Source organism: Paroedura picta, chromosome 2 (assembly GCF_049243985.1).
Source record: "Paroedura picta isolate Pp20150507F chromosome 2, Ppicta_v3.0, whole genome shotgun sequence".
Classification (NCBI taxonomy): domain Eukaryota; kingdom Metazoa; phylum Chordata; class Lepidosauria; order Squamata; family Gekkonidae; genus Paroedura; species Paroedura picta.
Genome location: NC_135370.1, coordinates 150,213,243 through 150,284,629, shown reverse-complemented (window position 1 = coordinate 150,284,629; position 71,387 = coordinate 150,213,243). Strand labels below are relative to the sequence as shown.

At 43.9% G+C, this 71,387-nt stretch overlaps 2 protein-coding genes across 6 annotated transcripts; one reads left to right on the top strand and one right to left on the bottom strand.

The window, feature by feature from the left end:
* Nucleotides 1-16,864: 16,864 nt before the first annotated feature.
* On the bottom strand, nt 16,865-45,189 carry LRRC74A (leucine rich repeat containing 74A). The gene is made up of 14 exons (XM_077319014.1): nt 44,879-45,189; nt 39,276-39,398; nt 37,842-38,017; nt 35,073-35,180; nt 31,980-32,076; nt 30,864-30,913; nt 29,130-29,211; nt 28,051-28,136; nt 27,343-27,537; nt 25,748-25,843; nt 23,979-24,122; nt 20,428-20,535; nt 19,383-19,468; nt 16,865-17,680 (listed from the first exon to the last, which is right to left on the bottom strand). Exons 1-14 carry the CDS (start codon nt 44,913-44,915, stop codon nt 17,614-17,616), a joined length of 1,455 nt encoding a protein of 484 aa, XP_077175129.1. The 5' UTR covers nt 44,916-45,189; the 3' UTR covers nt 16,865-17,613.
* An 83-nt stretch (nt 45,190-45,272) lies between these two features.
* On the top strand, nt 45,273-67,271 carry ANGEL1 (angel homolog 1). 5 transcript variants are annotated; one of them, XR_013228543.1, is made up of 11 exons: nt 48,757-48,915; nt 52,697-53,281; nt 53,950-54,182; nt 54,525-54,594; nt 56,756-57,189; nt 59,283-59,409; nt 61,468-61,578; nt 63,051-63,120; nt 64,626-64,789; nt 66,050-66,515; nt 67,031-67,271. XR_013228543.1 is itself a non-coding variant. In XM_077323314.1 (10 exons), the coding sequence occupies exons 1-10, from the start codon at nt 45,325-45,327 to the stop codon at nt 66,208-66,210; spliced, it is 1,971 nt and encodes a 656-aa protein (XP_077179429.1). In that variant the 5' UTR covers nt 45,273-45,324; the 3' UTR covers nt 66,211-67,271. The 5 variants fall into 5 exon arrangements, 4 of the variants coding, with proteins under 4 accessions (XP_077179429.1, XP_077179430.1, XP_077179426.1 ...); XM_077323314.1 differs by lacking the exon at nt 48,757-48,915 and adding an exon at nt 45,273-45,340 and having other exon boundaries at nt 66,050-67,271; XM_077323315.1 differs by lacking the exon at nt 48,757-48,915 and adding an exon at nt 48,428-48,542 and having other exon boundaries at nt 66,050-67,271.
* The last annotated feature ends 4,116 nt before the right edge of the window (nt 67,272-71,387 follow it).

Below are 71,387 nucleotides of genomic sequence, written 5' to 3'. Positions count from 1 at the left end.
GGGGCCTGGCGAGCTCTAGGAATTACAGCTCATCTCCAGATTCTAAAGATCAGCTTCTCAGGTGAAAATGGCTGCTTTGGAGGGTGGACTCTGAGGCCTTGTACCATTTTACAGCTCATCTCCAAACTATACAGATCTGCTCCCCAGGTAGAAACAGCTGCTTTGGAGGGTGGACAGGGTTGTTATGCAGAAGCAACATTTAAGGCCTCACATCAAGCTGGATTCAGAAAGGGCCTTAGCACCATTGACCAATGTCAGATACTTCAGCAATTGGTATATTCGGGGATAAATGGCCCTAAGAAAGTGTTGTATGTGGCATTCATTGACTTGGCTGCAGCATTTGATTCTATAGATAGGCCTTAATTTCCCTCACAAAGATTGGGATGCAAAGACTATTACAACAACTTGGTGCTTATTGTAATGAAGAAGATCTATAAATAAAGTATGATAAGACAAAAATAATGGTCTTTAAAAAAAAGGGCCAAAAAATTATCTTGGAGCATATCTGGAAATTCTGTTAGCCAGTGCAATTAATTTAAAGCCTCCCACGCAGGTTGTTGTGGATATGAAACACTTGAGGCTTACTGCACAGGGTTGTTGTGCAGATGAAACAGGAGACAAAATAACCCCTGCAACAAAATCCAGTTTCATCAGCACAACAACCTTGCGCGGTAGAAGAAGAAAAAGAAGAGTTGGTTCTTATATGCCGCTTTTCCCTACCTGAAGGAGGCTCAAAGCAGCTTACAGTCGCCTTCCCATTCCTCTCCCCACAACAGACACCCTGTGAGGTGGGTGAGGCTGAGAGAGCCCTGATATCACTGCCCGGTCAGAACAGTTTTATCAGTGCCATGGCAAGCCCAAGGTCACCCAGCTGGCTGCATGTGGGGGAGTGCAGAATTGAATCTGGCATGCCAGATTAGAAGTCCGCACTCCTAACCACTACACCAAACTGGTACGCCTCAAACGTTCAGAGAGTTGCAGGGAAGAGACACGCACGGCTTGGCTACATCTGCCCTTGAACAGTGAGGCTGGCAACAGCAGTATTTTAGGTGAGAAGAGGCTTTTCTGTGGCCTCCCTGTCCGCCAGTGGTTAGGCAGAAGGTGCTGTGCTAAAAGTATGCTTGTAAACGTTTCAAAAAATAAATAATAATTATTCGATTATTATATTTATAAATACTTTATAACTTTGGATCCTGTTAGTGCTTCTGTGTATCAGACAGACCTCCACCATCTTACATGCACTATTTTAAAAGGTGCACCAGGGGAAGGCTGGCAAGTTGCTATTCCCCCAGGGATGCATAACGCAGTAAATTGCCTCATGGTGATTAGGCTCTGGGCCGTGAGAGACACAGAAGCAAGGGCTCAGATCTGGGAAGTGGAGTTAGGAGTTCTACCTCCCAGTGGGCATTTCCTTACAAAGGTCTGATAGTGGCTGTGATTACCCAAGAGAGAGAAAAAACCTTGGAGAAGGGGAAGTCAACCTGTGGTCCTCCAGATGTCCATGGACTACAATTCCCATGAGCCCCTGCCAGCAAATGCTGGCAGGGGCTCATGGGAATTGTGGTCCATGGACATCTGGAGGACCACAGGTTGACTACCCTTGCCTTGGAGGACAGGATGGAACAAGATCTGAGGCTGGAGCAGGCCCGTTGCACATCACCTTGAATAAAATTTTGTTGGTCTTAAAGGTGCCACTGAGGCTCAAACCTCAGTGATTATTCACTGTCTTTAAATTCAGAACAAGTTGATGATGAGGGAAGAAAGCCAACCCAGTTGGCAAACAAACCCTGAGCCAGCTGAGGGGACTCATATAACCCCTTATTCTGCTTTGATTTGGCTGGCCTTGCATGGCATAGTCCTTGCTAGTTTGTTATTGATGCCCGATATAGTAATGGAGGTGCAAAACAGAATACAAGAATGCAGATTTCATTGGAGCAGTATGGAGATCTCTGTCCATTCAATATCAGGATGAAATGCGCGGAATTCTTAGGCCTTCAAGTGGGCTGCTTGGAAAATGTGATCTTTTGTAGCAGCTAAGTTCCATCTGTCTGATGAATGTCGTTGCCATGGCAGATCATAGTCATAAAGACGCAGACAGAGTCTGACCTACAGTGTCTTCTCACCGAGGCTGAACCACTTCAGACTGCAGGTGGGTACTCATAGAATGGACTGTCCTATTACACAGTGCAGTTCCAGAAACAAACAAATCAGCTTTGATCATAAAAACCAGCATGCTCGTGTGGAAAGCTAATCTAGCCTTTTCCCCTGACATCTGTTTTTCTATGAACAGGGCTTAGGGTGGGGGTGGAAAAGAATATGGTCGTGTGAGCTCCTACCTGAGATCTGAAGTGATAGAAGTCCAACATAGTTGAACACATCAAGTCAAATACTTGGTCTACCTAACGTAATATTGCCTAGTCGGATGATGACGACGACAATAACAATTTAATTTATTTCTCATCACTCCTGAGACCAGCTTGTGGCAGGTTGCAAAGTGTCCAATAAAAAAACCAATAAAACCCAATTAAAAACAGGACAAAATCATAGAACAAGACTGGCACAAATGTGGTGGAATTCCTCAATCATCCAACCTCCAACCAACCTCTAGTGAGGGGTGGAACGAGGGACCAAGATGGCAGTGGCCTAAGTAATGCCTAACACCGGGGGGGGGGGGAGATGACCCCAAACCGATCTTCCTTACTGCCCAGGTACACAGCATACCTCCCCAGACAACAAGTGTGGTTGATACAATTTGGCTTCTACTCTCAATAGGGAATCCCCAATTGCCAGCACTTGTCTTCTAGTCCAAACACATTGGGGAGCAGAAGATGTAGTCCTCTAATCTAGAGTCACTATCTACAGGCAGATTCTACTGGAAAGGATTTCTGAGTATCAGAGGGGCAGAACATCTTATTTTTCAACACCTCTGGGTAACATTCTTCCATCTGCTGTCCTCTTGTATTGGGTTCTCCTCTGACTGGTGAGACGCCACAAGGATGTCCATCACAAGGATGTCACCAGCATTTTAAAATTATGTTTAAATGCTGTCATGCCAGCACAGCAGGCTGAGGGACTCTTGCCCCTGCCTGTGCAGTTTTTCAAGTGTAAAAGCATCTGGGGGAGGGGGCACTTGAAAGTGCAGCGGGAAGAAGAAGGGCACCTCGGCACACTGTGTGGCAGGCCCAGTCAGGATCAGGGCCTGCCATTTTAAGACACATCAAAGTGATGGTGGCATCCTCATGGCAGACATGAGGATGCCACCACATCAAGTCTGGCCCTTTGTCAGTCTGTCAAGGTCAGTATTGTTTTTGCTGATTGGCAGTAGCTGTCCACAGGATCCCAGGCAGGGGTCTTTTTCACCACCTCCTATGAGGGATGCCAGGGATTGCACCTGTAACTGTCTGCATGGAAAGCAGATGCTTTATCAAGACTCAGGTCACCAGATACCTCCCTACTCCAGAACAATAAATCCAAACATATACCTTTTTTCATGAACTGACAGAGAAGGCTATAGACCTGGCAAGTTTGACTAAAGCTCCACAGCTGAATGAAGGGAAACCAGTTCTGTTTCAGTTGCTTCTAGCTGGATTCGATACATCGTCCTTCATCAACATTGGCTAGAGGGACCAAGAGGCTCTAGCCCTCAAGTCAACAGAATTGGTTTCCCTTCATTCATTCACAGAATTGGTTTCCACTCTTTCAGCCGTGGGGCATTGGTCAAGCCAAACTGGGAGAGTCCCAGTGTCATGGCATCAACAAAACTTTGAGCGAAGCAAGACTATATCTGGCTGTTGGAGCCCTCAGATTATTTAGCTTCCTGCCTCAAGATACATAAACAAAGTTGCCTTGTATTCAATTATTGGTGTATCAAGGTCAGTATTGTCTACTTTTTCTGGTTGCAGCTCTCCGGGGACTTCTACATTGCCTGCTACCTGATGTTTGTGGATTGGGAAGTGACAAGGATTGAACCAGAGACCTTCTGCATGCAAAGAATGAGCTCTGCCATGAGCCATGTCCCCAGTTCTGCTATCTTAGCCAGAGTACTTCCTGTAGGATTTCATGCATGATACACTATCAATGTCCCCAGTCTGCCTCTGGAATCCAACACATCCAGTTAAGGTTGATCACTCTTCTGAATCAGTATCTGCAAAAGGAGAAAGGCTTGTGGAGGGTTAGAGCCTCTTTGTCCCTCTAGCCAATGTTGATGAAGGACCATGTATCTAATCCTACTGGAAGCAACTGAAACAGAATTGGCTTCCCTTCATTCATCTGTGGGGCTTTAGTCACACCTGTATCCTTCTCCCCTGTCAGTTCATGAAGATCCTTCTAGGAACAGCCTGGCATTCAAGACGCTCCAGGCTGAGAAACGCATGCTCCACTCACTACCACTTAAACAGCTTACAAAACTATGTTTGTAACCAAGAGACAAAAACTATTCAAAGGCTTTATAATATGTGGGAAGACATGACCTGGATGTTCAAAGATTGCTCAAGGACTGGGGGACAACCTGTTAAGAATGAGTGAATTGTCCGTAGCAGCCATTGTCAGAGTGGGGTGAATCCTCAAAGCTTTGCAATTTTGCTTGACTGTGCTTCTCACTGATCCCTTCTGCAGTTTTTGTTAATGAAAGTCCCATGGACAATGATAGAGACTTGCCTGTGATTAAAAGATCCCTCCTCCGCCTCGTTTCCTCTGCTGAAAAGTTGGTAGGATCCAATCTAGTGATCGGAAAAACCAGGATTCTGTCTTTAGAAAGGAGAAGCGTGACATCTAGTGGCCAGAAAACCAAACTCTTGCCTGAGTGTGTGCCTATCCATGTGTGTAAAGAACTGTTGAATTGCAGCTGGCTTGGAGACCCTAGCAAGGAGCTTTCAAGGCAAGTGGGAAGTGGGGATCATCTGCCATTATGTTCCTCTGCAGGATCTTCCTTGGTGGTAAACTCTGGGATAATGTAACCAGAATCAAGTCTGCTCAGCAAAAATGTCCACTAAATTCAAGCACCAGACCAGAAATTTATCTGAGCATTTCATACATTTAACAACAAAGGCTTGCCAATGTGGACACCCAGTCACAATCTAAAATGGCTCCCTAGGTAGAGTTATTATTATATATATATTATATACTTTCACACTTTACATTTTTATGTGGACTCTGGCATACACTTATGAAGTCTGTGAACTATTCTGTAGAGGCTTACAGCTGCACATCCTGATAACTGATGAGACCAAATCAGAGATGCCAAGAAGCTTCACTTTGGAACATGGTGACATCCCTCCCGCCTCTGTTCTGCAGTCATTTCCTGCAATTAAAGCCTTTGTGACCATTTGCAGTACAGCTGTGGTGACTGGCTTCAAAGTCCCGGGTGCTATTTTTTTTTAAATCTCGGAATGATTTACATGCTTTGCTTAATGTCATTTATTATTTGCCTTGTATTGCATGTTCTGGCCTGATAACGTTTGTCATATAAATCTTGATGGGCTGTAATTAATGCAATTCACATCTTTTCCTTCCCTTTGAATGGATGGGTGGATTGGACCCACTTTCAAATGGAAAACAGAGAACCATATCCTGAATCGTGCCTGTCAATTTTTATTCCAACATCTCTATATTCTAAGGAGATCTAATAAATGACAGACAACCCTCCCCCCTCCCAAATGCTAAATCAAACCAAAGTTTCCATTCCCTTGCCTAATTATTCAGCCTCAGTGTAAAAGTATTTTCTGGTCTGACAGGAAAGAAATGTTTTTGCAAATTCTCTTGGTTTGAGGGCAAACCTTAAGCAGGGAGACAAAAGCAATTTTAACACGCCAGATGCATCCAATTCCATTTCCCTGCTTCGCTACAGGATGTCTCTTTTTCAGCCGCATCACACAGATGGGCCCCTGGCATAAAAAGTACAGCTCTTCAAAATGGATTTCGTTGTGCCGCTTTGATATTTTTTGCCAAGTTCTTCCCTTGGTTTATGCCTTGCTCAGAGTTAAAAAGAAAAAGAAAAAAAAAAGCTCTGTTGCTTTTGCTTTAAAAAAATAGTCTGCAGACGATCATTCAAATTTCCCATAACAGACTGAGGAACACAATCCATACTAAACACTAAATCACTTGCAGCCCAGTCCTCCCCACATTTACTTGTAACAGCCCCGCTGGTTTGAATGGGAGTTGCTTTGAAATTGTCATGTCTGGATTGAAGTCTTTAGACACAGCCGTGGAAAATGAAGGAGCCATCCCATCATTTTCATTCAGCTGCCGGAAGGCTTCTTCTTGGCTTTGGTGACAGATCCCATTTGCGACCTCACTTAGGGCTGTGGTAGTCAACCTGTGGTCCTCCAGATGTTCATGGGCTACAATTCCCATGAGCCCCTGCCAGAAAATGCTGGCAGGGGCTCATGGGAATTGTAGTCCATGAACATCTGGAGGACCACAGGTTGACTACCCCTGACTTAGGGAATTCTCACCTGTTCCCAGATGTTTGCTTTCAGAGCTACAACTTTTAGGGGGCTCAGACCTCACTACTGGTCTCACTATTGCAAAACAGTCTCTGATAATAGTTTCATTTCTTCTCATCTGATTTCATTCTTGCTTAAGGATGCCAACCTCCAGATGGGACTTAGGGTCCTCCTGGAATTACAGCTCATCTCCAGACTGCAGAAATCTGTTCCCCTGGAGAAAATGCAAGCATTGGAATATAGACTCTATGACACTGAAGTCCTTGTCCTAAGGGTTACCAATTCCAGGTTGGGAAATACATGAAGATTTTGGGGGTGGAGCATGAGGAGGGTGGGGCTTGGAGAGCAGAGGGACTTCAGTGGGGTATAATACCATAGAGTCCACCTTCCAACGTGGCCATTTTCTCAGGGGGAACTTAGTTGCAATCCCAAGAGATCAATTGTAATCCAGGGAGATCTCCAGCCACCACCAGAAAATCCTACCCAGGCTCCTCCTCACACCCCCATCTCCAAAAGTTTTCCAACCCAGATCTGGCAACCCTATTCTTACTCCTGAATGTACAGAAGCTGATGCATACTGAGACCACAGGTCCTTCCTTCCTGGGGTCCTGACTGGTCAGAACATCTCCCAGCCTGCCATCTCAGAATCTTTGAACTGGGAAGGTGAGAGCTTGGGCCCAAACCACCTGATGCAAACCACGTGGCTGAGTTGCGGTCCCTTCTCTCCATGGCTAGAACAGTGACCTCCCTCTGCAATCTAGCAAATGAAGTTCTCCATCCGAAAGCATCCCTGTTGCATAACCTGTCCTATAGGATGCAGGCGGATGCTAGCTTACTTGCCTAGCCGTGATCTCATCCTGAAGCTTGTTCACCTGTTCTAGAGAGCTCTTAGTCTTCAGTGAGGGGTGGAATCTCTTCCTGAAAGGCCTTATTTCCCATACATCACGGCTCTAAACCCGCTCTCATCATAGACAACTAGTCCTGTAATGCAGTCTGCATCCCAATATGCCTCCAGCGATTCGAGCACAAGCAGAAGGCTGCTTCCATGCACAAATCTTCCGTCACGGACCGGGTTGTCTGATCTGATTATTTTATTTTGCCTTCTAGCGAGTGAAAGTCATGAGGCCGCATCCCATTCCTTTTTAGGAGAGCTAGGTGCTCTTTCCTCCCAGCTTGGTGGTTTTAGAAGCTGGTATTAGTTAAGAAGCGCTTGTGTAGAACCAAAGCCACACAAAGCCTGCAAGGAACTAATTTTAAAGCATCACAGGGTCCCCATTCAGGGGCTGAAGGGTCTTCTGCCTTCCCAACTTGCTCATTGCCCAAACTAAAATGGCCCCAGCGATGCTATCTGGAGCTATATATGCATGGAATATTGAAGGAGAGAGAGAAGAGCTGTTTTTTTTTATACCCCGCTTCTCACTACCGAAGACGTTCCAAAGCAGCTTACAAACACCTTTCCCTTCTTCTCCCCACGACAGACACCCTGTGAGGTAGGTGGGGCTGAGAGATCTCTAAGAGAAGTGCTTTGTGAGAACATCTCTAAGAGAACTATGACTGACCCCCCCAGGTGTCTGCATGTGGAGGACTGGGGAATCAAAACTGCTTCTCCAGGTTAGTCTGCTGTTCTTTCACTTCTACTGCACCACGCTTGCTCTTGCAGTGTAGCTAGGCCAGGGAACATGGATCTGACTCAAGTAAAACTATTAGGGCAAGTCCGGCCATCAGTGAAGCCTGAAGCCTTTCTACAGCCCAGGGAGCTGGCCACTAACAGCCGTGGTTCTTCCTCTGGCAGAAGAGCCACTTCCATCAGAAAAAGCCTTGGCTGGAGGGAAGCTCTAAACCAGGGGGAGTCAAACTGCGGCCCTGGCAGGGGCTCATGGGATTTGTAGTCCATGGACATCTGGAGATCCGCAGTTTGTCGACTGCCAGCTTGGAGCAGCAGGGGAGGAAAAATAATTTTGAAAGGCAGGGTCACCTGCAGTGGCGTGTCACTTAGGAAGAAAGATGGAAGTGACTGGGGGTAGCTCTAGAAGTCTATGGTAAAACCATAGAGTTTCTGATGATTCCCAGAGCTGCCTCAAGTCACTTCTGATCTTTGACTGGAAGTAATGTAACACCACAGCCAGGGCTGCAGTCTCATTTGCCCTCCAGCATACACCCCTCTCCCCCGTTGCTAGGCCTGGCTTAACAATCCTGCCTGTGGAAGAGAATGTTCTATGGAGATCAGAGAAACCTGATGGTTGTGCTTGGGAAAGTTCCTGCTCCAACAAATGTGTGAAAGAGCCGTTATTTCCACGCAGACCAAATTATTTGTTCTTTCTTGCGACTTTCTTTTGGTGCTTTTGCCGTGTCGGAGCAGCTGCATTATGACCTCCGGCCATGTGGTAGGGAGGCCTGTGGGCAAAACGTCTGTTCTCCACGGGCGTGGCTCTATGGGAAGCAGTTAGGCCGCTCGGCTGAGTATGGGGCTTTGTATCGGGCTCTGAGGCAGCCATGTTGTAATGGGAGCAAACTGGAGCTTCTGAGCAATGCAGGTTGGGCTCTGAGTAATATTTTACTTCTAGGCCAGAGATCAACATGCTAGTTGAGGCAGAATGTGGCTCACTCTGGAAGAGGGGGTGGTTGGAGGAGGGTGCTTGTTCTGCAGAATGCTGACTGTTAGATGACGCCCCTGTATTAGCTGGGTAATACCACGAGCTTAGAGGGGTAGATGAGAAATGGGTGGAAGGACGACTTTCAGACTCTGGTTGTGCCAGTGACTTCTGGCTAGGAGATATCACCATAGAGCTGCGTGGGGTAATCACTTCCACGGCAGTCTTGAATGTCTGTAGGACTCGCTCATCCTTGTCCTTCTCTTTCTTCTGCCGTGACTCCTCCAGCCGTAGCTGACGTCGCTGGTCACGCATCATCTGGTTCCGTGTGTCCACCAGGCCTCTGTGGAGTAAGAGAGTGAAGGGAAAGAAGGAGAAGATAAAATAGGAAGAGGTGAGCTGAAAGTTTGTATAGGAAAAAATCATCTACGGTTTTATGATCATCTATGGTTTTATTTCAGCAGATGTCAAAGGAGAGATATGAAGAAAGAAAGGAGTGCTTCTTGGTCAAGGATGACCTACAGGTATTAAAAAAAAACCCCCACCAAACCCTAAAATGCAGAAATGCTGTTTTACTATATGCTGCACATGATTATGTTTCCCTTTGCTGTATGCATCTGCTTTCTGGCTTCCACGAGATTTGCTTGTTGCTGTGCTTCAAAAGCATCACAACTGTCTAGCTGTACAGTCCAATTAAATATACATGTAGCAGCGATGGTGGACATTCAGTTGCTGATTCTGTGCCATGCCACAAAGGCAACCTTCGGCCTGTTATGCACTCAGATGGTGAGAAAATCAAAATCAAAATGAAAATCACAGAATCATAGAGTTGGAAAGGGCCATACAGGCCATCTAGTCCAACCCCCTGCTCAATGCAGGATCAGCCCAAAGCATCCTAAAGCATCCAAGAAAAGTGTGTATCCAACCTTTGCTTGAAGAAAATGGACTGCCTCTTCCTGTTCTGGCTGTTTATATTAAAGACAGAGACAGGAACAAGTTGGGAAAATGGTGCTGCCTCTGCCTTGGGCCATCTAGGAGCTTCTTCCTGCTGCTGCTGCTTCCGGACATATCTGGGTTTGATCAAGGAACACATGGCAAAGTAACTGCAAAATGACAGCCACAGGCCAAATTTGACTCAGAAGAATCTGGAGTCTGGACCCCTTGCTGCCTTCTGCTTATTGGGTAGCCTGATGACGTCATGGTCTCACATTCTCGCTGAACACATATGGCTTGAAATCAACCTTGAGGTAGGCTTCTCTTGGGCTACTTATAACGACAGCATTAACTTCCCTCTATGACACATGCATGGCTAATGCTGCAAAAGCAATTGCTGTTCTGCAAGCATCTTGGGGAGGATGCAAGAGTCATTATTTTGAGACATGTCAGACTTCAGTCGATCCCTGCAAACTATCTGGCAGCGGCTAGCCAAGTGCCCAGGGGAGTATTCGAGCAAAGCTTTTTGGAAAGAATCATTCCCAGTAGGGTTATTATATCTGGGAACTGCAGACCTTCTTCTTCTGCAGGTTGATGTTCATCTTCTAGATATCCTGTAGCAGAGCCCCACGTGCAGATCCTAATCTCTCTCTTTTTAAAAGCTTTTTGTGGTAACAGTTTTTGTAATGAATACTCTAAACTAATTAAGAATTGTAGGAATAAGTAATTTTGTTTCTTCTGAATCTGTGGCCAATCAATTAGCAGATACAAAACTCAGGATGTAACCCCATACGGACAACTGTCAACAGTATGTGCTGTACTGTAGTGGCAATTCCCTTAAGAGTGAACATCAGTAATTTTTAACTCCAGTACAGTTATCACATTCAGTGGAAGAGGGAATTAAGCACAATACACATGCACATCTATGAATGTTTCTGCTCACCTGAAGGTATTAGGTGCCAGCTACTCCAATACTTCTGTTTTTCATCTTTAAGGCCCTATGTGGTCTGGGACCCACGTATCTGAGAGACCTCCTGTTGCCCTATGTCGCCCACAGGGACTTACGCTCTGAGGGCATTAATTTGTTGGTCATTCCCGGCCCCAGGGAAGCGGCCTGGCCTCAACTAGGGCCAAGGCTTTTTCTGTCCTGGCCCCTACCTGGTGGAATGAGCTCCCAGAAGGGCTGCAGGCCCTGTGGGAGCTTTCAATGATCTGCAGGGCCTGCAAAACAGAGCTCTTCCACAAGGTCTATGGCTGAGGCTGGCGCGGCAAGGAAGATCTGTATGGCCCCCCTCCCATCTGCGCCCCTCTTCCCACCACCCTCTAGGAGATTCTATTGGGGGAATGATAGTTGAAAGTCGATTTGGAGTTGTTATTGTGATTGGCTGGGTTTGTGTTTTGTTTTTTGTCTGGGGGTATAATGGTTTTTTTAATTGGGATTTTATTCAGACAATTGTAAGCCACCACAAGCCGTTTGGGTACGGCGGGTAATAAATAGTAAGCAATAGCAATAGCAATAGTATGCCTCACATGCAGGCAAGAAGGGCTGTGCTCCTATGCTGTGTGAACAGTCGATCACAAACACAATCTAACATTATGGAGTTGACTGATGACCACCAGACCCAAGGGTTTCTGAGATTTGTGCACTGTATGCCTAGATTGTTCTGTGGGACCTTAACATTCATGCAGTGGATACCTGCCCAGGACTTTACAGCTTCTTTGATTGTTTTGAGCCTCTCTCAAACAACACATGGATGACACCACACCTTGAATCTTTTGTACTTGGCCTTTGAGGGACAGACTGATTTCAGGGGTGGAGGTTCAGCCTGAAACACAGACTGACCACTGCAAGGTTAACATGGCCTCAGCACCCTACAGGGAAGATAGAGTCTGGTGGGCAGGCTTGTTGGTCTGGAGTAACAAAACAAAGATTGAGTCCAGTGGCACTTTAAGACCAACAGTTTTATTCAAGGTTTCTGTGTTCCTGCACATTTCTTCAGATGCCAATACATGCAGGGAAGGGAGTCTTCTTTAGAAATGGCCTGCCCATAGGAGCTCACGGATCCAAATGGCTTCCAGCATGTCTCTGGGAGATTTCAAACACATGCTGTGCTGCAGTGGGAGCTTGAATTGTGAAGCTCTTTAAATTTATCAACAAGGTTGTCTCTTGTTGACTTCTTGTATCTTTGGAGCAGAGCCCAGCTCCCTGGTTTACCAGGCAGCTGGGCAGCCTGAAGAGAACAGGGAGGATTCTTGAATGGTGCTGGTGGAAAACTGGCGCCAAATCTGACAAAACATGGTAGACCTCCAACTGGAAAACTATGGTAGCAACAGCAGCAAATAAATGTTACTTTTCTGCTACCATTACATCAGCTAATTCATGACAATCTCAGTTACTTAGGTCAGGGGTAGTCAACCTGCGGTCCTCCAGATGTTCATGGGCTACAATTCCCATGAGCCCCTGCCAGCATTTGCATCTCAGCACCTGCTGACTCCTGAATCTGAGTCTTTATTGACTTAGGAACAAATGATTCATTGTGATTTTCTTTGCAAAGTATTTTGCTGATAAAATAATACAAATATGTGCTGATTTGGATGCTGGTTGTAACGTAAGTCAGTCAGAAGAAATGTACAATGCATCATCTGGTCTGTTTATGGACTGGGCTGTTTAGGGACTGTCTATGTAATTATCCTGATGGATGTTGATGAGGTCCTGGGATCTGTGCAGGCACTGCTTGTGCCCAGTGCCTTTGCCCATCCTGGTTGCTAAAATCATGTGAGGACCACATCTATGAGATTGTGGTGTCCACTAGAAGTCTATCACTAACCTGAGGTGCATTCCCTCAGCCTCTCAAAGAGGCTTCTTAAAATAAAATACCTCCAGTTTACTGTTTCTGGGTAACTGACCTAAGATAATACCTACATAAAATTATGTAGCCAATTATTTCCCAGTCCCTAATCTACTAGATCTGGGCAAAGTGATTGAAAGAACCAGGGGACTTTCTGCTGTCATTAAATATAGCTAAATCCTTACCTTAGGTAGTTATTATATTCCAGGCACTCCATATGACGTCACCCATATCCAGCATCATGGCAGCAAATGGCTGGCTACATCCTCCATTTTAAAGTGCTAGTTGGGGAATTGCATAAATTGGATTGCCCAGCCTAAAAAGCACCAGCTAGAGGAGAGTAACCAGCAGGCCACCAGCAAAAGAGATGTGTGAAGGCGAAGAAGCTCGATCTCCACCTCCAATGTCCTGTCCTCACACCCGCCTCCCTCTCCCTTCTACCGAGTACGGGATTTTTTTTAAAAAAGCAGACTGCATGGAGCAACAAATAGTGTGCAGGCAAAGCAAAAAACTGTGCAGGCAAAGCAAAATGGAATTCCCCTCAAAGTTTTCACACAAAGCATGCCTCTCTAAAGCCAGGGGATTGGTGCCTGGCTTGATTGACAGGTGAAAGAGAGTTGCATGTTGAGTGTGTTGCTCTCTTCTTCCATTTCCAGCTGGCAATGTGAAGTGTGAGGAGTGCAAAAAGGCGGCAGATGGAAGTGAGATGGCAAGAAGGTGAGCAATGGCTGGAGGCGCAATAATATTTAGCATTATGCCATTTCACTGGGGTAACGTTATTTTTTTCGATGTGGTAACGCTATTTTTTTCGATGTGTGGAAGTGCCCCAGGAGATGTTCTTCCTGGATAATTCATCTGTCCTTTTCAGTTTGTTCCTCTTCACAATAAAACCATTTTAACCTTTTAAGCAACCTGGTGCTCTGCAATGCTTTGCATGTCCAAACCCTGACAACAAAGGAATGTGCCCTGGACTAGTTAAAACAATTCCTTAGGGACTGGACTCAAAGAGTTGCCATCGGAGACCAGTTGTCATCTGTGTGGGATCTGTCCTGTGGGGTCCTACAGGGTGCAGTTCTATCCCCCATTCTATCCAACCCTGATGTAAAGCCCTTAGGGCAAACCATTCACATTCTGAGGGTTTGCGGTCATCAATACTCTGCAACACTGAACTCTCAATCTTCCTATCTAAATAAGTAGAGGTCCTGAATCACTGCCTATCCACTGGAATTAAATGGCTAAGAGGGAACTAATTGAAACGAAATCTTGACAAAACAGAAGAAATACTGTTTGGGAAAGCAGAGGAGGACATGTGTTTCCCACACACTGGGGTAGTGCTGACCCTCGCTGACACAACTGAGGGGTTATACCGGACCTAACATTACTGCTGGAGAAGCAAGTTAATGCAGCTGCAAGAAACACTTTCTACCAACTTAGTTTAGCCCAAAAGATGGCCCCTTACCTTACCTTACCTTAACTGATCTGGCCTTTTGGCTTTATGTCACGGTTTAACAGTGAGACTAGACGACTGTAATGCACTCTGTTTGGGTCTGCGGTTGATCCAAAAACTGCAGCTTGGTTATTATCAGGAGCTAGCCTGAGCATGTATAACATCCCCCCTTCTGCAATCATTTCATTGGCTGCCCATCAGGTACTGGGTTCACTTCAAGGTACTGGCAACCACCAAAAAGCCTTCATAACCTTGGACCGCCATATCCACAAGTCTACCTGTCCGCCTATGTCCTGCCATGACAACTGAGTCACCTGAGCAGGGCCTTCTGCTGGAGCCACTCTTCAAAGGGCCATGATCAGCCGCCACCTGGACTGAGGTGGTTTGGCCATCTTTGTGTTATTAGATCTTTCAGCTGCATTTGATGTGGTCAGTCATGAGCTGATAGTCTGCCGCCTCGTGGACACGGGGATTGGGGGAATGGCCTTGAAATGGCTGACTTCCTTCCTTGAGAACGGGTCCCAGAGGGTTGTGGTGGGGGAAGAGTTGTCAGCCTCCTTTGTGCTCCCATTTGAATAAAACTTTGTTGCTTAAAGGTGCCATTTAATTGCAAGTTGAATTATTCAGGAAACCATTTTTATAAAGGTAATAGGGCTTTATTTTAATGAAAATATAAAAAGAATGCTTTCCCAAGGGGGAAAAGAAAGTAGACCATACTACTCTGTCTAGTACACATTGTTGCTGTGTGCATTATCCTATTGTATAATTTTGGTATTAATATGCCACTTTACTTTTAAAGCTCTGTTTCAGCTTGATTTCATTGACTCACCATCATGAAGTTCTCTGGGGAAGGTAGACTATAAATAATGCAAATAAATAAATATAAATATTTTTACATAAACAGAGCTGCCTTCTTACTTTGAGTTTTGCTTTTATAACCTAATTTATGACTTTTAGCTTGGCAGGCATATTGTGTACTTGGTGGGCAGTAGTGGATTAGAGGCTACAGAGGCATTGACTGAGCTAAATCAGGATGCTACCCTGATGCATTCATGTTTTAAATATGTGATTTGTCATATTTGTTGGTACTGGAATAACTCTCTATTCTCTCTATTTAAGGCAGCCTTTTCCAACATTTTGACCATGGAGGAATCCCTGAAATAGTTTTTCAGGATTCAAGGAGCCCTTGAAATGAGGTCAGCTGACTAACCCCCCCCCCCCCCACACACACACACAGAAGTGACACGTAACTAGAAGTGACATCACCACTGGGCAGGCTCGGGGAGGACTAAGGTGGAGGGAGATCCAAGAGGTGGTTTAAGGTGGGAGTAGGCATGCACACTCCACCTTCTACCAGGAGCAGAAACCATGAGAGAGCAGCTAAATTCAGTGGTTAAGAGTGGCGGCTTCTAATCAGGCGAACTGGGTCTGATTCCCCGCTCCTCCGCCACATGCAGCCATCTGACTGACCTTGGGCCTGCCACAGCCCTGATAAAGCTGTTCTGACTAAGCAGTAATATCAGGGCTCTCTCAGCATCACCCACCTCACAGGGTGTCTGTTGTGGGGAGAGGAAAGGGAAGGTGATTGGAAGCTGCCTTGAGGCTCCTTTTGGAAGAGAACTCTTCTTATGCTCAGGAGGTGGAGAGGGGGAGCAAAGGAAACAGCCATTTCCCTAGCTTGTGGCTGAGTCCATTAAGGCGAGCCAGGAAAGGCCTTGGACCCCCCCCCCCCCCAAGCTTCTGTGGATCCCTGGTTTGGAATACCCGATTTAAGAGTTTGTATGTGTGTTTTTTTGCCCTGAGTTATTCAAAGACTGTATAATTTACCAACAGCCAGAGTTGCATTATGGTTAGAGTGTTGGACTAGGGTTTAGGAGATCCAGGTACAAATCCTTACTCTGCCATGGAAACTTGCTGTGTGATGTAATTGGACCAATTTATACAAACTCATCCAAACCTATCTCACACTGTTGCTTTGTGGATAAAATGGAGATGAAGTGAGAACAATATATGGTTGAAGCCTTTTGCAAGGTATATGCACACCTTGATTTTACTGCATTGTCTTCCACCTCTGGAAACCACTTTGCAGATCTGTTTTGTTTGCTTTGTTTTCCAATTCTGAAATCCTGCTCCCGCTGCACTGTTGATTGCTTGTCTTAGGCTATCTATTGGAATCTGCCTTGAGAAAGGCAGGCTATAATTGAAGAAAGCAAGTAAATAAGCACAGACACAAGAAGTACATTTGGGACTCCAGTAAAACAGCCCTCAGTCCATTGACTACAGCTCAGCTACCCGTATTTAAATTACTGATGGATGACGATCCAAGTCATCATCTCTTCTGTTCCCTGCTGCTCTTGCTGCATCAAAGTAGAGCTGTTTCTTAATATAGAACAGTTCCTTTGGAAATGAACCAGCCTGTGTTTTTCAAAACAGCTAATCTCCTTTTTTGAATTAGTTGACTGCTTGCAAAACAGCTGAGCAAGGAAAAGCCCTGTCATAGCTCTGTCATTCATCACTTGCAGAACTAACTCTCAAAAGAGCAAACCCCCCTCCCAACTCCCCACTCATCAGTTATGAAAGCATTGAAATAGCTTCTGTTGCTCTTGTTATATCTGTCTTTATACAAGATGACAATTCCACACAGGTAGCTGTGCTGGCAAAATAAAACAGGAGCTCGATGGCATGTTAAAGAGCCGCAACATTTGCTCCAGCTTCAGTTTCTGTGAGTCAGTCTTCCCTCTGGCTGATCCAGGAGGCACATGGATGAACTTCTCATCCATCTGACGAGCTCTGGGCTGTGGCATTGATGCTGCATTCAGCATTGATTCTGCAGGAGTTGCCACTGGACTCCTGTTTGGCCTTACGTTGCTTTATGAAAAGAGTGATGACGAAAATTAAAAGACTTTCACCAAGGATGGGTAAGGACTAGTGCCATCCAAGGCCACTTCCCAGGCGAGAATGCAGCCACAATAGCCACTGACGAGCTATCAGGAGTAAAGCCTTATGTTTTGCTAGTTAAAAAATGTTGAGGGCTCCAATGCAACACTGAGGGAAGATGTACCAACAGGGTGCAACAAAGATGAAGCAAATGTGCACTTGTTGCACACCTTCCTCGCACATAAAGGGAACAAATGCATGGCTTTGTTGAGGAAAGGAAAGGGCCCTTGTGCCTTGCTGGTTTGGATTTACAGCTGCCAGTACGTTTTGCAGCACATTTTATTGTCTGAATCAAGACCACTGATCACCAAATGGCATCTCATCCTCAGGGGTCCCCCCCCCCCCCAGCACATGTTTCTGAGCTTCCTGCCATCCTTGCATCTTTCACCAGCTGACCTGACTTGTGGGTCTGATTAAGGCTCTTCCTCTTTATTCTCCTCCTCCTCCTCCTTCTGTTCTGGCGTCTCAACTTTAAATTTACTGATTTGAAAGATGAAAAGGGGGGGGGACACCAATGAGGACTGCTCTTTAAAAAAAGAAACACTTTTCTAAATCACTGTCCCCTTTTCACCAAATGCCATATTAAAGTCCACCTGAAACAAACTAACCCCTGAGCACAGGTAACCAACCTATGCTGGTCATGCAGAGGGCCAGAAAGAGCTGCAGTCGAGTAGAGAAAACATGGAAAATCCCATGTGCCTTCTGTATGTGGATGGCTGGAGACTGCCTAATAGGTAAACTGTACGTGTGAACCCTCTAGGATACTATAGGGTTTTAGGGCTTTGAGTAGGACAATTTCCCCCCTCTTCCTCCCTCTGTTGTTTCCCCCTTTAATTGATTTTCAACTCAGACTGCCAGCTCCCCTCTGGCAACCAGCAGGGGATGGGGGGTGGGTAGGGCTGCCAGATCCATTGAAAAGGAACAAACTTTGTTCTCAGTTCTCATGACACATGGGCAGGGGGAGGAGAGCCACTGAAATGGATGATGGTGAAGTTCTTCTCAGTCTCTCCCTTCCGTATACTAGAAGTTTCAAGGGGCTCAGGCTGGCTATCTTCCTAACCCTTCCTGTTCTCCTTGAACAGATTCCCTAGTGCTCTCAAGTTCTGTGCCTATTGGAATATACTTAGTATACTATTATTTAATTTCTATACTGTCCCTCCCAACCTGGGCTCAAGGTGGTTCACAACAATAAAAATATGTACACAATAAAACAGTAGAGCACAATAATAAAAATACTATACTAAAACATTTTAAAAACCAATCCCTACTCCTCCCAACCCCCTCCGCACGCTACCCAGACTGGGGATGGCATATATAATATAGAAGTCCAAGTACAGTATGCCTCTAGTTCTATGCTTGTTGAAAATGCCAAATCTAACTAAATGCACATTGGGAAATAAGGAAGGACATGTTTATCAGAATCTCTCTAGAAGCATTTCATTTTATCTTGTATTGTAGGGCAAAGCTCACCTGCTTCGGCCATCTGAATGCTCTAATAAACGAGATTGCATTTCTGAAGGAATTCTGGAATTATGCTGCTACTATCTTTTCTGCCCTCTGTATTGCACTGGGTGATGCTTCTCCCTTTTCTACCCCATGCGAGGCATATATAATATATATATAATAAATAAGTAGGAGGGGGAGCCGAGGTGGAGGGAGGCCCTTGAAGCCTTGAACACCCTGGTCTCTTCCATAGGCCTGGTGGAAGAGTGCCATTTTACAGGCTCTGTGGAACTTCGACTGATCCACCAGGGCCTGGATCTTGGCTGGCAACTTATTCCACCAGGTTGGGGCCAGGGCCAAGAAGGCCCTGGCTCTGGTCAAGACTGGACCTTTGGGGACAGAGATGACCAGCAAGTTGGTGTTCCCAAAGCATAATGCTCTCCGAGGAACATATTGGAGTTTTTAATTTTTGGTTAAATTTGGTTAAATTACAAAGTTGTAGTCTTTTCCATATGCCCAGGCAGTTCCTGAAATACACAGAAGCCTCTTCCCTTTGTGAGGCTGGACTGGTTTGCTGCTTTTGTCAAGATATAGTAAATTATATCATTCTGGGCCGAAAATGCGAAGATCTAGCCTGATCCAAAGGTTTACTGGAGTTGGCACTTGCTGCCTACTTCTTTTAAAATAGAAAAAAACAACAAAGGGGGAATAGAAGAGAATAATTGTTTTCTTTGCTCACCTGTAGTCGACCAGCCCTGTCTTGCTGCTGTCCAGCTTGCGTATGAGTTCACCAACCTGTATTCGGTCCAGAGGGATCTTGGTTTGCTTGGAAAACAAGATGGATGTTTTGTTACATTCCTTTAGGAACAAAGTACTGTGATGCCTACCCCTGTTTACTTTTCTCATTGCTTCCTAGGCTAACCCAACTGCTTCCTGTCGATGTCACCTATTACAATACCCATGTTGACATATGGCTGCCAAAAAGACTCTGAATCAGATTGCACCTGGAAGGACCCACTAGGAACTTAATTACTAGACATATGTGGGATCAGCTTGGAATTGAGGCCACGTTACACAAGGTAACTTGGGGAAATTGCTGAGGGATCCAATTTGGGTAACACCATGGTTTGTTGTTGTTGTTAGGTGCGAAGTCATGTCCGACCCAACGCGACCCCATGGACAATGATCCTCCAGGCCTTCCTGTCCTCTACCATTCCCTGGAGTCCATTTAAGTTAACACCCACTGCTTTAGTGACTCCATCCAGCCACCTCATTCTCTGTCGTCCCCTTCTTCTTTTGCCCTCAATCGCTCCCAGCATTAGGCTCTTCTCCAGGGAGTCCTTCCTTCTCATGAGATGGACAAAGTATTTGAGTTTCATCTTCAAGATCTGGCCTTCTAAGGAGCAGTCAGGGCTGATCTCCTCTAGGACTGACCGGTTTATTCGCCTTGCAGTCCAAGGGACTCGCAAGAGTCTTCTCCAGCACCAGAGTTCAAAAGCCTCAATTCATTGACGCTCGGCCTTCCTTATGGTCCAACTTTCACAGCCATACATTGCAACCGAGAATACTATAGCCTTGACTAAACACACTTTTGTTGGCAGGGTGATGTCTCTGCTTTTTAGGATGCTGTCTAGATTTGCCATAGCTTTCCTCCCCAAGAGCAAGCGTCTTTTAATTTCTTTGCTGCAGTGCCCATCTGCAGTGATCTTGAAGCCCAGGAAAATAAAATCTGTCACACCATAGTTAAAACTGCTCAAACCACTTTTAAGTGCTGTGTGGCATACCTGCATCATAGCTTTCCTAAATTCTGACACAGCAATCTTCATGTTGCCTTCTTTATCCATCTTCTTGAAGAAATCCCAGAGCCTCAGCTTGTTTTTATCCAAGTAGTTCTAGGTATTAAAAAAAGAGAAAGAAATGCAAATAAATCTGTAATCTCACGTTAGTAATCAATCCCAGCTCCCCATGCCTTCCTCGGGGTAACATTATCTAGCTTTCTTGGTATTCCAGCTGGATTCCACTGAGGTAGGAAGTATTCCTTGTTGCTCTGATCCAAAGATTGTAATTTTTGTTCATAAAAACTCTTTTGCACTCCCAGTGAGTATAACCTTTTATTTAATCCATTTTGGAAATAAAGCACATGCATACCCCCAATTTATGGGACTGTGTTACAGGATGAGATTATGAAGGGGTGTGTGTGTGGGGGGCGCTCTGAACTTGTTCAGAGCCCAATGATGCTGGGGATTTGTCCCCTCTTGTACCAGGACCAGTGGGGTAGAAAGGACATCACAGAATGGCATCACACAAGCATAAAGGTAAAGGTATCCCCTGTGCAAGCACCGAGTCATGTCTGACCCTTGGGGTGACGCCCTCTAGCGTTTTCATGGCAGACTCAATACGGGGTGGTTTGCCAGTGCCTTCCCCAGTCATTACTGTTTACCCCCCCAGCAAGCTGGGTACCTATTTTACCGACCTCGGAAGGATGGAAGGCTGAGTCAACCTTGAGCCGGCTGCTGGGATTGAACTCCCAGCCTCATGGGCAGACAGCTTCAGACAGCATTTCTGCTGCCTTACCACACTGCGCCACAAGAGGCTCATCACACAAGCATGCATGCATGCAAATAAATAACTTTAAAGGTGGGAAGTTTTGTTGTTTTTTGTTGTTTCATAATTGATGGGTATTGTTCTAGTCTTTGTTAAGATCCAAACTACTCTCCAGGTTCAATAATCTAGGTACAGAGATGGCTGAATGAATGAAAGCCTGAAGGAGGGGGAGCATCTCTTGTTACCTGATGCACCATTTAAGGAAACAATGGTCCATGGAGCCATTTTAAGAGCTCTGAACAGACAGAATTCTTCAGTAAACCTGATGACCCTTCACAATAACCTGGAGAACATTTACCTCAGATCATGAAGATGTATTTGTGGGCTTTTAAAAAATGGCAAAATAAACAAAATGTTTGAAACATTTTGAGGCATTTCTAATTTCTTCCTTTAAAATTCATGTAAGTTTATGTTAGTTGTCTAGGTTCCACACACAGTTTTTGTTGTTTCTTGTCTTTTTTTTAAGTTACAGCTTTGTGAAGGAACAATGCTGGTAAAAGTTACTCAATGTGCAATAGGGGAAAGGAGAATGTATCCAAAAGAAACATTTTGCCTTTTGTCCAAGTGTGTTTCCAAGCTCTGGATGTTCCAAGGTTGTCCAATATGATGGCTTCTGACACCAGAATTTTTTTTCTGGGAACATTTCTACCACAGCGCAACAGCATTTGGCCTTGGCATAGGAATATACCCAAATACAATATGTATAAGCAGTTTTGCAGGATAGTGGGAGGGTTAATTCCACAGGCACAGTCTTGCTACTTATACTATGAGCTGCTTGTGTTCCAAAATTCAGCAGTAGCTGGTACAGAATGTGGCATTGAAAAAGAGAGCCTTGAAAATGTTTGAGCAATGCCTGGTGAAACCTAGAAGCCAGAAAAAAATCTGAGCAGTGTTTCCATCTCCATTTCGTGAGCCTGTGCCCTGGGTTTGGTTTATGTAGCCTGAAGAATTTTTGAGTGCAAAACTCTGAATTTTTGTTTTTTAATACAAACTTCTAATAGTTATAATTCAGTCACAGGTTTTTGCAGTCTGAGCTAAAAATAAAACAATAGAATAAAAACATTCTTCAACACAACAGCACCATCTGGTGAGCTTTCTGGAAACAGCATATTTTTTTAAATAATCCTGAAAATCTCCTTGGTCTGTTGCAGACAAAAGACATGCACTGGGGTAATGCATGGGTTAATTGTGTTATTGCAGCATGATCAATAGGTGGAAGTTTAATATACAGAAACATGGACTGTGACATAAATGAACAATGTGGAATCCAATACTTATTTACTGTATGGCACTTTGCTCATAAGATATATACATACATTAGATGATAGATAGATAGATAGATAGATAGATAGATAGATAGATAGATAGATAGATAGATAGATAGATAGATAGATAGATAGATAGATAGATAGACACTGTGTGTGTGTGTACATACACACACACATACTGCCCAGAGCCTTATGGGAGGGTAGTATAGTGATTCAAGAAATAAACAAGTAGCAAACAAACAAGTAGTATTTTGTGCCAAAACTAACCTGTTCTGCCATGAGGAGGAGCTGCAAATTAGAACTTGCTGATTTGGCAGAAATTAGGGTTGCCAGTAACAGGCTGGAAAATTGTTGGTTATTTTAGGGTGGAGTGTGGGTAGGGTGGATCACAGTGGGTACAATACCAGAGACCCCACCTTCCAAAGCAGCTGTTTTCTCCAGAGGAACTGATCTCAGTAACCTGGAGATCCATTGCAATTTTGGGAGATCTGGGTGTAAACTGCACGGAGCTTTTATTCCAACCCCAGATCGATTCAGTCCCTGCCCTCTACACAGAATTCGATTTTAGTTTGGATTTGGGGCAATTTTAATTTTCCTTCTGCAGCAAGAAGGATTGATCCGGAGTGACCCTACCTTTATTGTGCCATATCTGAGACTGCTGTTAATCCTGAATAAAGAAAGCTCCGTGGTAGAGAACCTCTGATAGGCTACACCTGGTCATGTGACACGCTAGCCTTAAAGGAGAAGCCCCTAACTTCTCTCAACTTCTGTCGGTCCTGGATTTTTCCTCCCTCCTCTGCCTTTTTTGATCCTCTCCCCCTCCCCTCCAAGAAAAGAAAGAGGCTCCCTGCTTGGCTTCTCCCCCCCCCCCTTCAAGAAAAGAAAGAAAGAGCCCACCACCTTCTAAGCCTCCCTAACCACGTGCAGAAGACTTTCCTGTTTCAATGGGGAGGGGAGAGGAAGACCCGAGTTCAAAGCGATCTGAATTCAACAGGATTGACAATGGAATAAAGAAAGTAAGTGCAGACTCTGCCCTCCAGACCCTACTTGGAGGTTGTCAAGCCTCCCCAAAATTACAAACCAGAGTAAGCCAACAACCAGGAAGGAAAAGGGAGTGAATGCACACAGTGAAGCTCTCCTCCGTGTCCCCCCCCCCCCCCAGTTCGCCTGCCTGTTGTTGGCTGGCAACTCTATAGAATCATTCTCATATGTCATGAGAGAGAAAAATTAATGATCTGTTATGTCTCAGATTAAATCAATACTCCATTTCAAGGCAAAAGGCCTCCCTGGATCCCAGTAAAGTATACTCACCCCCCCCCCCCGCCTGCCACTTCCCCCAACCACATGTAGACTGATTGTTCCCAAGCCCTGGCTCAGCAGGAAAGTCCTTAGAGAAACAAGCTCCACCCTCTGTGCACCTGCAGGAGGAATTCTGGGCACTGGAAGGACCAAGGCAGCCTCACCTGAACTGCCTTCATAGGATCTGCACGAAGCTCTTGCTTCTTGGTTATGTGGCCCCCAACCCCTCCATAGATGACATCTAGTTCAGGGCGTGCCTCACAAACGACATCCACTAGTCGGACGAAACCTTCATTGACCAGCACATTCTAAAACAGAGCACAGAGCAGATGATGCTAGAGCCCACAGAGATGACACCCCCCCCCAAAAAAAAAATCCAACCTGTTCACAGATACAACCTCTGATCACTTCGGTATGAGCCTGTGTGGTAGAGCACTTAGAATGTTGGACTAGGATTTGGGAGACCCAGGTATGACTGCCATTAAAGACCAATGGGGGACTATAAAGACTGATCTACCTTGGTACACGAGATTTGTTCCCCTGTCTCTGAACTGAGACACTGGAACAAGGTTCTCTATTTTAATGTGAAAGAAGAAGAGCTGGTTTTTTTTTGTACCCCACTTTTTACTTCTTGAAGGAATCTCAAATCCCTTCTTTTTCCCCACAATAGAACCTAGTAATTTATTTATTTATTTATTTATTTATTTATTTATTTTGGATTTTTATATCGCCCATTCTTTATGGCTCTGGGAGGTTTACATGAAACATTATAACAATCTATAACATTATACAATTTTCAGTAGCACATCACAACAATCTATCGGTAACAATTACAACACAACATGAATAACACAACATGGGGGAGATCGAATTGTTCAGTCATGGTAGGGTGTCTGGGGGGGAGGCCCAGCAGATGTTCCGAGTCATGGAGGAGCTCCCTTTTGCAGGCCCTGCGGAACTGTGGAAGTTCAGGCAGGACTCTGGTTTCCTCAGGGAGCCACCAGGTGGGGGCCAGGACAGAGAAGGCTCTGGCTCTTTTTGAGGTCCGACGTGCTTCTCTGGGGCCAGGCATCCACAACCAGTTGGAGGGGGCGGAGCGTAAGACTTTTGGGGGGGTATAGGCAGGGAGGCGGTCTCTCAAATACACAAAGATACAAGTCTTTGTTTGCACGCACACTTCTTCAGATATTGCATACACTTTATAAAAATATGAGCCATAGATCTCCTAATCCTTGACTACTGATCTCCCAGAGATATTATGGACAAGAATTAGCACACACACACACCATCCACATCCAACTGAACTGAGTGAGCTACTTAGCATGACTTGACCTTGGCTGAATCACTGGGGCATGAAATTGGCGTCACAGTGGGTGGGTAGGTAGTTGTGAGTTCCTGTATTATGCTAGGGGTTGGACTGGATGACCGTGGAGGTACCTTCCAACTCTATGATTCTATGAACTATCCACTGGTGGGTAGGTGTGCACATGCGTATGTACATGTGTCTGGTTCTTAATAAACCAGAGAAAGGGGGGAAATGTTAAGCGGAATTTAATTCTGAGGATGGCTCCTCTCTCTTGATCTTGGGATAATCCCATACTCTCAGATTAACCTAAAGTTGCCAAAAGCAGTTTGGGAAATACCTGCAGACTTTTGGGGTAAAGCCTGTGGTGGGTGAGGCTGGGGGAGGGGACTGACTTCAACAGGGTATAATGCCATAGACCATCTTCCAAAGTGGCCATTTTCTCTGGATGAACTGATCTCCATCGCCTGGAGAGGAGTTGTAGTCCCAGGAGACTTCCAATTGCCATCTGGAAGTAGGCAACCCTTGCTTAACCCCAAACTCTTTGGCACTTTTCTTTGAGCAAGAAAAGTGAACTGAAACTCTTATTATATCCAAAAACTCTTCCTTCCCTCCCTCTTGTCATCTTACTGAGATGTTGATTTCTTCTATCCTGGATTTTGAATTCCTTCTGATGCTTGTGATGAGTGCAATGGCTCCTTCTACTGTCATGGGATTGTGCGACATCTATGAGAGAGAAGAAATGAAATAGCAGGATACTTGCAAAGATTCCATTGGTGAAAAATGAAGCACAAGTTGTACAGTCTGTACTGCACTGGAATAGACCCAAACAATCCATTTAATTCAGGAAAGCTTGACTTTGTCCAGCCTCCATTCATTCCATCCCCTTGTTCGCATTTGAGGCTGGTTGATAGGCCTGATGGGGCAAGAGAAGAGGCCTTAAGAAGTGGTAGACAAGAGCCAGAGTCCAGGAGCACCTTAAAGACCAACCAAAGTGGTATGAGTGTTCGTGAGTTACTGCTCACTTCTTCAGAGAAAGTATTCAGGTATCTGAAGAAATGGGCACTGACTCATGACAGCTCATATCCTGCCACAAATTTTGTTAGACTTTAAGGTGCTACTAGACTCTTTTCTACTGCCACAGGACAGACTAACATGGCTACTCATCTTGATATATCTTCTTTAGAAGTGGACACACCACAGCCTGTTTCAAATCCGGGATAACCATCTCTCTCTCTCAAGAAGGCATTAATTACATCTTGGACCCCACTGCTGGAAAAAAAAAATTCTGGACCTGCAAGACACCTGACAACTACCGACCAGTTTCGCACCTAGCGTCCCTGGGAAAAATGGTTGAAAGTGCTCTCGCAGACCAGATATCAGAATTCCTGGAAGAAGCTTCAGTCCTAGACCCATCTGCCTTCCTCTGCATAGCAACCCTTGTCTTTTTGGGTGATCTCCCAGCCAAATAGTAACAACTAGGGTTGGGCACTTCAGCTGCCAAAGTGGCCATTTGCACCCGAACAGCCGTTTTGGCAGCCGAAGCGCCCCATCCTAGTAACCACAGCCAACCCTACTTGGTTTCTAAGTTCTAACTTATGATTGTAAGCCGCCACAAACTGCCCTGGCTGGGAGTGCTGGACAGTAAATCACATAAACAAACAAACAAACAACAAGCTCAAGTTAGTCTGGGTTATTTGGGTTCCTCCTGTCCTATTGCCCCTTCACCTTCCTTGATTCAGTTCCCAGCTTATTTTGCTGCCTAAAACTCTTGCATGTTCCTCACTGTATAGCCAAAGGCGTAAGTTCTTCTCTTGATAAGCTCTGTAAATAACAGTGGAAACATATCATGAATCTGAGGGCTGCAGCTAACCGCCTAGTGGCATATAATGCAATAGTCATATGTCTTAACATGAAAATATAAAACTGTGGCCAACTAACTTGTTACATTTTTAACATTTGGATGGTCTTTATGCCTTTATGGTCAGGCAGTTTTATTGTTACACCTCTTTTCAGTGGATCATCAATTTGTTGTTGTTTTTTTTAAATAATGTTTGAGTTTTATTTGTCTTTATTATGCATTTTGACTTTTTGTTAGAGTTTGTAAGCCCCTTTGGGCACTTTTTTGGGGGAAAGAGTTGTAGGAATTCTGTAAACAAACACTGCAGTTCTCAGTCCAACTTTTGCCAGTTTAACGGTCTTGAGCTCAGGAAACACTGGCCTACCTTCAAAATTCGGAGGGTTCCATTGACTTCTAAACCCTTGCTCAGCTTTATAGTCCCTTCATTGTTGATGTGGTTGTTGCTGATGTCTAGCTCAGCCAGCACGTTGTTGACTTTGAGAGCTTCTCCAAGGGCGAAAGCACCTTCATTCCCAAAACCATTCCATGATACATCAAGTACTTTCAGTGTTCCATTAGTCTGGAGAAGGAGTACAAAGAGAAACTGACTCCACTACAGTACAGCCTACCAGAGCCTCAGTCCTTTTCTTGTATGGACCTCTCTCTCATAAAGATCGAGGTCCTAAAGTGCTATGATGGTGTAACCCCTACTCCACTGCAAAATGGCTCTAAGGAGGCCTGGGAAATCTGGCTCACCAACTGAGGTGGAAGATCCTGCGAGAAGACAGGAGCCTCCCAGCTGCGCCTAAATTATCCTGGTATGTGCAGTCACCACATTGTCTGATCCCAGCAATGCACACATTTTGTATTTGTGTTGAGCTTCAGCACATGCAAACTAATCCCTGGACTTTTTGGGATGCTTGTTCATGCATAGCCAAGTTGCGTGTGCATACAATATACTCATTTCACCTGGCAGCTGTCCCCATCCCTACTACAGGCCTGCTTCTACTGTCCTGTTCTCAAGATGTCTCGTCACTCAGACATCTCCAGATCCCAGGACTTCCTCTCTTTCTCAGCGTGGGAAGATACTTACCCTGAGGCCAGCACTGAGGGCCACTGCCCCCTTCATCCGCAGGTGATTCCAGCTCAGCTTCAGCACCTCCAGGGACTCGTTGTTGGCTGAAGACAAGGAGTAGAGGAACTTGCTGAAGAAGCAAAATTGGGTGGGGGAGAGGAAATCTCTTTCTAAGGGCATGCAAGGGGGCTGTCAACATCATGATCTTCAAATAACGTGTCATAATATGTGCTTTTAAAAGAAATAGCTAGTGCATATAGATGCCTGAGCTCCTCAGCCATTCCTGATGGTTTCTGGGAGTTAAATCCCCCAGACCTGTTCCTCAGTGGAACAGGCTTCCTCGGGAGGTGGTGGGTTCTCCATCTTTGGAAGTTTTTAAGCAGAGGCTAGATAGTCATATGATAGAAATGTCGATTTTGTTAACTTAGGCAGATTGTGAGCAGGCGGGCTGGAAGGGATGTGCCAGTGTTTGTCTCTTGTGGCCCTTCCTTGCACACTCAGGGAATTGCTTATCACCACTGTGGAATGGTAGGTGAATTTCCTCCAGGCCAGGCCAGGCTGGATTCTGAAGATTTTTGGTGGGAGAATCACTTGGGCATAAAATTGGAGTCACTGTGGGTGGGTAGGTAGATGTGAGTTGGACTAGATGACCCTAGAGGTCCAATTCTATGATTTTTATGACAATAACGTATTTTCACTTTAGTGCATGTACCCTCACACTCCTTGTTCCCATGGACAGTTTGAGAACTGTGAGAGTGCAAAGTGGACATGACCTAGGGAGACTCTCGGGAGATTGGAGAAGAGACTTTGGGAGTGACCATTGGCAATGGCATGATGCCACTTCAAGGTAAACCCTGAAAACCTGGAGCTCTATGTCACTTCTAGGCTTCCCCCAAGTGATGTCATAGTATTGGTGGTGGGAAACAAGCGCTGTGAACACATGATGCTGCCTTATACTGAATCAGACCCTTGGCCCATCAGTCAGCATTGTCTCCTCAGACAAGCAGTGGCTCTCCAGGGTCTTGGGCTAGATCAGACAATTCGCAATTTGCAAGGATGGCTGGTGATGACTCTGTAGAAGAAATGAACAGGATTACCCAGCAACTGTCCCAGAAGCTCTCCTCCTTTCTCCGCAAACTCGTTGTGGCTGAGGTCCAGCTCAATCACTCTGTAATTGCCCTGTGGAGAGGAATGGTGCATGTTCTTTGAGCTCATTTGCTGTGTTATGACCAAGATCCATCCAGCAATGAGGCAGAATTCGGTGGCCAACGCTGCCTGAGCATAGAACTTTCTTTGAGAAGAACACACCAACCAGTTCATCTGTGATAAGGATAACCATCTCGAGCCCAATGGGAGAGAGTAATAATGAGAATAATAACATCTCCAAAGTGGTGTCATCTGCTCAGACAACCACACTGGTAGAACACATGCATTAAACACCCATGTTGGAATGGCATCAAGTATATTCGAGCAGCCATGTTGGTCTGAAGCAGCAGAACAAATTTATGGTCCAGTGGCACCTTTAAAACCAACCCAGTTTTATTCAGGTTGAGGGGTATCAAGTATATTAGATATGTCATATATTTGGGTCCTTGAATTAAGGCAGCCTACCTCTTAAACCCCACTTTAAGACTGTGCATTACCAATCTTTGTCAGTGCATGTGCTTGTGAGGAGGCCTGGCACATACACTTTTCTCCTTTGTGAGAAGAAAAGTGGGTTTAAAAGGTTCAAATCAATTAAGTGGAGAACTGTAGGGCTGGGCCCACGTAAACTCTTTCCTCTCCTGTTGTTGGTCCTCCCTTTCAGAAGTGACCTCCCCCACATGTCTTTTCTGCCAATAATTTCCCTCATATGTTGGGCAGAGAGGCTTTGAACTGGTGAACAGCAGGCAAGGCAAGAGTTAAGCAGGCTCTCTCCCCACATGACCAACACTCCAGATCATATCTCCCTGTGGCCATCCCTTTGTTAAAAAGGAGGGAGAACAGCAGAACTGCCACCTGCCACTGCCTGGACACCAAACTGTTTTCATCAGTGCTTGGAAGACCAGGCTGCTTCCCAGAATACCTTCAAGGGGCTTAGAGAAAGTGCTGTGCCATCCAAGGGTTTGGGATAGGCCCATTATGCACGGCTGCCGAAACGGCGATTTCAGGTCACATGGAAAACGCGGAGGGGGAAGAAGTGAAGCAAACCGCTTATGCACGGGACGGGACGGGACGGGACGGGACGCGATGCGACGCAACGCAACGCAACGCAACGGCGGCAAAACCCAGAGTAACCTATTATGCACGCTGCGACCCCGGCGCCGCTTCTGGTTGTGCCCCGGTCACCGGGAAGCTGCGCTTTCTTCCGCGTTTCACTAACGTGGCTTTTTCGGCAGCATGCACAGAATCTGCGGCCGGTTGCAGCCGGCTCTGCGCTATCGGTGATTTTAGTCCCTGCCATTCCACCCCGAACGTGTGTTATTCCCCCCCCCCCCGTGCATAATGGGTCATATAGCTGATGAGTGGGATCACTCATAGAGATGGTACTTGTACTGTTAGTACTTGGATGGGTAAGTCCATACAGAGGAAGGCAATGGCAAACCCCGTCTGCTAGTCTCTTGCCTTGAAAACCTGATGGGGTTGCCATAAGCTGGCTGCAACCTGAGAGCACTTTCCACATACAGATGTGGAGGTTTACTGTGCAAATATGTACTTGTCTTGCAAAATACCCTCAGCATTATGACAAGGGGGTCTAAATACATTTCATCTATTCACTTATGGCCTTATGCATATATGGATCCTCTTTGGGTTCCTGACTTTTCTGTTTTTCCCACAGACAACCTACTCACCATTAGCGATTCAGAAAAGTACGGTGCTGCTTCTTCCCTAAAGTTGTTCCCTGAAGATGAAAAAGAGGATGTTAACAAGACCAGAGGGGTTGTTTCAGACAAGAGGGTTTCACTTCTGTGAAGGCGAGCCATAAGGACGAGCACATTTAAAATACAGGCATCTATTTCACCACACCTGTACAGTGAAATGATGGGAGGAAGAGTTCTTTGTTACTCATTATACTACATGATGGCTTGTATGAAAAAATATCGGTTTAGGAATATTGTGCACACCTGCCTTTGGGTAGTGGCAAAATTGAGAAGTAAAAAAATCGCTATACTCTCATATATTAAAATCAGCATAGAGCTGGGTTGTAGGAATGTTACACATTTCTTAATGTATTTTTCCTTATGTTATGTTGTCCTAGTAAGTCATTGGAAGCCTACAAGAATTATTTCAAGGCAGCTGCAGGTCACTGTTAACACCTGCAACTTTCGTCCCTAATACTTTCAACCAATGAATTCAGGAAGCGGCTTCCTACTGAGTCAGTCCCCTGGCCTATCACCAAGCCCCATATTTCCTATTCTGACTGACAACAGCTCAGCAAGGCTGCTGGCAAAGGTGTTTTCCATAGCTGTTCTCTGAGATGCTTTAAATGGAGATACCTGAGATCTTACTAGAGCTGTGGAAACCCACCATCCCAAACACACAGTACTGCTAGATGCTTGACACTCACCCACATCAATTTTGTCAAGGCTGGCGGTTGGGGAAAGACTCGACACATGCACCCTTGCATTGCCACATTTAAAGCGTGTTCCACCAATCACAATTGGCCCTGCCAACCGTATCACATGACTTTTTTCTTGTCATCCAGCAGTCAGATCAAGCAGAAATGAATGGATTTCCCGAATCAGTATGTAAAGCACAGGGCACAGTATTTCCGGCCCTTTGCTTCCAGCTGTTCACCATACCCAAAAATTGTCTCTCATTGTCTCTATTTTGTCTTCAAAATAGTCTCTATTTTGTCTTCAAAATATTTCTGGGCATTTAAGTATTGTTTCAATGCTCCTGCCTAGTTTCTGTCATCAGAAGAGTTTGCTTTGACTCTTGAAGGTTTATCCCCCCAAGAAGCCTACCTGCAAGCTGAATGGCCCGGATATTGGAAATATTATCATTGAACATCCTGCATATGGCTTCAGCTCCTTCTGTGTCAAGGTGATTATTGGAAATGTTCTGAAGGGAGGGTCAAAGAGGAGTATAGGGAAAAAGAAGGAAAAAACTTCAGACAGAGCTGCCCCAAGTTGCATCTGTTTCTGAGTACTTCTAAGGACATGTTACATACAGATGCATGTAATGAAATGTTGACTATTCTTTTTTTTTTACGCTAAAAAGCACCCTCATGTATTTACACTTGTTGTGTAACCAAAGAATAAGGAATGGGGAGGTGGTTCTTCAACCCCCTCCCACTGGCCATTTTTCCATTTTAAAAATCCTCAGCTGTTTCCAGTCCACTCACCACTGCAGATCAGGTTGCCAACCTCCAAGTGGATACAGCCAAGAATACAGCCCCCCTCTAAGTTGCTAAGCATTCAAGAGAAAAAGGCCTGAGCACAAAGGCAATCAACATAAATTATAATATCCAAATAAACAACTGTGCTTTTTCAGTCCAGCCAGGCCCAATCAGAACGATCTCTGGATTCTTTAACCGTTTTTAAGAAGATTTTCCTCAATGGCAAAGACTCAATAAAGCTATAATGAAATCTACATTTTTGTTAATTACTACATATGCATCCCAACAAAATCTATTCTGCAACCAAACAATATTTTCAGCTCACCATATTAGCATAGTAAAGTACAACCTTTCATAATATTGTGATAGACATTCTACCTGGCATTCCATTCTAAATGTTTAGGGAGTGTTGTGATGAGACTGACAATACAGAGACGTTCCCTTGCAAATTGCAATATTAAGGAACTGACAGTTTGTGGACTTGCCCTAAGATCACATGATCTTCATTTGTTCTAGGACAGTGGTTCACAAAGTGGGTGATAGTAGCTTTGTCAACTGTCTCTGCTGAGAATATGTAAGTGGCCTTAAAAGGTGTGCCTGTCATCAGCTGACATTTACAATTACTAGCTTTAACTTTAGCATTAAGCTGCATATACATGATGCAAAATGGCATTTAAATGTTGTTAAAGAACCAAATGAATGGAAAAACCTGGTGGTACAGGTGGGTGAAACAATAATATTAAGAAAACAAAGAGTCATGCATCCTTAGTTGCAAGTGACCTGCTATGTTTGGTGTTATGATCCTCTGAGCTTTGAAACAGAATGTTCTGAAAAGTTGTGAATTGTGCTGAAAAAGAGAATACGCCTGAGTTGTACCCTTCTAAGTCAATGAAAGTCAATGGGCTTTGAACAGTGAAATTCTGCTTAGGATGGCATTGTAGAACCCTGAATAATTAGAAGAAGGCACCATGTGTAGTATTTTTGATGAAGGAACATAACGATATGAGCATCCGAATCCAAAGAAGTAATATTTTACAAAAGAGGAAAGTGTTCAGGATGGGATTTGCTTTGATATTAATCAAACAGGACTGTGTCACAAATTTCAAATCGGGGAATGAGCATACACAAGAGGAACAATTAAATAATCTATAAACAACTCCTTTGATCCTCTCTGTAAGCTTTAGCATACGGTTGACATTATGATAAAGCTAGGATCATATCCTCAAGCACATGTGATGTAGCTTATTCATGTCACACATTGTAAATATTTTGTCCTGGTTGACAAAAATCCCTCAACACAGGAATTCAGGATGTAGACATTGTTTTAGCTCAATTTAGAACTAAAAGGATTGATACTGTGTGTGCAACAGAGACTGGGGGTAGCTGAAATGAATAATTTGGTGCAGGACTTGACTTGCTTGCTCGAGCCATAAGTGCAGAGGATTCTGGGATACTTTTGGGGATTCACATGCAATTTCTTCTCTGCCTGACACCACATTAAGTTCATCAAAATCCTAAATGATGTAGTGATTAAGAGCAGTGGACTTTAGTCTGGAGAACTGGGTTTGATTCCCAGCTCCTCCTCCACATGCAGCCAGATGGTCACAGTTCTCTTAGGACTGTTCTCACAGAGCTGTTTTATTAGAGCTCTCTCAGCTCCACCTATCTCAGAGGGTGTCTGTTGTGAGGAGAGGACTGGAAAGGTGTTTGTAAGCCGCTTTGGGACTCCTTTGGGTAGTCAAAAGCGGGGTATAAAAACCCATCTCTTCTCTTCTTCAAGGTCTCTTGCCTGGGGACCTGACAGTGGTTCTGCAGTGGTTCTGCACTGCCACTTCTAGACCAGGGCAGAGTCTGCACTTACTTTGTTTATTCCATTCTCAATCCTGTTGAATCCAGATCGCTTTGAACTCTGGTCTTCCTCTCCCCCCCCCCCCATTGAAACAGGATAGTGTTCTGCACGTGGTTAGGGTAGTTCAGAAGGGGGGGGGAGCCAAGCCTCTTTCTTTCTTTTCTTGAAAGGGGGGGGAGAGGAACCAAGCAGGGAGCCTCTTTCTTTTCTTGGATGGGGGGGGGGAGAGGATCAAAAAAGGCAGAGAAGGGAGGAAAAATCCAGGACCGACAGAAGTTGAGAGAAATTAGTGGCTTCTCTTTTAAGGCAAGCTTGTCACATGACCAGGTGTGACCTATCAGAGGTTCTCTACCAGGAGCTTTCTTTCCCAATCTGGATTTGAAAAATATTGAGGGTTAAAAGCACTCTGAGATATCGCACAATAAAGGTAGGGTCACTCCAGATCAATCCTTCTTGCTGCAGAAGGAAAATTTAAATCACCCAAAATCCAAACGGAAATCGCATTCTGTGTAGAGGGCAGAGACTGAATCGATCTGGGGTTGGAATAAAAGTTCCGTGCAGTTTACACCCAGGTCTATCAATCATCATTGATAACAGAGATGCAGAATTGCTGGCAAGAGTCTTCCTCGCACTTTATACCCTAGAAAATGTAAGCAAGATACACAGAGGCTAGAAGTAGGAGTTTGTACATTTATAGAATGTATTTAGCCACAGTGGTCTCCTTGTAAAATTGGGCAAAATACTGAATGGTTTATAGAGTCACATAAGATCAAAAATGAAATTGCCTAGCAAAATTTCCAATGAAGAGCTTATTCTAAAGCCAAATATAAATGGACCCCCTCACTCTCCATACAGGGAAAGATTGGATACCAGCTCCTGGATGTAGCAGTTCTCCCGCAGCATCTGTACCAGGTACGTGGCTCCTTCGCCCAGAATCCAGTTATCCTCCAGCTCTAAGTGGGTGATGGTTGTGTTGGACTATGGATGAAGAATTGCAACATGGACGGAGTAACGCAAGCAGGTTAGTTTACCTTACTGACGGAGAAAGCCTTTATCATTAAGTTCTAAGGTTGCTCTGCAGATTATTTTCCACCAATTCATTCCTCACTCCAACCCCCAAAAGCAGAGATATGCCAGCCAAACCAGCTAATGTTATTTGGGTGATAATCGATACACATTACAAAGGTCACTGTAGCTTCCATATGTCATTATTTATTGGACAGATAATGTTACATAATAGAGCATGGGCCATTTACTATGTGGTGGTGTTTGTAATGGAATATACAAAGCTCCCATTACTAGAGCATCAGGGGAACTGTATAATGAATCTTTAGGCCCAGAGAAAGGGAGGAACTGGGGGCCAAGCCAAATCGTATAATTTCCCTAATCAGAAATGCCCCCTCCGGCTGCTTTAGGCCTGAGAAAGAAAAGACAACAGTGTGTCTTGTTTTCCCCTACCAAGGTTGAGCCAATACAGAAGAACCATTTCTGATCGGAAGGGATGAGCTACTCCAGCATAAAACACCAATCCATATCAGCTCCTGTTTCACTATTTCTTGCAACTTTGTTTGTTTGTTTAGTTAGTTAGTTAGCTAGCAATTATATCTACATACCACCCTTCCCTGTAGCTTGGGGAGGTTTACATGGAACATGGGGAACAAGGAACAAGACAGTATAACTTGGTAACTAAGTCAAATGAGTTACTTTAGTAATAGTGATAACAGAGAACAACATCAGATTTATAACAATTTAACAACATCAACATTTTAACAGTCCCCTGGTTGGCCAGTTGGTGTTTTTTTCATGGGGAGATGTTCGGGGGCCCAGTAGATGTTGTTTATTTCAGTTGACCTCCACAAAATGCCTGGCAGAAAAGCTCCCTTTTGCAGGCCCTACGGAATTATTCCAGCTCCACCGGGGCCCTGGTTGAGGCCAGACAAGCTTCCTTGGGGGCCAGGGATCACCAGCTAGTTGGAGGTGGTGGAGTGTAAAGCTCCTTGAGGGGTGTAGACAGAGAGACGGTCCATCAGGTACACTGGACCCAGGCCATGTATAGCCTTAAAGGTGATCACCAAAACCTTAAGTCAGATCTGGAATCCAACTGGTAACCAGTGCAGTTGTTGGAGAATGGACAGAATGTGGGGCCACCACTTAAATGCATATATGCAGATCTCACCAGTTTCACAACTGTAGTTTGGTCTCAGGACTGAGTGGCTCAAGCATTTCAAGGACTTATTTTGACTTTGGCCTGTGGTGGTCTGCATTTTCATCATTGTGGGAAGCTCAGTTCCTTTCTTCAGGCCCCTTAATTTGGACCAAGGAACTGACAGGCAAAGGGAGAGACACTTAGCCGTGGGACATCATGAGATCTTGCTCACTGTGATGTCATAAGGGTTATGTGAGTCGGAACTCAATGCCTGGGCAGGGAGGTCCATGTCACAGGGCCCTTCTCAGTTATGAAGGAGAGTTCTTGCCTTATTTGGCAGAGGCGTAGGAAAGCAATTTCAACAATACTTCAGGCTGTAAACAACAGGCAATCTGCAATGTTTTTAACCATGGTAATATTATAGTAGTGCTGTGATAATTATGTGAGAACTGAGAGGTCAGCTTACTGGCCTTGTATGCACTGTAGAGCTTCTATTCTTAATAAATAAACATTACCTTAGCCTTTCATTTACTCACTGCACTAAATACTACCTGTGTAACCACAATTATAACTCCTAAGTCAGTCATTTAAATTCGGGACCATTACTATCTCCATAATGCACCAGCAAGTATAGACTCTGTAGCTTCACAAAGAGTTAATACAGTCAGCTGATCAGCATTGAAGTGTGTTAAAATGGACTGTATGATTATTTCTTCAATATTTATTTATTTATTTAGATTTATATACCGCCCTCCCCGAAGGCTCAGAAAATAACAATATAACTATATTATAGTCCTCAGTTGTGCTATAAGAAACATCAAAAGCAACAAAGGATGTGCACTGGGGAAAGATTCAGTACTTGTCAGATTGGAATTTTCCTCATTCGGGTAATGCATTGATTTGAGTTAGGCCAGTTCAAAAACCTCAAACTGGCCAAATCAGTCACGAAATAGCTGATCCTGTTAGTGCAGGGGGTTGGACTAGATGACCCAGGGTGTCCCTTCCAACTCTATTATTCTGTGATTCTATGTTGCAGAGGGAAACCTCTCTGAGGATCAGCGTTTTGGTGCCTCAGGAGACATTTAAAGGGACGAAGGTATCTTTAAATGCCTCCAGCTGGCCCTTCCTGCACAGCCTGGGCTGTGTGGGAAGGCAGTAGACAGGCTTGAGGTCTGCTGAGCCAGCTCCAGGGGGGTCAGGGAGGCAGGGAGTGCAGCTGACAAGTCAGATTTGTGCCCACCCCATCCAATCCCAGGCTGCAGCTGGCTCCAAGGGGGTCCTAATCAAGGTGGGTGATAAAAAGAAATACAATACAAAGATAATAATCAATTAATATCAAGAAAATGCAAAATTAAGACAGATAAGCCAGAGTCCACATCTACAACCTTTATAGTTTTCTGCAATCTTTCTTAAACAGTGCCTTGCTGGAAGGCTGAGAGGGCAGGTCAGCCCTTCCGGAGGCAATGGAAATCAGTGAGGGAAGTAGTACTTACAACTAGAGCAATGGCAATCGCTTTGGTGCCTTTAGGTCCAAGCCCATGATGGTTAAGGTTCATAATGGGCTCCTCCATGTTCCGAATGAAGTAAGAGACAGGAATCACTCCCACCAGCTTGCAAGCCTCTCTGTACAGCTCTGCGCCCTTTATGGGTGTAAATGATCGCTCAGCACCTGCAAAAGGAAAGCTGTATGGTTGGCAATGTATTGTCCCTTCACTCATGGCAGAGAGCAAACTGACGAGTCCCTGCCTGGGAGATGCAGAGGGGCAATGATTTAAGAAGTGTGACATTCCCTAAGGCAGTCATACAGAGGATTATTTCTGACATTCTTCCATGGAAAATTGTGAACTCCAGGAACACGGGTACAAAACATAGGTCTCTCTACCCTTCTTTTAATTATGTCACCCCAGCATTATAATATAAGCAGCAAATTAAACACAGTTGATGCTCATTTCACACAACTATCCCAGTCTAGCAATGGAAAGCCACATGTGGAACTGATGTGCATCATGCTAAAGGCCCCCCATGGGCTATATCTGCTGAAGTTTCTGTACACATCTGGCAGAATTTGTTTTTATTTTCTGACATTCTACTTCTAAACCCCATCATAGCTGAATAAAATCCCATTAATGTTTAACAAGTTTGTATGGGGTTTAGACAAATAAGAATTTCAAAAAAGCAGTCTCCAAATTATGTGCCAAACATACCTAATTATTACATAGCCTCAGTGTAAAAAGCTACTATTGAACTAATGAGAAGATACTAGTCAGGGATAATGAGCATATAGAAATTAAATTCTCCTTGCATATCTAGATTGGGTATAAAAGCAAGGCTGATAAGCAGAGGAGACTCTTAAAATTATTAATGCCAGTCTTTCTATTAAAAACTTTGACTAGGTTTTTCTGGGTGTTTTATAGATGATCCATGCCTTGAGAAACTCTAAGGAAAGTAAAAGCAGCACTTGTTTATTTAGGAAGAGAACCCAGGCTTTTAGGGATGAAGAAGCCTTATACTGACTGTTTCCACACTGGGAACTACATTGCCCTGGCTCCTGTATGGGGGCATAAATCTGGGGCGGATGAGGTGCACCAGGCCAAATGCTCCCCTGTGCGGGAGCAGAAAAAGGTGGGGCAACCTGTGCTGGCTCAAACTCCAGTCTGAAGCCCATGCAGAATCTCCAGTGTAGAAACAGTCAAAGTGAGTCAGACCAGTGGTCTATCCAGGTTGGCATTCTCTCTTCTGACTGGCAGTGGATTCTCAAGGATCTTGCATATACATCTTTTCCATAGCATTTTGCGACCTGATCCCTTTAACTGGAGATGCAAGTGCTCTATCACTGAGCCACAGGATGACCTTGAGCAAGCCTAGTTTATTGCTGGGCTGACAGAATATTTGGGATTTTGTAGGAAAACAGGGCAGTGAACAATTACCTTCTATTTCGAGGTCTGTGTCAGAACTGTCTGGCCTTTCTTTCTCCTCCTCATTGTCAGTGGCCTCCAAAGCAGATTCTCCCTCCTCAGATGTGCTGCCTTCTGACATCTTGCCATCCTGGTCTGGAATAAGAATGATCACAATCTGCAAGGATGAACTAGACCTACGCAGTGTCCAGTTCATGCCAAACTGCATGGGGAACCCACGTTGCCCATTAATGAATCCCTAAGCATTCTTAGATAGAGTTCCTTGTTCTTTTTGATATGCAGCACACTCACTAAAAAGCAGTCCCAGGTCAAGGGATGCTCTCCATAGCTGGTGGATGAAGATTCTTCTGTTTGTCTCTCCAGCAGGCCTGCTGATCAGGTTCAACGAGGGATAATTGCTCTTCCCCAGTGGCTTTATTGATACCTCTGGAAACCCTCTTCCTTTTCCCTCAGTGCCAAGTCACGTTTTTGTGCTGACAATCAGTTCTCATGACACCATTCCCAAATTTTGTTGACCAATAACCTAAAATGCTGCCAATTGCTTTTCCCCTACTGGCGGTAACACACCAGCTGCCTTTTGTATTGGCACGAGATGGCTTCAGGGTGTTCCTCTTCAATGAGAAGAAATAGTTTGGCATGCCACTGTGCACAGTGATGGGAAACAAGATTTGTAACTGGATGCCACCTGATGTGATACCACCTCTCTTGCCTCCAATTCATAATTTATTTTACAATTAGGGAGAAACAGGGTTTGGAAAACTGCCTCTTGAGAGAAGTCAAATCATATAAGAGCTTCCAGGGGTGGTGTGGCTATCTCTTTTCTTGTCTGATGTGTGCAAATGCACTTAATCCAGCCCCTCCCCCAAGTAGTTAGCTCCTTCCCTCTGTTTATTGGGTTACTGAGTTGCACTTTTGCACCCTCCTTAAATGTTATTCAATATTCAAGTCTGACATGAGATCCACAGTTCAGTCATCCAAGCATACATATGTGTGAAAAAATAGAGAGTGCTGGCTCAGGGCCATTGGCAGGTGTCTCTCGTTTCATTGGATCAGCTCTCCGTATTTAAACCACAACACTGCTCAGCTGTCTTATTTCCAAGGAGGAGCATGGAATGTGGGGAGGGGAGTTTTAATAACCACGACTAATTGAAAAACAAAATTATTTTGATGATTTTGTGAACCGTCCTGAGCCCCTTGTCAGGAAGGGTAATATATAAGGCTAATTAACAACAACAACAACCCTGGGATTAACTTCCAGTCAAGGAGAGAATCTGGTAGCCTTTTAGGAAGACTGGTTTGTATTTGTAATTATATGACAAGCCACATGAAGATCAAACAAGGCCATCACATTCCAGACTGTTCTTAAAAGTCAGACTCTCCCCATCTTGGATCAAGACTAGCATTTCCAGAGGTGCAAGGATTTCTACCAGCAGGTCAACCATCAGAGAGGCCAAAGCTGGGAGTGAGCTGAGACTGGCCAGGGAAGCCCACTATAACAAAAGAGGTTTTTTCAGATATGTATGGAGCAAATATAAGGTAAACAAGGCAATAGACCCACTGTTGGGTGAAGGTGGAGAAACTCTGATAGAGGACAGAGAGAAAGCAGAAAGGCTCAGTACCTATTTTGACTCTCTGTTTTCCCAAAATAATATAGATACATCTAGGGATGTAGTAGGCAAGGTATAGCATCTGGGTGGCAGGTTGACATGGACAGAAAGGTTGTTGAGAGGCACTGGGCTGCACTGGATGTTCAAATCCCCTGGGCTGGATGGAGTGCACCCAAGAGTGCTCAAAGAACTTTCTGGAGAGTTTGTGGAAACCTTGTCCATCATCTTTAGGACCTCTTGGGGGACTGGAGAGGTGCCAGAAGATTAGAGAAGATTGAATATTATCCCAATCTTCAAAAAAGGGAGCAGAGATTACCTTGGAATCTACAGGATAGTGAGTGACTTCAATTTCAGGGAAGATAATGGAGCAGATTTTAAACGGGGCGATCTGCAATAATCTGGAGTACAATTTGTTGATCGGAGGAAGACAGCATGGATTTGTTTCCAACAGGTTCTGCCAGACCAACCTGGTTTCTTTCTCTGACGGAGTAACGGGCTTATTAGATTGTGGAAACTCAGTGGATGTTGTTTACCTAGATTTCAGTAAAGCTTTGGCAAGGTTCCCAATGATGTTCTGATGGGTAAACTGGAGGACTGTAGACTGGAGTTTCAGATGGTTAGATGAATAGGGAAGTGTACCCAAAGAGTGGTTGTCAGTGGTATTTTATCAGAGTGGAGGGAAGTGAGCAGCAGAGTGCCACAGGGCTCAGTACTACAGGTGAGCATTTCGGCACAGTTCAGATGCCTCAGCGGCCAGTACTGTGACGCGGAGGGGAGGGGCAGCACGGGCGTTGGCGCTGCCCCTCCTCTCCACACCACAGTGCTGACCGCCTCGGGCTTTGGTGATTGCCGAGGCAGCTGAGCTACGCCGAACCACTCACCCCTACTCGGTACTAGGCCTGGTACTTTTCAACATTTTTATCAATGAGCTGGACAAGGCGGTAGGGGGATTCTTCATTGAATTTGCAGATGACACAAAGTGGGGAGGAGTAGCAAACACTCAAGAAGATAGAGATAAGAGCTCAATGAAATCTGAATCCACTGGAAAAGTGGGCAAATGCGAACAAGATGCAATTCAATAAGGAGAGTTCTACATCTAAGCCACAAGAATGAGAAGTTTGCATGCTGGATGGAAGATACTGGGTAGCAGTGTGTTTGAACGTGATCTTGGGGTGCTTGTGGATTGTAATCGTTCTCCCCCTCCCCCGTGCCAGTGTTATATAGTACTCTGGCCAGTGCAACATCGATGGCTCTCCTTCAACCCCCCTCCCATTATTAGGCACTTTAGGCAAAATAGGGTAGGGGTAGTCAACCTGTGGTCCTCCAGATGTTCATGGACTACAATTCCTATGAGCCCCTGCCAGCAAACGCTGGCAGGCGCTCATGGGAATTGTAGTCCATGAACATCTGGAGGGCCACAGGTTGACTACCCCTGCAATACGGGACGAATATTGTGTGCTTTTACCGCCATGTTGTTGTGTTTTATTGTATTTTGTGATGTCCTGTTTTAATGGGTATTTTTGGGTTTTTATGATGGATCTCTGTAACCCGCCATGAGCTGGCTTTAGGAGTGGCGTGGAATAAATCTCACCACCACCACCACGACCACCATCATTATCATCATATGTGCAGACAGTATGATGCAGCAGTAAAGAAAGCCAATGCAGTCTTTGGCTGTATCAACAGGGGCATCACATTAAAATCATAAGATGTCACAGTCCCACTATATACCACATTGGTCAGACCCCACCTGGAGTACTGTGTGCAGTTCTGGAGGCCTCACTTGAAAAGGGATGTGCACAAAATTGAGAGGGTTCAGAGGAGAATGAAGAGAATGATCTGAGACTTGGGGACCAAACCCTATGAAGAAAGGCTGACGGATTTGGGAATGTTCAGCCTGGAGAAGAGGAGGTTGAGAGGGGACATGATTGCTGTCTTTAAGTATTTGAAAGATTGTCACTTAAAAGAGGGCAGGGAAAGGTTCCTGTTGGCAGCAGAGGGTATGACGCACAGTGATGGATTTAAACTACATGGAGAATGATATTGACCAGGAAAAAAATCACAGTTCAGCAGTGGAATTGACTGCGTAAGGAAGTGGTGAGCTCCCCCTCAGTCTTAAAGCAGCAACTGGACAGATCCTTATCCTGGATGCTTTCTACTGAGCCTGCATTGAGCAAGAGGTTGGACTAGATGGCCTGTATAGCCCTTTCCAACGCTAGGATTTACTTGATTATTTGAACTTGGTCGGCTCTTGAGAAATTCAGATCCATAAAGATACAAAAGATTGTATCTGGTCTTACCAGTGAAGCTGCCTTATCAGACCATTGGTCTATCAAGGTCAGTCTTCTCTACTCTGACAGCAGCTGTGCTATTTCACAACGCCTGCCATGTGTTCCTTTTAACTGAAGATGCTGGGGATGAACCAGGAGCCTTCTGCACACAAACAATCTACTCTGCCACTGAGCTACTACCTCTTCTGAGGGGGAGGAGAGCTAAATGAGAAGCAGCTTAAAGTAGTTGTTAGTGCTGGACTCAGGTTCGGGAGATCTTGCTTTGAGCCCCCACTCTGAAAGCTTGCCCATGAGCCAAGCACTCTTTCAACCTGGCCTACCTCACATGGTTGTTGAGAGAATAAGATTGAGGCAGGAAGAATGATTTTATAGGATGCTTTGAGTGCCACTGGGAAGAAAAGCCAAGTATAATCAAGTAAATAAATTTAAAATTAATTTTTTAAAAAGTTTTGGTGCCATACTGACTGCATTATCACAGCAGCCCTTGTCTACTCCCTCACGCCACTAAGACATCTCAAGGTGTCCACCTCCCTTTTTGGGGAAACATCCTCAATATTATTAATATATGGATACATGACAGACAATACTGTGTACTGCATTATTTTTTAAATAAATTCTAGCCTACGGTCTAGACAGGAAATTGTGGCGTTTATGATAGAGCTATAGTATGATATCTGTTGACGCTTTGGCAGTCTTCATCTTGTGATTATTAAGCAAAACAACAGCTCTTCCTGGCTGGGTAAAGGAGTGTTAAATGTGGGAGTTCTGCCACCTGTGCTCAAGGCGCATGATTAGACTGAAGAAAAAAAAACCCCTCTCCAGCCCTACTTGGGACTGGGAGTGTTGTTTGACACAGTCATCATCTTAGAAACTTAAATGGCTATAGTGGCATGGAGTACTTTTGGCCACCTTTTGGTTGGTGCCATCAGCTATGGCTGTTCCTGATTAAATTTGGCCACAATGATCCATGCCTTAGTTACATTTTAAAAGGTAAAGGTATCCCCTGTGCAAGCACCGAGTCATGTCTGACCCTTGGGGTGACACCCTCTAGCATTTTCTTGGCAGACTCATTACAGGGTGGTTTGCCATCCCCTTCCCCAGTCATTACCGTTTATTTACATTTACATTTAGGCTTGGCCTATTGTGACACCTTTACTTGGAGCTACACTTTAGGAGTGTTCAGAAGCTGCAGCTGGTTGGAGCCAGCTATCAAGAGTGTAACTCCGATACTACAGCAATTACACAAGCTACTGATCTACACCCAAGCCCCGTTCAAGGTGTTGGTGTCCTTTAAAGCTCTACATGGCTTGGGACTGCGGTATCTGAGGGACCGGATTCTCCTTTATGTTCCTGTCTGGGAAATAAGATCACATGTAGAGGCCGTCCTGATGATTCCACTAATAATAGAAGCTTCTCAGATGGGCTCATAAAAGAGGGCCTTTTTGGGGTCAGCCCCACATTTATAGAACAACCTCCCCAAGGAGGTGCACCTTGATAACTCCTCACTTGCAATGACCTGGAGGCAGTTGAAGACAGTTTTATTTGGGACTAATTTTGTCTTTATTTATTGGCAGCCCTAATCAGAAATATTAAATTGTGGCTTTCTACAGGCTTTATTTTTTTTTTAATTCACATTGAAAGCAGCCTTGAGCTCTGCAAGGTAGAAAGGTGGTTAACAACTGTCTTAAACAAATAAATAAATCGATAACAGCCTCACCTCCCTCCTCATCAGAGTCATAGTTGAAAAAATCCATGGTGTCATCAGAGAACCAGGCGTTCTACTCCTGACCCTTTTCTTCTTATTATTCTTATTTGTAATTTATAATGTTCTCTATTTCAGACTCTTAAAAAAAATCCTTTACTCAAGCAATCCAACCACAGTTATTATACATTGCAGAAAATGTCCATGACCTTAGGGCGTCAGCAGAAAATGCAGAATTCCCACTGCTATTATTTCTGAGTAGGAAGACCACATTTCCCAGGCATTGGGACAGCCTTCGTACCGAGCCCGCTGCTTGCACCCCCTTAAGCTCAGGTCACTTTAATTTCATCTCAAGTATTCCATGACCTCATCTAGACATTGTGACTCAAGATATACAATATATCCCATGGCCACATAGCCTCAGACTTGCATCAGGTCTTCTTCACTGAGCAGGATCAAAAATGGATCATAATTCAGGTGAGAGATCATTTTCCCCACTGATCTCTTATGAAACACTTAAACCCGAGGAGTTTGTAGAAAAAGACTAATGTAATTCTGTACATTAATGTTGCCAATAGCTGTGTCCAAAGTACAGCCATGTTTGTAAATTGTCAGGCCTGCTGGCCATCTTTGTCTCAGTGAATATATCAACACTCCTTGTGATAAAAGCTATTCTGATTATTTCTGATTGATATCTATATTTTAATTTAGCATCTGATAATCTGACCAGGTGAGGTGGATCACAACCACAAAGATTGGTAGTGCACTGATAGATATGCTGTTCCAGTTTTATTCTCTCTATAGATGTAGATGGCGCACTTCCCAGGCTGATATGTAAAATGTAAGTTTAAGTGATCAACAGGTTAGGTTTCAAATATTTCATAATCATGAACACCTGTTGGAATATGATAACACTTTAGAGACTGAACATGATTCTACATAGCAACAGTCATTCTTGTGTACAATCTGCTGTCATCTAAATGTATTTAAGGTATTATTAGTCTGTATTCTCAACCAAGATTCATGAAGCAGTTTATGATGATTAACACCATTATTCTTAAAGTAGGGAAATAAAACAAGCTCTATTGAACAGTACAAACCCAAAGCATAAAAATAACATACTATAAACGTGGTTATATAATTTTAACAATAAAACAAAGGAATAAATTCCAAAATATTGGTAATAAACAGAGTAAAGCAGGAGCAAGCAGAAGCACAAAAAAAGAAAGAAAGATCGGAATAAGAATGACCTATAACTGAAACTGACATCTGGCACATAAAACTCAATAAATCACCCCATAGTGGCTTGCATTCACCCCCACAAGCTCCTCAATATATCAAGGAACTGAGGAAGAACTACCCAGGAATTATCATATTAACCATTTTCGCCATCTCTGAATTTGTCATCTCTGAATTTTCTCATCAATAGGAGTACCAGAAAAGTCAGCCCTAGCCTCTTGAGCGCTCTCGGGACTATTTATCTGCTATACAATTCTGGATAATATCAACTTCATCAGTTCTGTCCATGATAAGGGAATTTTTTTAAACTGTCACATTATCAAACCATTTGACATGTGATCAGAACAGAATATCAAACTGAGTAGGAGAGCAGCCATATGCAAAGGTATTCTGAGCTTTCCTGAAACCTCAGTACAAACGCTGAAGTCCATGAGAACTGAACATCTAGGAGAACTTAATGCTAAATTTGAAACCACCTCCAGCGGAATCCCTAATTTGAACACCCAGAACCTGGAAGGAACATCCAACATGTGCCCTCTTCTTGCTCAAACAACAGAAGAGAACACTGAAATCGTGGTAGGCCAGTCTTTCTCCACCAGAGTTTCATGAAACCCTGGGATTTCTTGATGGCCCTGGAAGAGTTTCCCAAATGGGTGGGAGTTAATTAATTTTAATGTTTTTAAAATGTGTTATATATTTATTGGGTGATATGACCATATATGGTCATGTTGACCTGAAACCCCTCCTCCATTGTCCAATGATGGGCCTGGAAGGGGTGGTAAGGGGAGGGACCCAAGGTGGGCATGTACATAGCAATGCTTCCCAACCATATTCTGGGGTTTCTCAAAACCTCAAGTATGTTTCAGGGGTTTCTCAACGGTAAAAACATTGAGAAAGGCATGCAAAACACTGGAAAGCATGCAAAACATTGGAAAGACCAAGCTGAACACTAGTGGTATCTTCTTGCCCCCACCCTATACTTTATTAAGTGATAATGTGTTCTTGGACATGCCTAACTCTTCATATGATCAGAAGTTACCAAAACAGCCTAGTTTGGGATAATTATCTGGTCTGTTTGGTTGCTGGTTTTGGGGCGCCCTATTTTACACAAACAGTATGAATTGTTTACAGCAGGCATTTCCAACCAGGGGTCCGCAGGAGCTCCAGTGGAGGTCTGTGCCTGGGAGGGAGCAGAGCCTGCACACCTACTCGCACCTTAAACCACCTCTGTTCCCCTTCCCAAGTCTTCCTTGAGCCTGCCCGATAACATGAGTGGTGATGTCACTGTCGATGAAATGGCACTTCTGGGGGCACGGCAGGGAGGGGTGGCCAGCTAACATCACTTCCAGGGCTCCTTGAAGCTTGAAACATTATTTCAGGTTTAGTGGTTAGGAGTGCAAGCCGGGCTTGATTCTGTGCTCTCCCACATGCAACCAGCTGGCTGACCTTGGGCTCGCCACAGCACTGATAAAGCTGTTCTGACCAAGCATAATATCAGGGCTATCTCAGCCTCACCCACCTCACAAGGTATCTGTTGTGGGGAGCAGGCAAATGTAAGCCACTTCAGGTAGAGAAAAGCGGCATATAAGAATCAACTCTTCTTCAAAAGATGGAGAAAGGGCTGGTTTACAGGGTTTAAAAACTTGCAGTTATTACCTAAATTGGACTCTTTTTGACACTGTATGTGTCAATAAACCTAAGACTGAAGCTATGTCATAACTGTTATTTTCAGATAAATGATCATGATGATGAACAAAAAATAAATTTAATAAAACACAGTTCATGTAAGTGAGTCATCTCATACACACCAGGAAACATAATAATATGGTAGAGAATGGTGGGCTAAAAATAAAAACAAACAAACAAATTAACTAACTAACTAAATAAATAAATAAAAAGGAACTAGAATATGTTACACTGATTTGATTTGAATTTAGTATTAGTGTGAAATGCCTGAGAGTTGTCTTCCTAATCCCTGAAACTAATAAATGTTGTGAGGAAATAACATGAATTTTAATTTCAAAAACCTGAAGGCAAAAAGAAACCATATTTTATTTTACCTTTTAAGAAATACAACTCTTGGCTTTCTAAAATTTCAATTTATTTGATTCCATGGAGGTCCCAACTGACTTGTGCTTCCTATAGTGATCCCAAAGACAATTACTTTAGATTAATGAATCTTGTTAACTGCACAGCATACATTTGAAAAGGGCAAAAGGACAAGCAATTAAAGAAACATTGAATGTTTCGCGTTATGGGGGAGGGACACTCTAAGTCACCCCTTAATTTGTATTCCCCCTTGTCAAGCTATTTACACAACCATTTCCTAGAAAGTGAGCTGCGGGTTAAATAGTTTTAATTACAGCCGGCCAAAGCAAAGGAAACCCAACGGATTAAATCGAAGCCAGCAGAAGCCCTTCCCAGTCCGAAACAGAGCCAGGTAGGAAGGCGGGAGTCATTCGGCTTGACATAGGCCGGACCAGAGCAATTAGTTGGGGATGCCCTCGGTCTGCGTAGACTAGAAACGGGGACATCCCCACCCAAAGGGAAGAGCTGGGATTGGGCTAGTCCAGTTTAGGCTGGAGAGCTCGCCCAGTGCTGAGGGAAGCGCCGAGAGCCAGCGCAGCCACTCAGCGCCAGCCCCGCTGTATGCATGCCTCGTTGGCTGGCTGAGGCGGGGCCAGGCTGGCGCGTGGCTGGCAGGCTGACAGGCACCTCGGAGGGGAGGCGCGCGCGGGCGGGCGGCGGCATGATCGGGACGGTGCTCTGTTACGTGCTGCTGCCCGTGGCGCGGCTTCTGCAGGCTTTCCGAGGTAACGCTGCCCCTCTCTCCGGGTCCCCCGCCGTCTCTCGGAGGGGCGATGCAGCGGCGGCCGCCGCCCTCCTCGGTCGGGCTCCGAAGCACGCCCCTGAGGCGCCTTCTCAGCGGCCTGGCCTCGGCCTCAGGGAGGTCGTGCGAGCAGGCCTGACAGGGGAGCGTGTAAACAAGCCCTCCTTCGCTTCTCCCCTCCCCGCGCCGTGTGGCGGGACACCCCCCGCCCCCCGCCATTTTCCCTCTCCCAGCGGGCTCCTCGCCGGGATTTCCTCAGAGAGGTGAAACTCAGAAGGCGCCCGGGCGGAGTGTCTTTTGGGGAACCCCGCAGGGCTCGCGTCTGTGCATCGAGGCGACCATGACAGGCTGGGGGAGGAGGGGGTGAGAGGCAGGGCGGGCTGCCAGGGATTTGGGTGTGTGTGTGAGAGAGAGCGAACTCGGCGAATAATTGGGGCGCCTGAATACACAGCGTTAAATCTTTTTGTGGCCAGTCTGCAGTGCTGGGAATGGCTGCTCCACAGGAGAGCCAGCTGTCCTGGATGAGGTGCTTCGGTGCAAACCATGTTAAGAGGCTGTTGGTCCACGCAGCAGGAGTTGGATGGCCCCGTTCTTTTTCACTTCGTTTCAGATATGTTGTAAGTGCCTTACCGAACACAGAAGCCGCATAGGGTTCTGTCCGCAACATCTTTAAGTTTTTATTTTAAATTAAACTTGTGAAAACTGCGAAACAGCTGCTGGAAGTGCCTCTCCCCTCAGATCTTAGTCTGGTTTATACTCTGAAGGAAACTTTCCTGTGTCAGTCCTTGGTACATGTGCTTTGCTTTTGGAACCAGACCAAAGTTTTAAAAGCCATGCTCATTTTCATGCTTCATGGCTTTGTATTTTAATGACCATGTTTTCTAATTATTGCTATCACAAAACCTAATCTGAAACTCTTCATACTTTCTTAAAATGTATTAAAGCTACCACAAACATACTATAGTGTATAAATAGTTGTGGCTATTACCACAAAAAGCTAATCTCTGTCTCTAAATCTTTTTTCTCCCCAATTTTTCCCATTTTCACCACTGCTTTGATAATCTTAATTTAATTGAATATTGCAACAAATATAGAAACAGATGATTACATGAATTGATCTATTATTAGGCTTACCAGGTTACCTGCTTTAGTAGGAAATTCTGCCCCCCACTCTGCTCAGTGGAGTAGTGGGAACAGAAATGGGGGATAGGCCACAGCACCTGCAGTGCCCTAGGAATCCCCATAATCTCTCTGAGATGTACTTTAGAAATCAGAGAAATTCCCAGGGTGTCATGGATGCTTTGATGTCACTTTTGGATACTCATCAATGAAGTAACATCACAGTACTGTACACTTCATTTTCCCCAGTCTGGCCCCCCACATCCTCCCAGCTGGCAGCCTTCGCCATCACTGAACTGTGTAAAGTTAGCATATAAAGTCACAATAACAAGATCCACACACATTTTAATGTGACATTTCAAAATGTATTCTGATAGAACCCTTGTCCCCATCTCCAACCAAAATATATAAAGCGCCACAAGCTACGCTGAGCTATTGTTAGTATGACCTTATACTCTGTCAAGAGATTCCTATATAAAGTTGAAGTTGGTCCTTTAAATATAATAAACCGTTGTCCGTTGAAAAAACTGTAAGGTGAAACCTGTCGGGACTTGTGTGCAATTATAAGAATAAAGAATTACTGAAGAGAGAAGACTATGTCTTTTGGATTTTTTTTGGATATTTTATTGGATATTTTGGATATTTTATTGCCATATTGGTTCCCCAGTCCATCTATATTTTTTAAACTACCCTTAGACATTCCCTTTTGTCTTGCTTATTCTGGGCAACTAGAATTTGGTGGTGGGGGGGAAAAACACTTTTAGGGAAGCCCAGTGTGTTTTAAGAAGATTCTTTAAAAGTATCTGTAATGTAGGTCTGCTCATCATCACTTGTATTCTAAATACCCATCCATACATTACCTGCCTATATCTTGGTCTCCTTTCTATAAGCCCAGATAGGTGTAATTAATTTAGCTCGTTCTCGTTCTTGTACCCTCGTATTCATTTTGGTTCAGAGGCAGTGTCATTTAGCCTGTCCTCTTATCTGCAGATCACTGACTTAGAAAGTACTCAGAGACCCAGTATTACTGCTTGCTTGTTTTTCCTGTTAATTAAAAAGAGCTTTCCTAGATGTCTTTTCCAGCTTGAAAGGGACAGAACAGTTATCTCAAACAGTGACATAACAGCTTTTTTCAATTGAGGAAAAAACTGATGTAAGCAGGGAGGTTGTATAAACATCTACTTGCCCTGCAAAGAGCAGGAAATTCCAGCTCTATGCTAACTTTTTTGGGTTGCATTTTCATTAGTTCAGTGGCATCTTTGTTGAGGATGGTTGAAGAATATAGGCCCTTAACATTTTGCACTACATAATTTTGTCCCATCTCTCATTCATAAACTTATGAAAAAATACAATTTCTCCAGCTTTATCCTCCTTATTCAGAACACCCTGATCTGGTCTTCAACTTTTGGAAATGAATATAATTTAATGTTTACTTCAGTTTGCACTTTTTAAGGATTAGTATTAAAAACTATAAATTGCACATGGTGTTCATGAGAGTAGAATATATCAGCAAGCAGTTCTTAGTTTGTTGGGCAATACAAATCCCTAGTTGAGATTTTGTTCAAACTGAAGAGGTTAAAAAGGGTGGATGTTGCTGAACTTCAAATTTCAAAATCATGGATCAGATCCACACAAAGATGGGGTTGCCTTACACCAGCCTTTCTCAACCTTTTTAACATTGAAAAGACCCTGAAACATTCTTCAGGCTTTGAGAAACTCCGGAAGTGATGTCAGTGGCCTACACCTCCCTGTCACGTTCCTGGAAGTCTAATGTCAGCAGAAGTGACATTACCCAGATACTCCCACTGGATGAGACATCACTCTCCATCACTCCCTCCCCCTGCCAGAAATGGCCCAGCAGTCTGGTCTGCTGGGCTGGGTACAGGGCTGGGACAGGCATAGAATCATAAAATCATAGAGTTGGAAGGGGCCATACAGGCCATCTAGCCCAACCCCCTACTCAATGCAGGATCAGCCCAAAGCTTCCTAAAGCATCCAAGAAAAGTGTGTATCCAACCTTTGCTTGAAGACTGCCAGTGAGGGGGAGCTCACCACCTCCTTAGGCAGCCTATTCCACTGCTGAACTACTCTGACTGTGAAAATTTTTTTCCTGATATCTAGGCATCTGCTGCTCCTTCGCCCCCTGTCAACCCCCAATGCAATTAAATTAAAATGAAAATATTCCTGTCACTACCACTTGCAATCTTGGCCAGCAAGGATTTTAATGACTGGGGCTGTTCCCCTTTCCACTCACTCCAGGGCCATCATGGGGGGGGGGGGGCAGGTTGACAGCCATATATTGTCATAATAATGTTTTTAAAATTAAAAAATATATTTTAAAATTTTAAAATGAACTCCAACCATATTGGTGAAACCCATATGGGGCCACCAAGAAACCCCATATTTTCATGAAACCCTTGCTGAGAAAGCCTCCTTTAGACATTTGTGGAAACAGTAGCATCAGATATTTTCAGGGGAAGATAAAAGCAGTCTGCCATACCACATCAACTGTTATTTAAAGTATTCCCACCTTAACTCTACTACTGAATTAAAATTGCTTTTTATTGTGGCTGATTTTGCTCTTTGTAAGAAACCAGTGGATTTTAATCAGCAACTGATTTGGGTTTTTTTGTTTTGTTTTGCAGATAGCTTTTTCACATGCCGAAAGAATGCACTTCTGGTGAAGAGCACAGCTGCCCATATAGAAGGCTTTGCTGTTCCAGTTTGTGGAAAACCGCCATCAGAGGAGCACCAGGCCCTGCTGCAGCAGTGGCTGGAGGAAGAAGCTGGGGGCCCACACACCAATGAGAGAACTTCAGACACAGAGAAGGTGTCAGCCACTTTGGCTGCTGAGTGGCTGGAAGGCCCACAGTTACTGATGACAAGCTTAAGTGATTTGAATGTGGCCCCACAGTCTGATAGCCAGGAGCAACAACAGGTGGTTCAGAATGAAACGACTTCTGGGCTACAGGAATTTGTAGAAACTGCACTGGCACTAGAGGACAGAGAGGTCATAGAGGACAATGCTGTATGGGCAGCACTAAGGACCCAGGCTAATGCTCAGGTGGCTGATGGTGCACCTCTCTCTACAGACGTGTGGATCGAAGACCCTGCGGTGTTGGCTTGGAGTCCTGCTCAAGACAGTGATTTGGTGACAACAGAGGGAGTAGTACTGCCTTTTCAGAATATAGGTCAATTCCAGCCACTCCCAGCAGAGATACCTTATCATGGTCAGTATGAATATATTTTGCCCTATGACTGTAATGCTGTGCTAACTCAGGAGTGTTGGTTTTGCTTTATGTTTTTAGTTGTGCCTGATAGTGCTGAAATATCCCTGTCAATCTTTCCTTGAAATTCTTTCACGATTCCACAGCCTTGTGCACGCATGTTATTATGTTGCTGAGCGCTGGGTATCTGAAGAAATTATTTCTGAGTGTGTTATTCAGTTTTGGCTCTGTTTTTTAGTTTTCTAATTAATAAAATATAGTCAGGAACTTACGGGCCGCTACAATTAGACTGATATGGCAAAATAATTCAGAGTTGCTCGGGGGATATTGTCATCTAGGGTCACAGTGTACTTTCTTGGAAAGGAATCCATATATTTATTTGGCACTAGTGAATGCCAATCTAAAATTCTGGTGCCTGAAGAATGTCCATATCTGCCTATTGCAGCAAAAAAATTACCTAGTGAAGTAGGCTTTTGCTCTTAAGAGCTCATGCCACAATAAATGAGATGGTATTTATGGAACGATAAAATTCTCCGTTAATGGCATTGTCATTGTTCCAGATTCTTCAAGGAACAGGAGGATGACCAATATTTTCTACTTAGAAAGGGGTTATGGGAAAGAAATTCCTGCCATATATTTGATATCTGTCTTCCTATCTCTTTATTGTACAGAGATTTTGTGGAGGGACTGGGAAGATATTTCTGCTCAGGATTGTATCTCAGAGCTGGATTGTAACTCAGAAGCTGGATCTTTATTTGAATTCAGAGTCATGTCCTACAATATTTTGGCTCAGGACTTGATAGAACAGAGTCCTCATCTTTACATGCATTGCCACCCAGACATTTTGAGCTGGAGCTATCGCCTTGCAAATCTCTTACAGGAGATCCAGCACTGGGATCCTGATGTGAGTATCGTTTATACTTATCTATATTGCTCACTGTGCAAGTTATAATATTGGTGAGTTACTTCTGTTGGGTTTATTTAACAGAACAACATTTTGCACTAAGAATGCTAACTCCGCATACTATGTAAATTCGCATATATTTGTGTACTTATGTATAAATAGCTATTTATGGGAAAGGATAAAGAGCTGTGTCAGACATAGAAGCTTCACCCTTGAATATCTGGTAATTTTCCTTTCCTCCCCCTCATCCACCCTGGGAATAGCATAGACAACAAATTAAACCAGAAGCAGCTGCTCTGCCTTGGAAGTGCATCCTAACCAACATTGTTTCTTTCTTTCCAGATTCTTTGTCTCCAGGAGGTTCAGGAGAATCACTATTGGGAGCAGGTGGAACCGACTCTTGTGATGATGGGTATAACTTCTCTTTTTGGAACTAAGATTCTGATGCTAGCTCAGGAACATTTATCTTACTAGCTGCCACAATTCTGAAAATATTTGCTTTACCTTCTGAGTTTAATAGCACATGTGGCTAGGGATGGGCATGAACTCACGACCTTAAACATGCCACAGATTTGGCCTGTTTGTGCCCCCCCCCCAACCCAAGTTTGGAAGAAGTGCCTTTCCTGAACATTTCCTGGACCTTTGCCCAATTGGGCTTGGGATTTGGGCCATTTAAACCTTCCGTTTTGCTTCCCCCCTTCCTAACATAGGTAAGCAAAATGGAGGTTTTAAATGGCTGCCAGGCATTTTGGCCTCACAGTGGAAAGGTGTATGTGGGAGAGAGCAAAATTGATCCTTGAAATGGTTTGCAGCCATTTCAGCCTCACAGCAGGGTGCCCAAAAGTGAAACGGACCAGAGTTTGTTTCAGGGCTTCTGGGTCATTTGGGTTTAGGGGGTTCAGTTCAGGAACACCCAAAACCCAGTTCATGCCCTACACATGGCTATGAAGAGCTTCTCTGCTCTTTAGAAGGGAGGTAGCCTGTCTCCTTGTCTGCCAAAATGGGACTGGACCATATCAGTACATCCATGGCATTGCTCATCCTGAGAGAAAAAGTAGGCAATAAACAGAAATGCATTTAACAGTCCCCCACATCCTCTTTTATAATGAAAGAAGCCATGACAAGCTGTCACTGGAAGTGAGGGAGGGGAGGCTTAATCTGTTTGCCTCCTATGGTTTCTTCATTCACCCCCCTTAGACACATTCAGACATTTTTTTTCTTATGAGGGGAAAGCAATTGGATGAGGAAAGGCTGATCTTGTACAGAATAGCAACTAGACAGAGAAAGGTCTAAACATGCATGTTCTAGCCTCGTCATTCCTCAGTTTGGCAGCTACCCAAAGAAGAAGAGAATCTTGGGAGTTGAATTCATACACATATATTTTGGAATGTCTAGTTTGGTCTGAAAGAGCAGGGAAGCTCCAAGCCTAGACATGACTTCCTGCTTTCAGGAGGGCTTTCTTGTAGAACAGAGCTGTGATGTTACAGATCAGCTCAGGAAGTGACTTCTAATGGAGATATTTATCCTACATTGGCTGTTGTTGGTGTAGACTAGTGATGCTCGTTCAGTGGCTTGAGGACCATCTATGACTAACAAAACATTTGTGGCTGTTCTGAGTTGTGTTCTCCAGTGTGGTACCCACCCCTTGTAATAGGAACACGAGTGAGGTTATTATGATGGGCAGGTGATTCCCACCTTGAAACAGATGCTTCTGTGTGTGTGTGTGTCTGTTCCTAGACTGTGGGTTGTGTGCCAGGGATGGAAGTGAAGGGCCTATTTTCTCCAACAACTGCCCTCCCTTTTTTCAGCTTCTACATTTTCATTGCAGCACTCAGGCAGCTTCAAGCTGGCCATAGAAAAGAGAAAGTTCAGCCACCACCACCATGGCATCTGCTCAGGAAAAGAGCAAGCTGGCCACAGTGGGGTTTGATGGCTTATCTCCCATTTCTCTATTACTGATTTCCTCCAGAAGCCTTGTCCCTCATTCTGAGGAAGGAAGCAAAATAGTCGAAAGGTAGTCCTTCCTCTCATTCTAGATAAACAAGGGCAGGCTTAGGTTCAACAGTGGCAGGGAAAGACAGCCTTACATGCTGAGAAATAATCTGGTAATTTAAATTTACATATAAAATCATAGAATCATAGAATAATAGAGTTGGAAGGGACCTCATGGGTCATCTAGTCCAACCCCCTGCAATATGCAGGATATAGTTAATGTCCCTAGTTATATTTAATATCCTTAGTTATAAATTGTATTCTGTGTTAGGTGGGGTGGGACACAGGCTTAAAGTAGCCATGTGGCTCTTTTGATTGATGGCAATGTGAATTTGGCTCTCCATGAGCCACGGAACGAGTGTTACTGGTTTAGCCAGTTATGTTTGCATGTGTTGTTTATTCCAGTTTTTCAGTTCTAGCCCACTGCAAGGAATCTTTGCTGTTGGATTCAAATGTTTATCATATTTTTAACCCCCTTGCTGATTGACTGGATAGTTTTATCATACTTATAATCGACCTTGAGCCCCAGTGAGACAGACAGATTATAAATGAAATAATAATTACTTTTTGTGTTTGGCTAGGATTTGCTTGCATCTACAAGCGGCGGACAGGAAGAAAGACAGATGGCTGTGCAATCTGCTACAAGCAGAGCAAGTTCCAATTAATCAGTGCTAACCCTGTTGAATACTTCCGGCCTGGCTTGGACATCCTCAACAGAGACAATGTTGGTCTGGTGCTACTGTTGCAGCCCTTACTCCCAGAGAGCTTGGGGGACAAGGCAATCAGACCCTTGTGTGTGGCCAACACTCATATTTTGTACAATCCCCATCGGGGAGATATCAAACTGGCCCAGATGGCTCTGCTTCTGGCAGAGATAGACAAGACTGCAAAACTGGTCGATGGCAGTTACTGCCCCATCGTCTTATGTGGGGACCTGAATTCTGTGCCCGACTCGCCATTATACAAGTTTATCAGGAATGGCCAGTTGCACTACCATGGCATGCCAGCCTGGAAGGTAAGCCGAGCTGGGGGCTAAGAGGGCAAAGCTCTTGGACTGGTTTAGCTCATAGATGAATAATACTTTTTCTGTAGATATAACAGCTCCTGGGATTAGTAGGTATCTCTTTTGTTCTACCTCCTGGTATCATTTTGTTGTTGCCTGTGATCACTTTATGCAGTGAAATTGAATTGGTTCACTACTTTTATCTTACAAGCCACGCAGTTCAGTTTGTATACAACTCTATAGAATATGTCTGGATTAGTGTGTTGTCTGTGTTAGCAAACTGATTCCAGATGGCAATACTGAATTAATGACTACCAAAACATAGAGGCTAGACCTGGAGTAAATTTAGGGTATATCTGTAGCGTACTGCACTGTCATTTTAACGTATTCATGAAAAACAAGGTATGTGCCCCACAGTGAATGCTGAAGTAAAAAATGCCTTGAATTTCTCTCCACATCTTACTTTGGCTTTGGTCATTCAAAGGCCCAACTGATTCTCTGGCTAGTATCCCATTCCATATATATTTTAAAATATTTATTGTCTTTAGCAACTTGCCTTTAGCAACTTGCTCCTCAAATTCTCTTTTTGCATGCCTGATTATTAACTTACATTTCTTTTTCTAGAGCATTTGTTCCGTTCTGTTCAATGTGTTTAAAAAAAAACCCCTTTTTGCTTTCTATGGCTTCTTTGAGATGCATACATACAGATATTCTTTTAGATTTGCAAGTGCCTTTCCTAACCCAGGGAATGCATTCTGCCTGGGCAACTTTTAGTATGATTTTAAACGGCTTCCAAACAACCTCTAGGTACTTTACTTTCTTATGTTTACTCTTATCTATTCTCCTCACTTTTGTTCCCTCTTCTGATATCAAAGGTTACTGTTGGTACTTCAGGGGTAACTTTCCACTGACAGGAAGGCTGAACATAATAGCACAGTGGTCACTGATCCCGATTGGTGCAACAACCTCTACATCTCTCACCAGCTCTTGAGCCCTACTCAGAACCATGTCTAACATCACTACCCTTCTCATTGGCTCTGTAACCACCTGTTCCACTGTGCAGTCTTTTATGATGTCCCAGAATCTCATTTCTGCAGTCTGAATTGAACACACTTTCACCCTGTATTGAGTCTGCCAAGAAAACGCTAGAGGGCATCACCCCAAGGGTCAGACATGACTTGGTGCTTGCACAGGGGATACCTTTACCTTTACCTCACCTAATCTATGTGAAGGCAGTTGAAACTTCTTAGTATCATAACATTATATGCTTTGTTATAATAACAACAACAACTTTATTTTTATAGTCTACTTTTTTGAGACTAAGGACCAGGAGTCCCCTTTGGTTCAAGTGAAGTTTGTCTCTTCTATAAAGGTTCAGGTTTGTCCCAGAAAGCCCCTCAGTGCCCAACAAATCTAAACTCTTTGTCCTGGCACCGCTTTCTCATTGAGGCCCCTTGTTTTGTGCCTGTCTAGCTGTCCCTGCGCATAGAACTGGTAGTACTTCTTAGAATACTACCTTAAGGACGTATCCTTTAAATTTCTGCCTATTACCTAAATGTTTCCTCCAGAACCATACAACTCATGCCCCAATGTCTGTCAAGCTATCTTGATAGTACATGCTACCAACAAATTTCTCACCAGGCAGGCAAATCACAATGAAATCAAAATGCTTGTCACAGCCTCCTCTCTCTATATTACTAGTAACTGAATTACCCACTACGAAAAGCTCATTCCCCCCCCCCCCCAAACTGCACTTTTTCCGGCTCCTCCTTGTCCTCCCTTGCAGGACTCCGCAGGTCTAACTCTCCTGTTAGATGCACTGGTTGTAAACCTGGGAACAAGCTCCACTGTGATCCCTCTGCCCTTTTACTTATCTTATAGGTACGTTATTCTGATGATATCAAATGCTGTCTTCTTTACAGTGCATTCCTAATCAGAGTTACTGTCTATTTGGATTTGGAAGGGTTCAAGGATTAATGTGTGAGTGTGCATGCATGCTTATGTATGTTGCTGCATTTGTAAAGATATTTGGAATGTGTCTCACAATACTTGTATGTATGGATGGGCTCTTACCCTCATTGTACTTGACTCTTCTGCCTTCTTAGGTTTCTGGGCAAGAAGAATTCTGTCACCACCCACATCAGCGGAAACTGCTGACTCCTCTGTGGCCCAGTTGTCTAGGTATAACTGATGGTTGCCAATATGTCACTCTCTGCAAAATGAAGAAGTCAGGTAAGCTTCATGGTGAAAATGAGGATATGTATTGCATTATATTGCCCTGTTTCATGAGTTGGCATGTCTTCATAATCTGGGCTAACCAATTTCTAACCTTCTGTTTTTATTACAGGGAACAATCAAATGGTAGAAAACTTTATTTAAAATAGACTTTCATAACATGGGTTTCGTGAAACCCTGGAGTTTCTTGACCTGGGAGGGTTTCCTGGAAGGGTTTCCCAAACGGGTGGAAATTAATTATTTTTTAATATATTTTAAAAATGTGTTAAACATTTATCAGGTGATAAGACCTTATATAGTCATGTCAAACCCCCCCCCCCCCATACCAAAATGGCCAGTGATGGGCCTGGAGGGAGTGGGAAGAGGAGGAGTCACAGGTGGGTGTGTAGACAGCTATGCTTCCCAACCATATTCTGCATAAACATGGCGCTTTTGGGGTTTCTCAAAGCCTGAAGAATGTGTCAGATGTTTCTCAATGGTTAAAAAGTTGAGAAAGGCTGATGGAGAGAAAGTAGTGAATGAGATTGCTTAATTTTTGCACAAGTGTCCGTCCTCGTTTGAATATACAGGTAGGTTTCTGGTGGCATACTTAAGTTAAGTGCAGCTGTCTTTACACATTATGGAGTATTCAGGTTGGGGGCAGGATCCCCACCTTGTGTCCTGTGTACCAGCCACACATGAGTTGTGGTTCTTTTTAATTCCTGCGTGGACGGTGGTCCATTCATATCATGTCACTGATGCATGTGGAGAATGGGCTTCAGTATTTCCCCTCTGTATCATTTCCCTGACCTGAAATGGTCTGGGAAGGGCACTACATTGCTTACTGGAGAAACCTACGAGTGTACATTCCTCTTCAAGCATACTCTCTGGTGTGAACCCTTTCTGGCTTAGAGTGCACAGTTCAAATGGAATTTCTTCATGTTATATCTTGAATCTTATCAAGGCTTAATGGATATGTTGAATAATTTATTTTATTATTTAGATTAGATTTATAGGCCGCCCCTCTTGAACTCGTCGTCTCGGAGCGGCATACAGCATTAGGGGATAAATCCATTAAAATGCATAAATACAGTTAAAACTATTAACTACATCCTCCCTCCAATAGACATTGCTTATTGGAGGGAGGATGTAGGAGGAGACCCTGAACTGGTAGGGGAGGTCGATAAGATGTTCTGATCTTCTGGATGTCCTGGTCTCAACCATATTCCTGGTGGAAGAGCTCCATCTTGCAAGCCTTACAGGACTGTGCTGTCTCAGTCAGGTCCCTGATATTCTTTGGGAGTTCATTCCACCCTGGTCAAGGCCAGTTGCACTTCTTTGGGGTCGGGGACAGCCAGCTTGTTGGCCGTCGCTGACTGCAATGTTCTTCAGGGGATACATTCAGACAGGCAGTTCCTTAGATATGCAGGTCCCAGACCATGGATGGTCTTAAAAGTTAGTACTAAAACCTTGAACCAAATTTGGGAGCTAACCACACAGAATATCAGAATATTAATGCAAAGTTTGGATGTATGTGGTGGAGGATGTATGGTTTAACATTTCCATGGAGATTGGGATGCGGCTTTTTAGATTAAGTTGGCCGTTTCAAGGCCTTAGAAATGTTCTCATTCCTTAGGAAAAGATGTTAGACACTCATGCCCCCAGCGATTGCCGTGTCTTGAGTTTCAGTGAGAAAGACAGGTTTTAAATGGAGTAAATGGATAAAAAATATGAGTGATTTGCTTTGAAATTGCACTTGTGCTTTCTACCACATGTGGTATGGATTGACATTTCCACATCATGCAAATAGCATAGTGAGGGGTGGCCGAACTGTGGCTTTCCAGATGTCCATGGATTACAATTACTATAAGCCCCTGCCATCATGCTGATAGGGGCTCATGGTAATTGTAAACCATTGATGCTGGAGGTCCCTTCCAACTCTATGATTCTTTGACTCTGTGATATCTAGAGAGCCACAGTTGGGCCACTCCTGGCATAGATTGTGCTAAAATCTGCTGATTTGAACATACCTTAAATTCTTTATTTCCCTCCTTCGATCTTTATTTCTCCCTGCAGACAGGTGCAAATATAGCCGTGATTTCTTGCTTCAGTTCCGTTATTGTGATGTTGCCTGTGAACGACCTGCAGAGTTGGCCCTGTTGGAAGGGGTGACGGATGCCAAACCAGGTATCCCCAAATGGCTCCTTTCACTTCTTTCTGTCCTGTCTAGTTCTGGTCTTCCTCATTGCACAAAACATGTTTTCAGGCAGGGCGACAGATTACATGCTGTCCTTGGTCCCAGAGAACCATGCCTGGATAGCAGCAGCTCTTATGGGCCAGAAGGTTATTGATTAGTCAATTCTGGCAAACCACATTGGCAGTGAGGTAGCTTGTGTGCCATCTGGAGTGTGAGAGACAACATCTCTCTCTCTCTCTCTCATATCTATCTATTTATTTTTATCTATCTATTTATTTTTGGGCTTTTTACCCACCACTCTGAAACAAGGCTGGCTCATGGTGGCTTACATTTTAACAAGATAAATATATAAACAAACTATAAAATACTAAAATTCCAGATTACATTTATCAAACAATATAACATGGTGACAAAGAATTCTCCGTTAATCCATTTCTTCCCCTGCCAAGGGCCAACTCCACAAAATCTCCTTGTCAACAAACCCTGTGCTGGATTTCAAAGTCAGATTGATTCTGGTCTGGTCCTGACTGAATTTGAAAATATATCATTCCAAGTCAAGCCTCACAGGGACAAATATATAAAATATTGTTAAAATATGAGACTGAGATTGAACAAGTTAGAAATTGTATGGTTAAATGGACACAGAACTTAAAATGGACTATCTCACTAGATGAATAAAACGTATGAAATGTCGATTAATGAGAGAACATTGGTATAAAATGTTTTACAGGTGGTATATAACACTTAAATTACTTGGTAAAATGTCTAAAGAATATGATGTTAAGTGTTGGAAATGTAATGAGAAGGTTGCCTCCTTTTATCATATGTGGTGGACTTGTAAAAAAAATCCAGAAATTTTGGATAAAAATTCATAATACTTTAGAAGTAATGTTGAATATCAAATTTCCTCTATATCCTGAATATACGTTGAGTGTAATGCCAGAGAACATTCCTCAAAAGGCTGGAGACTTCTTTTTTCATGAACCACAGCAGCAAGAATGGTGGCAGCAAAACTTTGGAAACAACATGAAAATCTGCATATTTCAAATCATTGTTATGGTTTTGGGCCAAATTGATTAAACAAAGAACAGCACCTTTACTCTTCCCTCCAGCTTTATCCTAATTCTAATTTCATTCTTATCCATCAGGTTGTCCCCTCTAATCCAGTTCTGAAGGTAACAGGGCAAGCTGGATCATTTTCTAACTACTGTCAAGGCGCTCTCATCTGGATAATCTCTGTATGTTGAGCAGTTGCTTAGATTTGCTGGAAAGCATTATGATAGTTTGCCTTCAGTTTTGTAACCTTTATCTGCTCTTGAGGCCTCTGCCATCATGCCACTTGGTGCCTTAAACCGCACTATGTGTATGGAACAGCAACTTTCTCATGTAATCCTTGTGCATTTGATTCAGAATGGTGCAATTTCAGTGCTGTATTTGAATAGGTTGCTTTACTACATTGCAGAACGTCCTGCTCATTGGTCTAAGGAGCTCACGGTGGAGAATAACTCTGATGCAGAACTGTTCTGTTCCAGGTGAGCAGGAGGGAAGGGTTTTGAAGTTTGTGAATGAGGTAAGCTCAGAGCTATGGAACCTAGGAAAATGGCAGACTAAAGCATGTTTCAGCAAAAGGAAGTTTGTCTTGAGAAGCAAGAATATTGATTGTCTGATTACAATCAAAAGCCTCACAGAACAAATGAGCTCATAGTTTTGGAGGGATTTTCTCTGAGGAAGTCTGATGTTTGACATCCTATGGAAAAGGAACTGATGGACACTTGCTGGAGAAACTGCCCAGCAATTGATTGGGAACTTTTGGGGCCGCTGGAAGGATTTGTTGCAGTGGAATAAATGAAACCAACCTGGTTGCCCTCTTAAAACGAAGGGGAAGGCATCACATAAGAAAAGTGCTGGGCTGGTTTACTTCTGAAGCCTATTTTCAGGCTGTGCTAACTTGGGCCAGCCTGACTCTTAACAGAGTTCAATAAGTTCAAACTGCCCAGAGCTGCAAAGAATGGGTGGTATAGAAATCCAAATGAATAAATAAAATAAATAAGTCAGAAGGCTTCCCTTGACATTAGGCATTTATCCAAAAGTGCTGCTATAGCTCATTGAGGTTTTATTTATGTATTTATTTATTTGTTTGTTTGTTTGTTTGTTTGTTTGTTTGTTTGTTTATATTTATATTTTTATACCGCCCTTCCCTACGGCTCTGGGCGGTTTACATAAAACATTTTTCAACATTCACATAGAACACTATCAAAATCAATATCAAAATCAATATAACAATATAACAATATAACAATATAACAATATAACAATATAACAATATAACAATATAACAATATAACAATATAACAATATAACAATATAACAATATAACAATATAACAATATAACAATAACAACAACATATAAACTGAAACAATTAGAACGGCACTTCAACAATAACTTAACAATCCCTCAGTAGGTTCGGTCCCTCAGTCTGGGGGGCACCTGTAGGTGTTGTGGCTCAGTCGGCCCCACCAAAGATTAAATAATATTAACACAATTAATTTTGCAAACACTGGTCCTCAACAGCTCATGTAACCATGCTGGTGCTTTGAATGGCAGTTAAAACTTCAGGGAAACCTGTGCAGATATGTACTTTTCAAATGGAAAAGCCTCTTGGAATTATTAAGTTCAGTAACAATAGGAATGACCGGTGGATACTAACTGCACTGGGAGGGGTAATGGTTGTATGTTTTTTTTGTTTATGACTCCCCTGACCTGGATAGGCCAAGGAAGCCCGATCCCTTCAAATCTCAGAAGCCAAACAGGGCTGACCCTGACTAGTATTTGAATTGAAGCCTTATAAGGATATGGATGGAGTTCCTCCAAAGAGTACTAGGGGTATGCAGAGGCAGGCAATGGCGAACCACCACCTCCGAACGTCCCTTGCCTGGGTGCCAGCCAGTCCTCGGATCTCCTGGCTGCACTAAGCTACATGTGCCGTATGATAAATGAATAATGTTTATGACTTCTTCATCTTTTCTCCTGCCCAGATATCCAGGCAGTGTCCAGCATGGCCTGAACTTGACTTCTGCCTATAGCCATTTCCTGCCGCAGAAAGGCCGCCCTGAGGTTACAACTATGCCAATGGGTATGGGAGCAACAGTGGATTATATCTTCTACTCCGCAGATCCAATGAGGAATGAGAATGTAGGAGGTGAGTGTAACAAAATAGATTTCTAGTGGGCTGTAACAAGCATGTTATAGAGTACATGGGACCTCTTGAAGATGGGCAGCCTGGGCATAGTTCTACGGGGGGCTGATGCAGTGAGCCTCTTTCTTAGCAGGATCTTTGTTGATAACCAGTTAGAGGGTTGGATGAGACCTGGGTTTAAATGTTCACACTACCATGAATCTCCGGGGGGGGGGGGTGCTTTGATTCAGTCAATCATTCTTTTAGTCAAACTCATTCATAAAGCTGTGAGAATAAAGGGAGGAAAGGTCTGCAAAGTGCAAAAGAAGTTGGTTCTGAAGAGATTTCATGATATTGCAGTGAACCGCCCCCAACCACTTTTGGTCCATTAAAAAAAATTTTAAATCAAAATATTAACAAGGCAAAACAAAATATTACAAAACAGCAATCTTTGTAGAACTGTTTTCAGGTAGAATGTGATGTTCAAACACCAAAAAGGGGGTGGGGATAGGGGTAGTTAGGTACATTGTATGTAGGCCAGGGTATAATTTCAGAAATGAAGGATTCCAGAATTGGGTAGGAATTTCCACTTTGTTATTCCCGGTATTATGAGATGAGTTTGTGGGGTGGGGAGAACGTTTCTCAATGCCATTGATACAGGAAGAACCTACATGACACTGGTGGTGGTAGAAGCAAGCTGCCCTGCCTCCATCACAGCCTGATGTGCATCCTGACACACACACACATGGCCAGCTTAAGGCATTAGGAACTAAGTAGGATCTGGAGTGGGAGAAAGAATCAGGAAAAATTCCTTCCCCACACCCATTCGTCCACTGAAAACCATGGTTAGTATCCAACCCACCGTGGTCACTGTTTTCCCCTTTCATTTGTGATCTCAGGCTTTGGAAAAGTGAGATTCTCTGAAGAACACATGGAAACTTCCTAGTAAACACATGCACAGTAATGGCTAAAAACACACACTCACCATGGGTGTCCCACGTTAGCCAGTTTCTCCTGTTCACTGTCTCCTGGAAGTTGGGTGAATGAACATATTTTGAAATCTTGCCAAGTTGTTTAGTAAAAATGATGACCCTCTAAGGCAGAAAATGAGTGCAGTCACAGCAATGTACTTCTTAAGTGGCCATGACTGCTGTTAGAGATGCATATGAAAATGCTGCATTTGTCACTGTCATTTTTACAGTGTGCAGTTCCTGCAGAGGCTGCACATGGAGGTTGGATGCACAGCTTTTGCCTCCCTTTGACATGTGCCTCTTGTTCACCCAGGGCGCAGGATGTACCAAGATGGAGCCCTAAAACTACTTGGCCGCCTGTCCCTCCTCTCCGAAGACATCCTTTGGTCAGCAAACGGCTTGCCTAACCCTTTCTGTTCATCTGACCATCTCTGCCTGTTGGCCAGCTTTGGCTTAGAGATCTCTGGCTTCTGATCGTAGGCCAGACCTCTAGGACTCTCCGAAGAGTTGCCTTGAATGGGAAAATCATGCCACTGAAGTTACAAAAAAAAGAGAAAAAAATCAGCTACCTACCCCACCCCACCCCTTCCCTTTCCCTCCTTTTGAGTTTCCTCATTTCCACAGCTTCTTTCCCATGCATCTTTTTTTAACGAGGAAAAGCATTGGAGTCACCTCTAATGTTGCAGTTCTACTCCAGGCTTCTCTGCCAGTCCATGCCTGCCTCTACTTTTACTCACACCATCTTCTAAAGGATATCCCTCCAGCAGACTTGACATTCGGTAGGTTTGCTTTAGCCGTCATGTTCCAAACGGCACCAGGGCTTGTGTTACCTTGCTAGAGAGTGCAAGAAGAGTGGACGTGGGTTTTTATTGTGACTCGAGCTGCAAACTGATTTCTCATCGCAGGCCAGAATGGCTTTCTGCAGGTGTTCTAAATACAGTTTTTTGTGCAACCTTAAGGGTACTAATTGACCAGCCACTCCTTCAGATTAGCTTGAAGAGAATGAAAACAGCTTAAGTGACTTCATACGCAAAATGTTTCTCTCAGGTCAGACTTCAGCTCTCCTGCATGAACAGAGACACACAGAATCCTTCAGCATTCATCATATTTCCCCCCTTCTGCCTGGAGTGGGCTATTCCATGCTAGAGTCGCAGTCTTCAGATGGCTACATTTCTCCTTCACCTATGAGCTCAGGACATTTCTGATGCTTCTGCTGGCATCGAAGAGTTGCAGGGAAGACAGGATTGCTGAAATTGGTTGTAGATTAATGCTGCTTTTGTTGTTTTGTTTTCAGCTTGGAAGCCACACTGTCAGGTACCTCGGGCTAAGCCTAGCAATTGCTGCTAATATGTATTATTGAGGAATTTTGAAAGGCGTTATGCAGTCAGCCTCATCACCTTGATCCATGGAAACCAGAGTATCTAATTTCAGCTCCATGACACAACAACTTTATTCTAGAGGATGCATTGGGAGTGTTCAGGATTTGTAATGTTTTCTTAAATTTGAAAAATAAAGTTTTATCATTTCAGGAAAAAGTTGTAAGTACACCCAGCTTTGGGACTGAGTGAGCACCCTTAAGCAGAACGGCTTTTTGAGGGCTAAGGTATAAGCTATAGGAGTGCCCTCTGGTGGACACAGCTGGGAAAACAGTACACTGTGTTAGTCACAAGACTCCCAAATCGCACAATTTGATTTCAGCTGTGAGACTACTGAGAAAATCTTGTCACTCCACTCAACATCCACCGACTTTGATACATCAGTGGAACCAGAGCCCACTTGGCCATCTCAGGGTCTCATTTTGGACCACTTCAATCTGCTCTCCCTGGCTGATATGGCCGTGACTGTGGCTGCCATTTTCAGTCCGCCATGAGCCCCCTGGACCCACGCCCCTCGGGGCTAGTGAAAGCTGGTGGTGAGATTATGGTTCCTCTCCAGGAGATTATCAACTTGTCCCTAACTTCGGGGACTTCCCCAGAGAGATTGAAGGAGGCCTTGGTCAGGTCACTTGAAAAAGCAATTGCTCTATGAGGGCTATTTTGTATGCCCCATTCCCTATTAGAGACCGACAAAATATTAAGAGCAATTTTAATACTTAATTTTGTGTTTTAATGTTTTAAACAAACCTTATATTTCTGGGACTTTATATGTATTTTTAATTTATTGTAATCTACCCTGTGTTTCTGAAGATAGGGCGAAATATAAATATCAAAATAAATATGTTAATAGGTAAACTTGGATAGGGAAACCAGCAAAGTTTAGGTGTTATTCTGGGGCCTCAACTATAGGCCTGGTGGAACAACTGTGTTTTGTGTGCCCTGCGGAAGTGTTTAAGGTCTCATTAGGCAGAGTGTTCTACCAGGTCAGGGTGGGGCTGCAAAGGTCTTGCCCCTGGTTGAGGCCAATTTAATTTCTTTGGGGATGGGGGATCTTGAGCAGATTTTGCTATCTTAAAGTTCTTTGGACGATATAACGTATTTGATATGGGCTGCAATTGATTGCCTGCAGGTCATTCCTGCTGTTGATATTTTATCTACCTGCTTATATTTTTTTAAAAATATTTCAGAGTTATGTGCAGTGCTCAGCATCTCATGGCTCCACTAGCTACTGTGTTCCCTTATAAAGGCATAAGTAGCAAGCCACATGAGGGAGCCTGTTTAGTGGCTGCATAAATCCAGATTGCTGCTGCTAGGACTGGGGATGAGAACTCAGGATTAAGCATGTGATTCATTTATGAAAAATACACACGGCAAGGCAGTTCCAGTACATGTGATGTTTGATAATAGATGCATGGAAAACTCAAAGCAGCATCAGGAAGACAATGAATAATACATGGCCTTTTGTCTGTAGCATCTCACTGTTTCTGACCCATGCACTGTATGTAGTGCAGATCTCTTAAAAAGGCCTTGTGGGAATAACTTCCAGATGGCTCCTCACATTGCTGCATATAAAGAAGTACTTGCACAAGAAGGCTACAAGGAAGACACAGAGGCCAAAGTCTCTTAGCTGTCCCTGCCAATCAGAGATTACTGCCTCTGAACTCCTATTTAGACATTTTATGGATCAGTTCTCTATGCTTTTGTCTAATAATCCACTTTTAAAGCCAACTGGACTAGTGGTTATGACTCTCCTGTGCCACTGAATTTCACAAGGTAATTGGTCTTTGAGTGAAGTAGTACTGCCTTTCCTGTCTTGGATCTACTGCCCCTGAACTTCACTGTGTTCAGAGAGAAAGATAACCTCTTTTGCACTTTCTGCCTTTTATGCAGAGTTTTATAAAGCTGTGTGCAGGTCCCCAATTTAACCCTCTTTCCTGTAGCCTGAAGAGCTGCACACTTCCTAGCATTCCTTGTTAGGGAAGGTGCTTTAACTCTTGCTCATTTTAAGTCCCCCTCCTTCCACCTTTTCTAGTGCTGCCGTATCCTTTTTGAGATTCAGCAACCACTATTGCAAGTAATCATTCCAAGCTGTGCACCAGATCTACAGAAGGGCATTGCAGTGCTGGTCACCTCCCCTTCCCAATAATCCCTGCCTGGATATTTGCCCTGGTCACCCCTGCTGCATCTTGACTGACTCAACCTTTTCATGGGGCAATACATCTCTTTCCTGATTAGTCTCCATAAGTTCTAGCCTCATGTGCTTCTACTGAAAGACAGGATTTATTGGCCGAATGTACCTCGGTTTACACATATTGAACCTCATTGGCTACCCTGTTGCACACTTCTCTGTTTGGAGACTCTTTACCACCCTCCGTGTGTTGTACTTGTGAAGCAGGCTATTTAGCTCCACACCCCAAATTCCAGATCATCGATGAAGAAATCATACAGCACCAATTACCATGGAACTCCACTGCTTACTTCCTGTACTTGTGACAACTGTCCATTCATGCCTCTGTTTTATCATGCTGTATTTATGAACTGACCCATCATCTTAGCCCTGGATTGCTATGCTAACAGTCAAAAGGCTTTGTAAATCCAAGTATATTGTCTCAACTGCCTTACCCTTGTCCATGTGTGTCCCTTAACCCATTCAAAGAACTCAAAAGACTGGTAGGACAGTACCCCCTTTTAAAGAGGTATCTTGACATTTCCTCGATGTGCTTGTTTCTTTCAATATTGGTCTCCACCGATTCATCCTAGAACAAGTGTTCTAACAGGCCTGTAATTTCCTGGATCCCTTAAAAAACAAACCTTATAATGCATTTGCTGTTTGAAAGAAAGTACGGGTCAAGAAGTGAGAGCCTTTTAGGCCCTAGAAACACCTGCTAAATGACACTGGAAAAGTCAGTCTCTTGCAGTTGGTGGTGTTGAATCATGTCTTCAGTTGAGAGACTCCATTGGTAGGTGTCAAAGCTTTCTCTTTCACTCAGCCTGTGAGGGTTCCAGGTACACTGATTTCCATCCTTCATCTATTTGTTGCCGCTATTCATATGAGGGCAAAGACCTGGCTCATTACACTAGAAAAAAACTATAGCTGTATACTGAAAGAGCTCTGCTTCCAGCTAGCATGGGACTATCATTTGCTTAAGAGAGCTCATATTTTATTTTATTGTTAAGGATTTACCTGGCAATGAACACTGGAACAGAAAATGTTTTATGCATCATATACTGAACAGTCTATATCACGCGGTGTCCAGCAAAAAGAGCTTAGCACACCATGCTTGCCAGCCTTGATAAAAAACAGGCCCTTTCCAGCACATAAATTATACAGAAAGGATCTTTATTTGTTTTTAAACTTTAAAAAAGAAATCCATGAGAATACAGATATGATGACAAAGAGAACTAAAGGTCTGTAATATCTATTTCAGATCACAAAGAGTAATAGTTTACAGAACAGACACGTGGTAACCCACGAAAGCCTTCAGTGGTCTCCGTTCCAAGCTGTCATGATAACAAAAATGGTTCTGAAAACGAGGCCCACTGCTCAAACTGGATAAATACCATTAGTATTAAAAGCAAGTTTCTCTACCTCCACTAGCACCATCTTGCTTCTGACAAATCTGGCTGGAGGTCTCAACCCTGCAGCGCTTAAGTGATTCCCAGTTGTTTAAGCAGGTGGTGAATGCACCCACGTGGGAGGGGGAAACAGGAAGAATGGTTTTGCTGATAAAGACATCTGCTGCTTAGGGCCGGCTTCGTTTGGAATCCCCCAAGGAGCTTAGCTGACTTTTTAGCCTATTAGCAGGGCAGGAACAACAATCAGTGACAAGGAACTGAGTCACAAGTTCCTCATATACATCTGAGACAAAGGGAATGTTGGGGCCAAACCAAAAAAATAATAAAAACGTCACGGTTCCGGTTCACAGTTCTCTGTAGTCCATAGTTTGTTAACTCTGTGTGCACCAGAGAAGGCAGGGGTTCCTCAATGAAAACAGCAGTAATAACAAATAGACAAGCTGTCCTCAGAGAAACAGACTCATTACTGGTTCCCTTCTGCAATAAGAAGCCATTCTGTTATGCCTGTGAATAGGCCTGGCTTACAACAGGTGCAGTGCACACCTTACACACCATACAACCCTCTGCCAGCTTACTGTGGTTTCATAGTAGAGCTCTACCAACAGACTGTTCCCTAACAGAAAGTTTAAAAACTACTTTACACCACTTTGAGAAGAGCCACTGAGGCCTTTTCTGCACACATTCGGCTTGAGACGGTGC

What these genes read in the sequence shown, in the direction of transcription:
- LRRC74A (XM_077319014.1), bottom strand. Translation starts at nt 44,915, where the DNA reads ATGGATTTTTTCAACTATGACTCTGATGAGGAGGGAG. An exon ending in ACTTTTCTGAATCGCTAATG is followed by an intron (nt 29,212 to 30,863) that starts GTGAGTAGGTTG and finishes TCCTCTCCACAG; the next exon opens with GGCAATTACAGAGTGATTGA. An exon ending in ACAGGGCTGGTCGACTACAG is followed by an intron (nt 17,681 to 19,382) that starts GTGAGCAAAGAA and finishes CTTTCAAATCAG; the next exon opens with TAAATTTAAAGTTGAGACGC.
- ANGEL1 (XM_077323311.1), top strand. Translation starts at nt 48,852, where the DNA reads ATGATCGGGACGGTGCTCTGTTACGTGCTGCTGCCCGTGGCGCGGCTT. An exon ending in AGCAGAGATACCTTATCATG is followed by an intron (nt 53,282 to 53,949) that starts GTCAGTATGAAT and finishes TTTATTGTACAG; the next exon opens with AGATTTTGTGGAGGGACTGG. An exon ending in TCCAGCACTGGGATCCTGAT is followed by an intron (nt 54,183 to 54,524) that starts GTGAGTATCGTT and finishes CTTTCTTTCCAG; the next exon opens with ATTCTTTGTCTCCAGGAGGT.